General features: G+C 52.4%; 3 protein-coding genes across 23 annotated transcripts; all 3 read left to right on the top strand.

Annotated features, from left to right (window-relative positions):
• Positions 1-5,850: 5,850 nt before the first annotated feature.
• ZNF358 (zinc finger protein 358) lies at positions 5,851-10,759 on the top strand. 5 transcript variants are annotated; one of them, XM_040240594.1, is made up of 3 exons: positions 5,973-5,990; positions 8,621-8,726; positions 8,967-10,759. In XM_040240594.1, the coding sequence occupies exons 2-3, from the start codon at positions 8,654-8,656 to the stop codon at positions 10,682-10,684; spliced, it is 1,791 nt and encodes a 596-aa protein (XP_040096528.1). In that variant the 5' UTR covers positions 5,973-5,990; positions 8,621-8,653; the 3' UTR covers positions 10,685-10,759. The 5 variants fall into 5 exon arrangements, with proteins under 5 accessions (XP_040096525.1, XP_040096528.1, XP_040096530.1 ...); XM_040240593.1 differs by lacking the exon at positions 5,973-5,990 and adding an exon at positions 6,749-6,786; XM_040240591.1 differs by lacking the exon at positions 8,621-8,726 and having other exon boundaries at positions 5,851-5,990.
• A 1,809-nt stretch (positions 10,760-12,568) lies between these two features.
• Positions 12,569-21,281, top strand: MCOLN1 (mucolipin TRP cation channel 1). Of its 4 annotated transcripts, none has more exons than XM_040240588.1 (14): positions 12,569-12,852; positions 14,588-14,793; positions 15,833-16,000; positions 16,087-16,252; positions 16,643-16,751; positions 16,977-17,073; positions 17,303-17,402; positions 17,605-17,711; positions 17,819-17,968; positions 18,095-18,196; positions 18,563-18,685; positions 19,031-19,246; positions 20,822-20,952; positions 21,055-21,281. In XM_040240588.1, the coding sequence occupies exons 1-14, from the start codon at positions 12,621-12,623 to the stop codon at positions 21,089-21,091; spliced, it is 1,944 nt and encodes a 647-aa protein (XP_040096522.1). In that variant the 5' UTR covers positions 12,569-12,620; the 3' UTR covers positions 21,092-21,281. The 4 variants fall into 4 exon arrangements, with proteins under 4 accessions (XP_040096522.1, XP_040096524.1, XP_040096523.1 ...); XM_040240590.1 differs by having other exon boundaries at positions 14,482-14,793; XM_040240589.1 differs by having other exon boundaries at positions 12,569-12,991.
• A 100-nt stretch (positions 21,282-21,381) lies between these two features.
• PNPLA6 (patatin like phospholipase domain containing 6) lies at positions 21,382-45,475 on the top strand. 14 transcript variants are annotated; one of them, XM_040240582.1, is made up of 34 exons: positions 21,382-21,494; positions 22,620-22,681; positions 23,018-23,105; positions 23,279-23,361; positions 23,547-23,644; positions 25,628-25,768; positions 25,854-26,013; positions 26,511-26,591; positions 26,806-26,934; positions 27,295-27,375; positions 27,464-27,635; positions 28,189-28,272; positions 28,832-28,941; positions 29,078-29,245; positions 29,332-29,409; positions 34,458-34,663; positions 34,904-35,035; positions 35,111-35,234; positions 35,600-35,713; positions 35,972-36,047; positions 38,204-38,347; positions 38,563-38,626; positions 38,889-39,057; positions 39,236-39,418; positions 39,597-39,715; positions 39,904-40,060; positions 40,359-40,475; positions 40,563-40,632; positions 41,066-41,182; positions 42,983-43,284; positions 44,466-44,582; positions 44,726-44,831; positions 44,933-45,042; positions 45,145-45,475. In XM_040240582.1, the coding sequence occupies exons 2-34, from the start codon at positions 22,655-22,657 to the stop codon at positions 45,247-45,249; spliced, it is 4,032 nt and encodes a 1,343-aa protein (XP_040096516.1). In that variant the 5' UTR covers positions 21,382-21,494; positions 22,620-22,654; the 3' UTR covers positions 45,250-45,475. The 14 variants fall into 14 exon arrangements, with proteins under 14 accessions (XP_040096516.1, XP_040096520.1, XP_040096519.1 ...); XM_040240586.1 differs by lacking the exon at positions 21,382-21,494 and having other exon boundaries at positions 22,495-22,681; positions 27,464-27,626; positions 38,207-38,347; positions 45,175-45,475; XM_040240585.1 differs by lacking the exon at positions 21,382-21,494 and having other exon boundaries at positions 22,495-22,681; positions 27,464-27,626; positions 45,175-45,475.
• Positions 45,476-64,384: the final 18,909 nt, after the last annotated feature.

Below are 64,384 nucleotides of genomic sequence, written 5' to 3'. Positions count from 1 at the left end.
TGGACTCATGTAAGGAGTTTGCTGTCACAAGCTCTGAATGATGTGGGTGAATGAGGCAGTGTCATGAGGCTGAGACCACAGACTCCTGGAACTGAATGGACAGTCCAAATCCTGACTCCACCATGTTCTGAAAAGTACGCTTGGGCAGGTCATTTGACCCCTCTGAGCCTCTAGTTGCTTATCTATAAAATGGAGATAAATAATAGTTCTCTCTCATTGCGTGTGTACCACGAGCTAAGTTGCTTCAGTCATGTATGACTTTTTGAAACCCCATAGACTATAGCCTGCCAGGCTCCTCTGTCCATGGGATTCTCCAAGCAAAAATACTGGAGTGGGTTGCCATGCCCACCTCCAGGGGATCTTCCCAAACCAGGGATTGAACCTGTGTCTCTTATGTCTCCTGTATTGCCAGGGGTTCTTTACCACTAGCACCACTTGGACACAATCTCTCTCATTAGATTGTTATAACTGAGAAATGTACACACTAGTCAGGTTGTGGCTGGGAGTTAAGAAAGGAGCGCTTCCCTTCCAAGGATGGAGGAAAGGAGGGGGAGGAAGGAGTTTTCAATCGTTGAGATGCTGGCTGGGGCTCAGAGGGGGCATGAAGGGATGGACATGAGAATGGCCCAGCAATTTACCCTGTTGTGGGCAGAGGCTGGAAGCTGAATGGTTGGTGCACTAGCTGGCTGGGAAACTGGCCCCCAGGTCAAAAGGGAAAAACAACAAAAGTCATCAGGATATAATCAGGTCCAAGGGGGGCAGGTGTTAGGCCAAAGACAGAATGAAAGGGGTAGAAAGGAGGAGGTTGGGGTGGGCCCTTGAAGCCAGTGGGTGACAGGGCTTAGCAAGCATGTCAAGGACCAGTACCTTGGACAGCAACCCACCATGACAATCTTGGCTATCTGGTGCAATCAACACCAAGAAGTTGGCTCTGTCTGGAATGATCAGATGGGTCTTGGTGGTTGTGCTTGGGCCCTGCCTTGACAGGCTGTTGAGAATCTGGTTTCAGTGAATGAACGTAGTTTCCTGACCCTGTAGACAGACCTTCACAAGGCCCCCAATCCAATGGGCCACTAAAGTCAGCCTCAAGCCTGGCCAGCAGTCCTTTCCCCATGGGCAATAATCCTGTGAGACCAGCCTGTCATTTCCACAGGAAGGAGAGGAGTCCAGTTTGAGGTCCTACTGGGACAAGATGGCCCTTTTGGCTGCAATCATGGTATCCACACTGACCATGAGAAGGTCTGCTAGAGGCTGGACAGTTCTTCTGTTTGCTTCCACTAATGATGCAGATGACACTCTTGTGAATTACTCCATGATAATAACAGGCTTTCTCAATGTCAGCATTATTAGCATTCTGGATAGGATCATTCCTGGTGGTTGGAGGCCGTCTCATGCATTGCAGGCTGGCCAGCATCATCCTTGACCTCTACCCACCACACGCCAGTAGTACATTCCTCCTCCCCCACCCAGTTGTGACAACCAAAGATGTCTCCATACATTGCCAAGTGTCCCTTGAGGGGGGAAGTTGCCCCTGGTTGAGAACCACTGCAATAAACCCATTCTCCAGTGATTCTCACGACAAAATCAGGTGCTCCTGGTAAAGCCGGTCTGCTGCTTGGCCAGACTGGATGTACAAAGGGACTCATCCTCTTTGCCTTGCCTACCAGGAAGCTCAAAAATTTTGCTTCGGTTCTGTGTAGCTCCAGTTGCAGGATCATGGGTGCTCCTGCCTGGTTCTAAGAATGGTTTAAACTGCTGAGACACCAGATGAGAAATAAGAGGTAGGAGTTGCAAGGAGGCAGATTTTTGCATTTTCTAACCAAGGAACTGACAAACCCCAGTATGGGTTGCCAGGAAAGAAGAGAAACTTTACTCGAAATGTCTTCAGTATAAGAAGAAATTACATTATGACGATTCTGATTTTATGTTATGGATTTATGTCTCTCCCTCCTATGTTCCACTTACTTTCCAAAAAAGGCATGTCATATGAACTATAAAAACCAAAAGGGCTTATAAAGCTAGATGAATAAAATAATCTTTTTTTAATTTATGTATTTACTTTTTTTTACTGTGCTCAGTCCTTACTGCTGCTTGGGCTTTTCTCTAGTTGTAGTGAGTGGAGGCTACTCTCTAGTTGCAGCGCATGAGCTTCTCATTTCGGTGACTTCTCTTGTTGTGAGCACAGGCTCTAAAGCTCCTGGGCTTCAATAGTTGTGGCATGAGGGCTCAGTAGTAGTTGCAGTTCCCAAGCTCTAGAGCAAAGGCTCAATAGAAGTGATGCATGGGCTTAGTTGCTCCATGGCATGTAGGATCTTCCCAGACCAGGGATCAAACCCTTGTCTCCTGCATCGGCAGGCAGCTTTCTTTTTAACTACTGAGCTACCAGGGAAGCCCAGATGAAATAGTCTTGAACATGGGAAAACAGATGACTCTTTTTGTATCTAAGCTGTGCTTGGTCTTTGTTGTGACTCGGGCTTTTGTCTAGTTGCAATGTGCAGGGGCTTCTCTTGTTGTGGAGCACGGGCTCTAGAGTGCACATCCTCAGTAGTTGCTGCTCTCAGGCCTAGCTGCCCCTGCATGTGGGGATCTTAGTTCCTCGGCCAGGGATTGAACCCTCATCTCCTGCATTGCATGGCAGATTCTTAACCACTGGATCACCAGGGAAGTCCCCAAACAGATGAATTTTTAAAGAAAAACATTCTTGTCAATGGTACTCATCACTAAGCATCAGACTTATCTCTTTCTGTCCTTCAGCAAATGCTTTCATACTTTCACCCTCACTTTCATTATGTGAAAAATTGGGGAGAGCAACAGTTCCTCCTTCATGGAGGGTTACAAAGAATCAATACAATGTGCGTGTACATTAAAACATGCATTAAAACAGGGCCTCACACTTGGCTGCAGCTCAATGAACAGTGCCTAAATTTTGTTAAGGTCTTAGGTATTTCTATTTCAAGTATCAGAAACCTAGCTCTATGTGCTCAAGCAGACAGGGATTTTATTGACTTAAGAAAGTCTGTAATTAGCAAGACTGCCAATTCCTTATCAGGCATGCTTTCTGCCTTGCTGCCTCTCAGTCCAAGCAGTGGCAAAAAACAAAACCAAAACAAAATCCAAATTCTAATAGTTAGGCCCTAAAGGAAGAGCTGTCTCACATTAGAAAGTAAGGAACACTCTGATTGACCCATTTGTGTCACATGTCCAGCCACGAACCAATCACTGTGTCCAAAGGGATGGGATGCTGTGGTTGGATGCCCGGATGATTTGGTTCTCCAAACCTCACCAGGATCTTGGAGTCTGGAGGCCAACCTTGGTAGATCCTGTCTCCTAGCAACAGACCTGTGCCTGCCCATCCCCATAGCATCTATCTTGCCCCAGGTTACAATCTAGAGAGCAGACAGACTCAGCCAATAGGCTCGTCCCAATAAGGGTAATTGTGCCTTTAGAGACAGGCAGTGTTCAGTGTTTGAAAGCACCCACCAGATTTCTGATAATCCCAGCCTTATCTCCCCATCTGATTCCTAGTAACTTTGTTTTTTAACCTGGGGCAGAGAATTGAGCTCTGGCAATCTCACAAAATCAAAGAAGTGCTAACTTTGCTTTAAGAAGGAGCAGATTGAGGGAGTTTATATCTATCTTATAAGACCTTGCTGAAGACTTCATGGAAGCTCCCAGGTATTCCAACATCCTGATGTTTTCCTCCAAAGGCACTTGAGCCACAGTCTCAGGTGACACACTGTTAGAGTGCCAAGATAAAACAGGCAACAATTAATTAGCTATTTTTCTACATAATAGATGTCTGGTCTCCAGAAAAAGGCTCTTCTACGGGGTGTGACATACATCTGGGGAGGTTGTGCAGAGCACAATGCCTGAAGTCCTATTAATAATGTATATATATACATATATATGTCTGTGGTGGCCCTGGCCCTCTATTTTACCTTTGTTCAGCCAATTTCACATTTTAAGTTATTTCCTTCAATACACTTCCCTTTCCCGAAACTAATTTATAAATTAGTCAAGACTGTCATGACTGCAAAGAACAGAAACCCACTAAACTAGCTTAAATACACAAGAAATTGGTTGGCTTGTGACACTAACAAGACTGAGGGCTTCAGGTATGGCTATATCCAGAAGCTCAACCTGGCTATATCCATGACCAACCTAAACAGCATATTAAAAAGCAGAGACATTACTTTGCCACCAAAGGTCTGTCTAGTCAAAGCTATGGTTTTTCCAGTAGCCATGTAAGGATGTGAGAGTTGGACTGTAAAGAAACCTGAGTGCCAAAAAAATGATGCTTTTGAACTGTGGTGTTGGAAAAGACTCTTGAGAGTCCCTTGGACTGCTAGGAGATCAAACTAGTCCATCCTAAAGGAAATCAGTCCTGAATATTCATTGGAAGGACTGATGCTGAAGCTGAAACTCTAATACTTTGGCCACCTGATGCGAAGAACTGACTTATTGGAAAAGACTCTGATGCTGGGAAAGATTGAAGGTGAGAGGAGAAGGGGACAACAAAGGATGAGAAGGTTGGATGGCATCACCAACTCAATGGACATGAGTTTGAGCAAGCTCCGGGAGTTGGTGATGGACAGGGAAGCCTGGCGTGCTGCAGTCCATGGGGTTGCAAAGAGTCGGACACGCCTGAGTGACTGAACTGAATTGAACTGAGGAGCTCAACCAATATAACTACGGCTGTTTCTCTGACTCTCACCTCTACATCCTGGTACAGACTAACTTCAGTCTGCAGACTGTTCTTCCACACAACTGAGGAAGGTGGGTGCAGGTAGAATGAGGTCCTGTGAACAGTTCATGATCCCAGAGGAAGAAAGACATCCTCCACCTACGTGGCTTCATCCCAGACCTCATTCTTGTGGCCAAGGGGTGAGGTTCTCAGGTTGATAAGTTTCAATTACAAGATCCTGGGGGCTGTGTTAGACACAGGTCTGTCTGGAGTAGTGGTAGGGGCTACACAAAGGGAAAACAAGAGAGAGATTGAGACTAGGCAGACAGAAACAACAGCTGTCTTTACAAGTATTACTGTAATGGGATCATCCAGCAGGATAAGGATCCAGGAACATAATCCAATTGCAAACTCAAGTCTCTCAGATCTGCTGTGGGCTTCTCCACAGAGGGAAAGAAAGCAGGTCTCAGGCCAAAAGTCCAGCCCAGATCTAGAAGATTCCAGAAGGAAGAGCAAAGTCTCCTGGAGGCCTGACCTACATGCAAGGGTAGGTGGTGTCAAAATTCACCAGCCAAGGACCATCAGAAGCACTTGTTTTTGTTGTCGTTGTTTAGTCGCTCAGTCATGTCCAACTCTTTGCGACCCCATGGACTGTAGCCCTCCAGGCTCCTCTGTCCACGGGATTCTCCAGACAAGAATACTGGAGTGGGTTGCCATTCTCTTTTCCAGGGGATCTTCATGACCCAGGAATCGAACCCACGTCTCGTGCACTGGCGGGTGGGTTCTTTACCACTGAGCCCCCAGAAAAGCCCTATCAGAAGCAAACTGGCAGTCAAAAAATGTTTGTTTTTTTTTAGCTTGTGCAGCAAGGAAGACCCCTTAGCAGGGTATCTCCAGAGGAGAGAGGTGGAGGACAGAAAGGCTTCTTATAGGATTCAGGCTTGTGCTGGAGAGTTTTAAGTAGAGTTGAGGAGAGTAGAAGCAATTCTAGCCTGGCACTGTGAGGGAGCAGATTGGTGACTGGGTCTTTTGGTGATTCTTAGATGTAGGAGGATGGATGTCGGGTGGTCACTGGGAAGAAGCGGCAGTCATCTCTGTTAGTAGGAGGCACAGGGTATGTATTCATTTTTGAGGTTGCAGTGTCCTTGTGTCTATCTCAGCTCAGAGGCAGTCACAGAGCGGCCTTGTGTGATGACTGTTTATATTCTAAGACCTGTTGTTTATGTTCTGGTAAGAACATCACAGCCCAGTTGCCAGCTGCCAGGGCTGTATTTCATTCCCTCTTCACAGGGATCTTCATCTCCAGGTAAAGTATGCCCAGACTGCTTACTAGACCTGGCTTATAGAAGGAGGAACAGGCACGGGGAGCCCACCAGTGACAGCCCTGCATGACCCTGGGAGGAGAAGGAGGAGGAGTATCCCCAGCTCTTTTCCTCGGAGGAGGAGTCTTAAAGCGAAAACGCTGGACTGAGCAAAGATACAACAAGTTTGTAAACTCTCAGCGTCTATGCTGATGTGTGTTGCCCGTCTGCAAGAGACAGAGACTGTTCGGTGTTCCTGGAAACGAGAGAGAGAGAAAGAGAGACAGAGAGTCGGAGACACGGGCAGGAGGCAGAGACAGGGAGAGAGAGGAGGAGGATGCAGAGACAGAGGGACGGAGGCAGAGAAAGTGACAAGAGAGGCCAAGACATGGAAATAAAGGGACGGAGGGACAGAGAAGGGACACACAGAGAGAGACAGGGGCGGAGAGGGATCAAGAGCGGCTGGGAGAGAAGCAGAAGAGGAGAGGCGGCGGCGGGGACAGCGCGGGCGGGGCCCGGCGCAGACAAAGGCGCGGCCGCGCGGCCGGGTGGCCGGGCCGGGACAAAGGCTGGCCCGGAGGGCGGGGGCAGCGATGGCGACGGCCGAGGCGGGCGCGGGCGAACTACAAGTCCCAGCAGCCCCCGCTGCGGCCCTCGGCCGGCCCCTCTCGCTCCCCGGGAGCGCCTGGCGGGGCCGCAGGGCCGAGGGGGCCGCCGGCGGGGCTGGCGGGCGGGGGGCTTCCTGCGGGCCCCGGGGGCGCCGGCGGGCGCGGCGGGCCGGGCAGGGGAGAGGGGCGCCGGGTGAGTGTCCCCGCGAGCGGGCCGGGCGGGCGGGGGCCGCGATGAGGTGGGCGGGCGCGGGGGACCCCCAGCGCGGGGCGCGGCCCGGGGCGACCTCTGTCCTACCCTCCACCGCCGCCCCGCGCGCCCGCCCGCCCGGGGAGAGCAGAGCCTGGGGCGCGATGGGAGGGGGCCGCGCGACCTGCGGGCCTAGAGCGCCGGTTCCGCCGCTGCGGCCCCGGGGGAGGGCCCAGCCCAACTGGGCGCCGTCAATCGTCAATCGGGAGGTAGGGGAGGGGGGCACCCCTCGGCTGGGGGAGAGGGGGCGTAAGTCCAGAACGCCCCCTCCCCTGGAGGCGATCCGGATCCCCCACCCCAGGAGCCCAGGAGTGACCCCAGGTATTGTTCCCTCAGACCCTCCAGCCTGGGGTCTGGAGTTCAGGAGACCCATCCTCCAGAGGGATCTCCCCCAGGACCCCAGGTGTTGTTTCCCCTCACTTTCCGAGCACTGGAAGCCCCTTCCTCAGGAGGTGATCCAGGATTCCACCTGCCCCCCAGGAACTCAGGGAAAGACCCCAGTTATGTCTCCTTGCTACTTGTAGCTCAGAAGTGGGAATTCAGGAGCCAATCTAAGGGTCTTCCCCCTACTGGGAAGCCAGGGGTGACTCATCATTGTCCCCCCACCCTCCATCATGGAATGTGAGGAGGTAAACTAGGAACTCAGGCCTCTCTGTGTGTGTATCCACTCCCAGCTCTGGGGTTGTGGCTCAGAAGGTCCCCCTCCCCCAAAGGAGAGCCCAAGTGCCCGCCAACTCACACCCAGGCCCACCTCAACCCCCCTTCCCCCCACCAGGCCTAGCCATGGGCTGGGCATCACCTCCCCTTCAGATAATCCTGAGCTCCCCGTGCTCCCCAGAAGGGGTCCCAGCTTGTTTCTCTGTCCCACTCCCTACCTCCAGCCATGGAGGTAGAATTCAGGATCTTTCTTCTCAGAGAGGACCATCTCCATGCTTCAGCTGTGGAGTCAGTCACTCAAGAAATCATTCCTTCCTAGGAGATGGCCCAGGGGTCCCTCCAGTAACCAAAGAGAAGCCCAATGTGTTGTTTTGCCTACCCCGCAGCTAGGGGTTTTCTGGTGGTTCATATGGTAAAGAATCTGCCTGCAATGCAGGAGACCCTTGTTTGATCCCTGGGTGGGGAATATCCACTGGAGAAGGGGATTGGCTACCCACTCCAGTTTTCTTGCCTGGATAATTCCTTGGACAGAGAAGCCTGGTGGGTTACAGTCCATGAAATACCAAACAGCTGGACTGGACTAAGCAACTAACAAGCTAGGGGTTAGAATTCAGGATCTATCCAATCCGGCAAACAGGTATACTGACACCTGTCCCTACTCTCCTGGATAATGGGTCCATGGGTCTCCATGCCCCCTCCAGGGTTCCCCACGCACACTCTAACTTTAGAAATCAGCATTCAGGATCTTCTATCTAAGACAGAACATAGGTGTTTTGACACTTAGTCATACCCCAGGACTGTGAAGTTTGGAATTCACATTGTCTCTTCCCCAGGAAGGGTCTCCCTGCGTGCCCCCAGTGACCCAGGAGGAGTACCAGATGTTGTCTGCCACCCCCCTGCACACACACACACTTATCCCCCATAGATAGGGGCATCAGAGATCACAATATTTCCTCTCTAGGAGGTGAGCCAAGTTCCCTACCAGGAACCCCAAAATATGCCACCCCCAACAATGGGACTGGAATTCAGGCCATGTACTTAGAGCAAGCACAGGAACCCAGACACCCACCCTCTTCCCCTCAAAGGGGCCATGGTCAAGGGGACTGTCTCTCCTCCACAGGACCTGAGCTTCCCACCAGAGGAGGAGCCCAGGATGGAGAGAGGGGCGGAGCCATGGAGCTGGGTGCTGGAGACCTCTAGTGCTGGGTCCCCTGACTTCTATCCAGGTGTGGGGCTGAGAAGGGAGGCCCCTCCCCATGTCCCACCAGGGTCCCTCTACTCCCTGCCCTGGCAGGAGCCAGTGCAGTCTCCCTATAGCACGAGACAGGAGAAGGATCTGTGTGTTTACCCCAAAGCGGGATCTGGGGTACAGCCCAACTCCCTCTCCCTTCCCTGCCCAGGCTCCAAAAGAGACCCCCGGTTCCCCAGAACCTACTCTCCACTCACCCTGTGCCCTCACCCCATAGATCCTGCCCCAGAAGCCGGTACTTCCTCACCAGGGATGAGGCGTTCCGTCTTAGTCAGGAACCCAGGCCACAAAGGCAGGAGGCCCGATTATGAAGAGCTTGACACAGACTCAGAAGACCTAGACCCCGACCCAGAAGAGCTGGACCCGGCTTCCGAAAACCCGGAGCCTGAGCCGGAAGACCTCCACACTGTCTCTGAGGACGTGGACCCCAGCTATGAAGATCTGGAGCCTGTCTCCGAGGCTCTGGATGCCGAGGTGGATGCTCCAGGCTCCATCTCGGGGATCCGTGACTCCGACCCCCAAGATCTCGACCCCCTGTCTTCAAGTTTCGACGACCCCGACGTCATCGGCCCGGTTCCCCTGATCCTCGACCCTAACAGCGACACCCTCAGTCCCACTGCCGCCCCAGACCTGGACTCCCTCTCCTCCGACCTCCCTGCCACTCCTGAGGTCCTGACCGCTGCCCCCGCGGTGCTCCCTGCACCTGCCAGCCCGCCCCGGCCCTTCTCTTGCCCCGACTGCGGGCGAGCCTTCCGCCGCAGCTCGGGGCTTAGCCAGCACCGCCGCACGCACAGCGGCGAGAAGCCCTACCGCTGCCCCGACTGCGGCAAGTCATTCAGCCACGGCGCCACGCTGGCGCAGCACCGGGGCATCCACACTGGCGCGCGGCCGTACCAGTGCGCCGCGTGCGGCAAGGCCTTCGGTTGGCGCTCCACACTGCTCAAGCACCGCAGCAGCCACAGTGGCGAGAAGCCTCACCATTGCCCAGTGTGTGGCAAAGCCTTCGGCCACGGCTCGCTGCTGGCGCAGCACTTGCGCACGCACGGCGGCCCGCGGCCGCACAAGTGCCCGGTGTGCGCCAAGGGCTTCGGGCAGGGCTCGGCGCTGCTGAAGCACCTGCGCACGCACACGGGCGAGAGGCCGTACCCATGCCCGCAATGCGGCAAGGCCTTCGGGCAGAGTTCGGCGCTGCTGCAGCACCAGCGCACACACACGGCCGAGCGGCCCTACCGCTGCCCCCACTGCGGCAAGGCATTTGGCCAGAGCTCCAACCTGCAGCATCACCTGCGCACGCACACGGGCGAGCGGCCCTACGCCTGCCCCCACTGCTCCAAGGCCTTTGGGCAGAGCTCTGCGTTGCTACAGCACCTACATGTGCATTCGGGAGAGCGCCCCTACCGCTGCCAGCTCTGCGGCAAGGCCTTTGGCCAAGCCTCCAGCCTCACCAAGCACAAGCGCGTGCACGAGGGTGCGGCTGCAGCTGCGGCTGCCGCCGCTGCCGCTGCCGGCCTGGGCCTCAGCCCCGCTTCGATGCTAAGGCCAGGGCAGTCCTCCCTCCTGGGTCCAGATGCTGTCTCAGTGCTCAGGCCTGGCCCTAGCTCTGGCCTTGACCGTGACCCTGGCTCTGCGCTGGGCCCCCTCCCCAATACCAACCCCAACCCCACCAGTGGCTCTAGATGTAGCCCCAGCCCTGATTCAGCCCTGTCTTCTGCCCCTAAGCCTGGGCATAATGCCAGTTCCGACCTCCTGGCTAGCCCTGACCACAGACCTGGTCCCAGCCCTGACACAGATCCTGTGCCCAGCCCTGACTCCAACTCCAAGTCCCACCCTGACCCCGGCTCTCCCATCCGTGACACTGTCAGCCCAGCCCTCCCTACGGGCGAGAGTCCCAGGTGGGTGCAGGAGCAAGAAGCCCTGCTCGGGCCCGATGGCTGAAGGGCGTGCTGGCACCCACAGGGGCCTGGGAAAGCGTGTGTTGTGCAGTTAGTAAAAGCCTCCCACTGCCTCCTGGCTCTGTGTCATCGTTCTACTGTTGCTCTTTTTTCTCTAATGTGCAGCCTGTTCCTGGGGAGATGGGAGGGCATTGCTGGAGCGAGCCACACAAATGGAACCTTACTGTCCTGGCTCCCCCAAAAACATACTCCTGGTGGCAGCTTCCCCCAGGAGGTCTCATACTGGTCCATCTCAGCAGTCGCCATTCTCTGTTCCTCCAGACTTAGCCACCCCAGTCAGGGGCGGACTCACCCTGCGGTCTGGTCTATGCTGCTTCCTTCCCTTTTAGCGTTAACTTTCCCACGAGTGGTGGGATTTCTGACACATTGAACGTGTAGCAGGTGCACAGCAGAGGCTGATATGAAACCATGTGGGCAGCCTGCCCTTTCTGCTCCCCAGATTTACCCCTTATCCTTCAAAGCCCACATTGCAGGTACACCACAAGACAAAGGAGAGGTCACTGGCTTATGCATTCAATACACATGTGTTGATTGCTCAAGTCTCAGCAGGGAGCAAGAGTAGCACGGCCTTGGTTCTCACAGAGCTCCCAGAGTTCAGAAACACTTAAAAAGCAACTATAAAGTATGGTGCATTCAAGAAGCATAACAAGACTTCTGATTTAAATAGGGGACAGCTTCCCTGTGGAAGGACTTTGTAAATCTAATCACTGCTACTTCAGTACTACTGTTGGTCCAGACTTGTGCTATGAATTTGCATTTTCTCACTTAATTCTTTTTTAAAAAATAATTTTATTTATCTTTTGGCCACACTGGGTCTTCATTGCTGTGCGTGGGCTTTTCTCTAGTTGCAGTGAGCAGGGGCTAACACTTGGTTGCGGTGCACGGGCTTCCCATTGCCTTAGTTTCTCCTATGGAGCACAGGCTCTAGGCAGACAGGCTTCAGTAGTTGTGACTCACAGGCTCTAGAGCACTGGCTCAGTAGTTGTGGAGCACAGACTTAGTTGCTCCCTGCCGTGTGGGATCTTCCCAGACCAAGATAGAATCTGTGTTCCCTGCACTGATAAGCAAATTCTTCATTACTGGACCATCAAGGAAGCCCTCTCATTTATTTCTCTCAGCAGCTCCACGAGACAGATAACAGTATTCCCCTTTCGCAAATGAGGACACTGAGGCACATGGCATTTAAAGGAGTTTTTCAAAGACCCAGAAATGGTGGTTGGGAGCATGTAGATTTAAACCCAAATTGCCTGCCTTCTTGCCTAAGGCAAGAAGATCATACTAAGGCCCTGAGGCCACTGAGATGAGATAGGGGAGGAGGTAGGTGGGGCTGGAAAAGAGGGCTCCAGTAGATTGAAGTTTGCTTGTCATCCAAGAGAAATGGGAAGCTACCAGCAGATTCTGACAGAGGACTGATATCAATTATTTTTGAAAGACCCTTCTGGCTGCTGGATGGAGAGGGGAATGGAGGGGGATCAGAAGTAGGAGTCTAAGATCAGGGAGGTTGTTGCAGTGGTCCAAGCCAGGAAAGTTGGGAAACTCTGGGCTGACAGCCATAGGAGTGGAGGAAAGTGGTCCTATTTAGGATACAATTAGGGAAAGAAGCAGAATTAATGATAGTTCAGATGAGAGGGGGGTGAGAGTAAGAGAAGGTTTCTGGAAGGATGGAGCCGGATACCCTTGAAACAGGATCATTATCCTACACCGCGGAGGGAAAGAGGTCAAGTATTAGACATGGAAGCCAAGAGATTGGCACTGGACGCCGGAACGACAGGGAGCCAGGACCGAGTCAGTCCTGAGTCCGCAGGCTCACAGCCGGCCCATCCCCCAGCACATTGGCACCTTCGGCGCTAGGACTTCGCGACCGCCTAGAGGAAGCCAGCTGCCATCCGAGGCACGCTTGCGCGCTGCTCAGGCAGGGGATGTCGTGGCGCAGGGGGCGGGACCGGATTTGGTCGCCTGCCTCCCAGGCCGCGATGGTCACGTGTCTGAGGCGCGAGTCAGCTGATGCGGGAGGGTTTGAAGCTGCACCGCCAGGGAGCGAGGCCGCAGTGACAGCGCGGGGCGTTCGGACCCCGGCTGCCCCGCAGCGCCCGGCGGCGTCCGGCGCTCCGGGCCCCGACATGGCAGTCCCCGTAGGCCCGCGCGGCTCAGGTGAGGGCGCAGGCAGCCCGGCGAGCTCCGGAACGCGGGCTGCGAACCTGCGGACGGCTTCTCCTACCTGGGACGGTGGAGCTCCGGATTTCCCTTTCCTCAGCTCCCATGCCCACCTCTCAGCTTCCCGGTGGCGTCGGTATGGACTGACGGCTCCTAGAGCCTAGGAGAAAAGGCAGAAAGGGCAGGCTGCCCACATGTGGCGGGTGGGCACCAGCTTCTCCCCTCAAAAGTGGCGGGACTCCGGGCTGTGCTCTGAGTACCTTCAACTCAGGCAGCTGGCGAGCCGCCAGCTTCTCCGACTCGCTGCGGCGAGGGTCCCAGGATTTGCATCCCGAGCCTAGATTAGGATTGCTCAGTTCTGCTGAAACTCCGACCGCGGCCCCAGCTTCTCCAACCCCCACCCCCACCCTCCCGCTCCAACGTCAGACTCCCAGACTCTGCTTCCCCAGGCCAGGAGGCAAATGCTCAGCTCTTCTAAACCCAGGCAGGACTGCTGGGGCGGGGTTGCCACTTTAAACCCAGGCGCCTAACTCAATTTCAGATCTCCAAACCCATGGAAGCTCAGTTGCCTCTCATAGGGGAGCCTGAGGAATGCCCGTGTGTTGATCATCTCCTCTTAAACTAGCTGCAGACACCTCAGAGATGTCCTAGTCATTGGAGCCTGGGGTGGATTAGCTGTGATCCCAGCCAGGGAGGTGACCCACCCTCTGGCTTCCCATCTAGCTGTCTTGTAAACAACCACAACAGCATCTGAGTGCCAAAGGGACCTGAAAGTGGCCCTCCCTGTGGGACAGGTTCTGAGAGTGTCCACATTTCATCTTGGTGGCTGAGCTAGGCAGAGAGCCAGCCAGACTTTGGAATGAAACAGGGTTCTTCCAGTGGGGATCATGAGGGTATGTCAGGGGCTATTCTTGGCTGCTGTGATCAACTATGACCCTGGCAGTTGCTGAAAACTTGGACTTCCTCTTGGGCTGGTCAGGATTGAAAGGAATCAGTGATGCTTAGAATAGCTCCTATTTAGGAGTTCCCTGGGCTTCCCTGGTGGCTCAGAGGATAAAGCATCTGCCTGCAATGTGGGAGACCCGGGTTCGATCCCTGGGTTGGGAAGATCCCCTAGAGAAGGAAATGGCAACCCACTCCCGTACTCTTGCCTGGAAAATCCCATGGATGGAGAAGCCTGTAGGCTACAGTCTATGGGGTCGCAAAGAGTTGGACTCGACTTCACTTTCACTTTCAGGAGTTCCCTGGTGGTCTAGTGGTTAGGACTTGGTGCTTTCATTGCTGTGGCCTCGGTTCAGTCCCTGGTCTGGGAACTAAGATTCTGCAAGCCCTTAGGCATGGCCAAAAAGAAGGGGGAAAAAACAAACAAAAAAATAGAATAGCCTCTACTTGTTGAGGAACCACTGAGGCTTAGGAATGGAATGCTATGTTCGTATCAAATCCTTAGCTTCCTAGTGAGAGAATTTATTGCCCCATTTTGCAGTCAAGGAAGCTGAGACTCAGGGAAGCTAAGTGCCCTGAGGCAGGACCAGGAATCAGTTCAGGCTCTTTCAAGTGATTTATAGTCTTTGACCAGCACTGCTGCAAATATCTGTAAAATGTTACGAATTTTCTAGTTTTCCTTAGATCTCCCAGAGTTCTTTCTTAGCTGGAGCTTGGGACCTGCCTCCCCTATTGGCAGGTAAACTTGTCTCGGCCTGGTCCCCACTTCCCCCTCCCTCCCATCTCACAGAGACCGAGCGGCTTCTGACACCCAGCCCTGGATATGGGACTCAGACAGGGGCTTCCCCAGCCCCTTCAACCCCTCCAGAAGAGGAAGATCTCCGTCGCCGTCTCAAGTACTTCTTCATGAGCCCCTGTGATAAATTCCGGGCCAAGGGTCGCAAGCCTTTCAAGCTTATGCTGCAAGTGGTGAAAATCTTGGTGGTCACCGTGCAGGTGAGACCTGTACCACTCGCCCCTGCCCCCAGAATTCCACCTGTGGGCCCTGTTTTCCTTGGAGGGGAAAAGCCTAGAGTCAGAGCCTAGTCCTGCCCCGGCAGCAGCATCGTGATGGTGACAGTGGTGCTCATCAGTCGGAAGCCCTCTGGGGCCTGCACAGGAGCGGCTCCTTTAAGCTTCACAAATGCCCTCTAAGGTCCTGGTCAGTGTCGTCACCCTTTTTTTTATAGATGAGACAACTGAGGCTCAGAGTGGTTAAGGGACTTGCCCAAAGTCACATAGCAACTAGCCTTGGGAGCTGGCATGTGGACCCTGGCAGTCCGATGCTGTGCTGACCCTCAAAGAAAACTGATCTGGTGGCTGCAGAGATCACTGCCCTCACTCCCTCCCTCTCCCAGGACCTGTGCTGGGCTCCAAGGACTCCATGATGAGTCAGACTCACCATGAGAGCTTGTGGTCTAGTGACTTTGGGTATGTCACCATGCTTCTAATCTCCCGTCAGTGAAGGAGCCCAGTGAGGGGCTTCCCAGGTGGCTCAGTGGTCAAGAACCTACCTGCCAATGCAGGAGACGCAGGTTTAATCTCCGGGTCGGGAAGGAAATGGCAATCCACTCCAGTATTCTTGCCAGTGAAACCCCGTGGACAGAGGAGCCTGATGGGCTATAGTCCATGGGATCGAAAAGAGTCGGAAATGACTGAGCGACTCAACAACAGCAAAAGGAACCCAGCAGTGGTCCTTACCCTGTGCAGTTCAGTCCAGTCGCTCAATCGTGTCTGACTCTTTGTGACCCCGTGACTGCAGAACGCCAGGCTTCCCTGTCCGTCAACTCCTGGAGCCTGCCTCTCCCCGTAGGTTTGGGTTTAGCACAGCAGCTGGCACCCAGTACACATGTAATGGACATTAGCTGTTGCCGTGAGTTCTGTGAGTAGCCACTGTGTGCGTATGGAGGGCCTGCCCTCATGGGGAGGGCCCTCTCTTCTCTCCCTCCACTCATGCACTGTGGGAGATTCCCATCATCCTTGTCCCTCCTGCCAGCTCATCCTGTTTGGGCTCAGCAACCAGCTGGCAGTGACGTTCCGGGAGGAGAACACCATCGCTTTCCGGCACCTCTTCCTACTGGGCTACACGGATGGGGCAGATGACACATTCGCAGCCTACACGCGGCAGCAGCTATACCAGGCCATCTTCTATGCCGTGGACCAGGTGCGGGTGGCCAGGAGCCAGTGGGCAGCTGGTCCCTCAGGGGAGAGCGAGCGGGGCTGACAGATCCTCCCCTCCTTTGCCCGCAGTACCTGACGCTTCCAGACGTGTCCCTGGGCCGGTATGCCTATGTGCGGGGCGGGGGCGGCCCCTGGGCCAACGGCTCGGCCTTGGCCCTCTGCCAGTGCTACTACCACCGGGGCCATGTGGACCCAGCCAACGACACATTTGACATTGATCCGATGGTCGTCACGGGTGAGTGGGCCGGGCAGGGCTCAATGGTCAGGAGACCGGGCTGCTAGGATTAAAATCCCACTTGAAAATCCCTCCTGCTCGTCTGGAAGACAGGGTGGTGAGGATGACATGATGATTAGTAGGCTGCTTGGTGTGCAGACAGAGCTGCATGTTATGTTTCACTGTCATTCATTCACTAAACACCTGGGGCCACAGAGCGCCAGGCCCTGGGGCCTGTGTATGGGGTTAGATAGGCTGGGCCTGACCCTTGTGGGGTAGACAGCAGAAACAGACAAATGTGGAAATACGAAGGGAGAGGTAAAGCAGGGAAGGGGGCTGTCAGGGACTCTGGGGAGACCTGCCTGTGCCTCCCCTGCCAGCAGTGTCCCCTCCCTGACTCCCTGTCCTCAGACTGTATCCGGGTGGACCCCCCTGAGAGACCCCCCGTTCCCCCCAGTGATGACCTCTCCCTCTCGGATGGCAGCGCCAGTTACAGGAACCTCACGCTCAAATTCCACAAGTACTGTCTGACCGATCGAGGGGGCTGGGGGTGTGGGGAGGCAGGACTCCAGGCATCTTCAGTGTTGGGGGAGGGGGCAGCCACTTCCCCACAGGCCGGGGCTGGGCAGGCCAAGCTAATGCTGCCACGTGAGCACTTCCTGTGCCAGCTGCAGAGTCAGTGTGGGGCAGAGCGCTGGCACTCAGGCAGAGCCCACCCACCCCCTTACCCAAGCCTCCCCCCCAGGCTGATCAACGTCACCATCCACTTCCAGCTGAAGACCATTAACCTCCAGAGCCTGATCAACAATGAAATCCCAGACTGCTACACCTTCAGTATCCTGGTGAGCCCACGGTCCCTGGGGTGTGGGTGAGGAACCAGCCCATCATGGGGTAGGGTGGGGGGCGGGGCACAGGACTCCTGAACCCTTGAGCTGGGGGACCCTGGGCCAGGGGCAGTGTGGGGCTGATGGGGGAGGCTGGGGCTGGAGAGGTCATCCGTCCTGCAGGTCTGAGAGCCTTGGGTCTGCTGAGGTTTACCCTGTCCCATCTCATCTCGCTGCACCCCTGCAGATCACATTTGACAATAAGGCACACAGTGGGCGTGTCCCCATCAGCCTAGAGACCCAGGCCCACATCCAGGAGTGTAAGCACCCCAGCGTCTTTGGCCATGGTGAGCTCCCAGGCCCCGAATCAGTGCTGCCCGGGGGCTCTGAATTTCCCTGGGAGCCCCGAGCCCCAGACCAGCCTGGACCAAGCTCCCAACTCACCCAGAGAAACCTATGAGCCCACTGACCAGCCCTGAAGCTCCCTCGGGCCTGGGGCCTGGCCCAGTCGCCTCATCCCCAGCCCTGCCTTTGGCCCCCTCCCCACAGGAGACAACAGCTTCCGGCTCCTGTTTGACGTGGTGGTGATCCTCACCTGCGCCTTCTCCTTCCTGCTGTGTGCCCGCTCACTGCTCCGAGGCTTCCTCCTGCAGAATGTGAGAGCCACCCCCAGCCTCGCCCAGCTCTGGGACCCTTGGGGCCGCCAGGGTGGTGGGCCTCCCCTGCCCAGACCGGCCCTCACCCCACCCGCCTGCCCCTGCAGGAATTTGCCAGGTTCATGTGGCGACGGCGGGGACAGGTCATCAGCCTGTGGGAGCGGTTGGAATTTGTCAATGGCTGGTACATCCTTCTGGTCACCAGCGACATGCTTACCATCTCGGGTACCATCATGAAGATTGGCATCGAAGCCAAGGTGGGTCCTGCCCGCGCCCTGCCTCCCCACCCCATCTCCTTCCAGACCCTGGCGCCCTCTCCCACTCCCTGCCGATGCCATCCCCAGGGAAGGGCCGGATGGAGTTGACGCTACTCCCGCCCCTAGAACCTGGCAAGCTACGACGTCTGCAGCATCCTCCTGGGCACCTCAACACTGCTAGTCTGGGTCGGAGTCATCCGCTATTTGACCTTCTTCCATAAGTACAATGTAAGCTTCAGACATGCAGCCAAGGCCCTCTTGGTGGCAGCCACGTGTCCCTTAATTCTCAGCCCCCCCACCCCCAGATAAATCATAACCATATTGCCATCAACAGCCCCTGCAGATGACCCACCAGGAGCCTCTTCCCCATTCCTGCCCCCCCACCCCCACCAGACATACCTGTCACTTTACATGGGCAGGGGCCTATGTGAGCCCACTTTCATCCCCAACCCCTTGCCAGCTGAATCCAGCCAAGGGGGTGTGCCCTCAGCACCCTGCGGCCCCTTCTGAGGCTCCCTCCAGCTTCACTGGTCACCCCAGCTGGCCTGTGTTGTAGGTACGCCCACACTGTCCCCCCCACCCCTCCCTCCACAGATCCTCATCGCCACGCTGCGGGTGGCCCTGCCCAGCGTCATGCGCTTCTGCTGCTGTGTGGCCGTCATCTATCTGGGCTATTGCTTCTGTGGCTGGATCGTGTTGGGGCCCTACCACGTGAAGGTAGGGGCTGGCAGGGACCTGTGGGTGGCACTCATGACCCACAGTCCAGGGGTCCCTGGCTCCCCTTCTTACTTCCCGAGTCCTCTGACACCAGCAGCTCTATTTGCTGTTGATCTGGTGACACAGAACGACCCACCTTGATCCCTGGTCTCCAGCAATTCTATCCACTGTCCTCTCTGAACCGCCCCCAGTGACCCTGGCCTTGACCCTTATTCAGTGACCCATCCCCCCCAGTTGGCCTTACCGTGACTACTAGTGCTCTGCCTGCTGTCCTGACTCCCCAGTGCCAGCCCCCGCCACGCCCCCCGCTTGCTCTGACCCCCCTACTGTGCTGCTCACCTGCAGTTCCGCTCACTGTCCATGGTGTCCGAGTGCCTGTTCTCTCTTATCAACGGGGATGACATGTTCGTGACCTTCGCGGCCATGCAGGCGCAGCAGAGCCGCAGCAGCCTGGTCTGGCTCTTCTCTCAGCTCTACCTATACTCCTTCATCAGCCTGTTCATTTACATGGTGCTCAGCCTCTTCATCGCGCTCATCACAGGCGCCTACGACACTATCAAGGTCAGCCACGTCCCTGTGGGCCACCCCACACGCATTAGCACACAGCCCCAAACTCAGGCTGTAAGTCCCTTGAGGTTGGCTACAACGGGGTGAGGCGAGAAGGGCCCTGGGAAAGAACATGGGAGATTCCACGAGGCCAAAGGAGAGGTTAGCTCAGAATTGAGGGGCCCAAGAGGGGCTGATACCATCCTTGTCACAGCTGCTGCATTCTCAGTTTTATCAAGGTGTGGGGCCAGGTAGGATTCCTGCATCTTTTACCAACAGGGAACCCAAGCCTTTGGAGTAGGAAACGGCAGCCCACTCCAGCATTCTTGTCTGGAAGATCCCTTGAATAGAGGAGCCTGGTGGGCTATAGTCCCTGGGATTGCAAAGAGTCGGACACAACTGAGTGACCGAACACACACAAACCAAGCCATAGAGTTTCAGTGACTCGCCCAAGGTTGGCTACTAGGCAGCTGGTGAACCCGGCTCTTCCCAAAACTGTGTGATTCCAGAAGTGCTGCTCCCAGCCTCTCTGTCCTGTGGGTCTGAGGAATGATGGTGGTCCTGCAGGCTGCAGGGCCCAGAGCAGAACATGGGCTTAACAGGTGGACAGATGTGACACGTCTGTCAGCAGACACATCTTTCAGCAGATGTGTTTAGGGGCCTGTTGTGCGCCAAGCCTGGTGCCAGGTGTCTGTCCAGCACTGGTGGGCAGGATGGATAATGGACAAACCAGAGTATGGCAACCTGCAGATGGGAAGTGGCATAAAAAGGATGTACTGAAGGTTACAGAGGCCCCCTGCTTTAGACTGGTGTTGGGCTGAGTCCAGGCAAATTTCTAAAATGTGCTGTCTGGTCTCTGGCCACACATGTGACTAGTTACACTTTGACTTTCATGAAAATGAAACAATTCTAAATTCACTTCCTCACTCACAGTGGGGCATAGAGCGAGCACCCAAATGCCAGTGCGGTTAGTAGCTACCAGATTTAGACAGCATAGATATCAAACCTTTCCATCATCTCAGAACATTCTGGATTGATGAGACGAGCCCAGGAGAAAGCGCACCAGGGAGAAGGAACTGCCAGAAGGATTTGGAAAAGAGAGTGGTCCCATGAGGTTGGGAAGGGTAAAAAGAGGCTGAAAGCCAGAACATCTCTGCAACTGGGAATGCAGAAGACTGCACCGGCCTGTGCCTGGACATAAGCCAGGCAACAGACATACTTCTGTCACTCAGACCCAAGGACCCCTCATAGGTCTTCCTCTAGCACTTAAAGATCACCCATGTGTATCAGCCTTGGGGGTACAAACCCAGACCTTGCTTCTGCTGTGTGCACCCAAGTCAGTAGGTGGTTGCCAAGCACCCAGATTGGGTCCAGCATGGCTCTAGGTGGTGGACCCGCAGGCGGAGAGGGCACATTCAGTGGTCAGGGAATGTCTCCAGGTGAACCAGCAGGTGGGGGGCACAGCATGTACAAAGCCCCAGAGGAGAGAGCCTGGTTGGTCCACCAGGATCAAGGAGGAGATTCAGATGGTTGGAGAGGAAGGGGAGGGCAGGGGTATCTTTCATGCGGGTCCCGGGTCTCTCTCCCCAGCACCCAGGCGGATCGGGCGCAGAAGTGAGCGAGCTCCAGGCCTACATCGCGCAGTGCCAGGACAGCCCCACCTCGGGCAAATTCCGCCGCGGGAGCGGCTCCGCCTGCAGCCTCCTTTGCTGCTGTGGCAGGTTCGAGGCTGGTTTGCCTCGGGTTTGGGATTGGCTGGTGGAAGGGAAGCGAACGGAGGGAACCGATGCTTTCCACCTCCGCTAACACTTCCCCTCCTTCAGGGACGCTTCGGAGGAGGATTCGCTGCTGGTGAATTGACTCGGACCCGGACTGCTACTGGACATTAGCCCCCTCACCACCACCACCCCCGGAGTGCAGAGACCCAAGCTTATTTATTTTACCCTTTGCTTTTAAGGCCGGCTGCCAGTCGCGCCCCGTGAGGGCCTGGGCCAGTCAGGTCGGACGTTGGACAAGTATAGGGTGGGTGTTAAATAAACGGGAAAATAAACTGGTTCTCATTTGTGGTGGGAGGGGCATCCCCTGCGCCAACTGGTCGCGGGTCCCTTTAAAGCGTCCCCACACTCCGCGCGACCTTCCAAGCATTGCGGGGGGCGGGGCTGCGGCGCGCCCTGAGATGAATAATTTAAAGGGGCCGCGCCTGCGGCGCTGGGCGGAACGCTAACGGAGTTGGCGAAGGGTGGACCCCAGCTGCGGCTCCTGGGTGAGTCCGGGTTTCCTTGGCACCCGCAGGGACATCCTCTCGCGGGTTGTTAGCGAGCCCTCGGCTTTCCTAAGATCTGTCTTCCGTCTACTCTCGGTAGCTCTCGACTTCCTGACTCTTACCCCGCTCCCCCAGCTCCCGGCAGGTGTTTTCGCAGTAGCCAGGTGCATCCTCGGGTGGGAGGAGACCAATCCCCTGTGAATTTTCCAGGTACGGTCTCAAGGGCCCAGTGACTCCCCCAGATTTCCATTAATACTCTGAGGTTGCCAAAACAGTCTCAGCTTCCCAGGAAAGTCAGTGATATTCCAGCATTCTTCAGTATCACGCTCCAACGACTCCAGGGATGTGCCCAACCAGTTCCGATTTTCCCAGTAATAGTCTTATATGCCTCGAAATCTCTCGATAACTTTCTATTGACCCCTGGTAACTCCAGCGTCCCTGTTTACGTCTCCCAGCAATGGTCCCAGCCTCGTTCCCCGAGTCCCAAGGATGCTCCACACCATCAGAAAACTCCTAAACTTTACTATTACGTGACAGTAAATCTCCAGCATCAACCAGTAACACTTTGCGAGCCCACCCCACTCCGAGCATCCCAGGATACTATTGAGACCTCGGCATTGCATCACGACTCCTTGTGAAGGCGCTCCTGGCAGCATTCCGGTGGGAGCCAAGCATCTCCCCAGCCCCATGACTCGGGCCCGGTTTCCCTGGGGTGCGGCATCCAGTGTTCGCAAAGGGTGCAGGGGTGCGGCCTAGGGATCGGATCAAGATTGATCCTGCAGAGGGGGCCACCTGCTGGAGAAAACCGTGCCCCTTGGGGAACCTGTTCTCTGGCTGCTGATAGTAGGTGTCCGACCGGCTGCCCTTTAGCCCCAGGGTGCGGCTGGACGAGTGGGGCATCAGGCCGGCCTGGTGAGTAAGTAAGGAGACCCTGGTGGGACCCAGGGACCCACCTCACTCCCTAGCTCGGGCCCCGAACTCAATTTACCCCACCCTCCAGGCGTCCCCAAGCCGGCAGAGAAACCTCTCGGCAGTAAGGGTAAGAAGAGGGCAGGGCTTGCTGCAGGGGAGGGGCGGACCCAGAGTGACGACTTGCCCGGGTTGTTCCGGCTTCTCATTCCCCAGGAGTGCCAGACGTGCAGCCCTGCCTGAAGAAACAGATGGACGCCCCGCTGCAAACCGGCATGGTAAGGGTTGGAAGTTGTGCGCCGCCGCGGGGACTACGGTTCCCGACGTGCTTAGCGCGCATCATCGCGGTCCCGCGATAACTAGGCTGCGTCTGTTCAGGCTGAACTACGTTTCCCGGCGTGCACTGCGTACCGCCTACCCTCCAGAAAGAGTTGACTCCCCCGGGGTGGGAGCCGCGCTGGCCCATTTTGCAGATGGGGACGTCGAGGGCCGAGCCGACTGTGATCTCCGGGGCGGACTTGGCTCCGTTGGATGGAGTCCCAGGCGTCCCGGCCCCCGGGGAAGGCTTGGCGGGGCCGGTATGCGATGCACAGCCTGTGCCGTTCGTCCCGCAGGTGCTGGGCATGATGATCGGGGCTGGAGTCGCGGTTCTGGTCACGGCCGTGCTCATCCTGCTGCTGGTGCGGAGGCTTCGAGTGCCGAGTGAGGACCCGGAGGGCCTTTGGGGGCTGCCGAGGGATGGGAAGGTGAAATGTCTGGGCCCCTGAGTCAGTAGAGATGGGATGTGCTGGAGCCCGCACGCAGCGTCCCCATCTCTCGCCGTGCGGAGTATGCGTATAGCTCAGAATGCCCCTCTCCGCACTTACTATCCCCAGAAACCCCAGCCCCGGACGGCCCCCGTTACCGATTCCGGAAGAGAGACAAAGTGCTTTTCTATGGCCGGAAAATTATGCGGAAGGTAAGTCTGGGACCCTCTGGGGCGGCCTTTTGGCCACACAGAGGCCCTGTCCTTTTCCTAGTTATACTTCTTGGTAAGCCCGCCGCCCTCCTTGATTAAGGGCCTTGGATTTGCCCCCGCCTCCCTAGGGTCTGAACTGACAGTGGATGCATTCCTCTCACCCCCACCCCTCTTAATTCTCCCAGGTGTCACAATCCACTTCTTCCTTAGTGGACGCCTCCGTCTCCACCACTTCCCGCCCGCGCATGAAGAAGAAACTTAAGATGCTCAACATTGCCAAGAAGTAAGGCTGTGCTAGGTGTACCCGGGGCTATGTTCAGGGCTTTATGAGTGATCAACCCACACCGGAGCGTGTATCTCAGGCTTCTTTGAACCCCATGGACTGTGTCTCAGGAGTCTTTCCACGTCTGTGGGACTGTTTCAGAGCTCTCCCCTACCAGACAGGCTGTTTCTGTTCCTTGAGGGCTCTCTCAGTGATGTTTCTCTACTACAGAAGTATCTGTGAGTTATTTAATCCCCAGTTACTATCTGGCTTTGGTGGCTCAGTGGTAAAGAATCCACCTGCCAATGCAGGAGATGTGGGTTTGATCCTTGAGTTAGGAGATCCCCTGGAGAAGGAAATGGCAACCTACTCCAGTATTCTTGCCTGGAAAATCCCATGAACAGAGGAACCTGGCATGCTACAATCCATGGGGTCACAAAGAGTCAGACAACTTAGCAACTAAACAACCACAATGCTATCTTGGATGTCTTGCCTTGGTCAAATCTCCCCACGTGAGAGGGTTTATTCCAGGGCACTCCAGGGTGTTTCTGGGACCTGCTGGAGGGGCTGTCTCTACCTTTTGTTCCCCGGAGGGTAACAGTCCCTCTGCTACTGATGTAACACTCCCTCTACATCAGAAAGCACCTCTCCATGTCACCTTCGTTGCAGTTCTTCTACTACAAGGAGACTACGTCAGGGATTTCTGTTCCCTAGGAGTCATCTCAGGAATCTTTTCACGCTAGAGACAGGAAGGACATCTCAGGACATGTTATCATAAAAGGGCTACCTTGGGGTTTCTGAGCAAGGCTCTCCCAGAGATCTTCTAAGCTGAGAGCTGGCTGTGGGGTCTCCTGACAATGGTAGGGTCTACATGAAGGTCTGTCTCAAGTGTTTCTTCACACTGAGGTGCTATGCCAGGGCTGACCACAATCAGTAGGTGTGCTCTCCCATGACTTTCTATGACTTGAGCAGAAGGGCTGTCTCTAGGTCTTCCACGATGAGTTGAGGGTCTGTCCAACTCCTGGGGGGCAGTCTCATTGGCTGCACAGCCTTGAGGAGCTACCCTGATGTCACCATGACCTTCAAAGGGCTATCTCAGTTCTCTGTGACCTGGAGAAGGGCTAGCCCAAGGATCTTCCTCATCAGAAGGCGAGCCATTGTGCGATTCCTCTGTTCTGTGGAGTTTAACTCAGTTTGAGCTCATTCTAGAGGGTCTATCTTGAGCATTTTGTGACCAGTGGAAGGACTGTCTCAGTAATAACTATGCCTTGCGGGGAAGAGCTGTCTGAGGTCCATGATCAGCAGAGGAGCTGTATCTGGATTCTCTGTCTGTAACCAGAGCTATCTCAAGAGCATCTGTAGCCATCCAAGGGGCTCTCTCAGGGCTGTCTGAGGCTTGGGAGGAAGGGCTATCTCAGGGATTGTTATAAAGACCAGAGAGGCTGCATCTGGGGTCTTCTGATATAACGGAAGCTACCCCAGGGGTCTGCCTTCATGAGGGAGGCTGTATCAGGAGTCTAGTCTGTGATTGCCAGCTGAAAGACTATATCTGGGGTGCCATGATGAACATAGATGCTTTTGCTGGGGTCTCCTCGTATCTTGGAAGCTATGTCAGGAGTCTGCCCAATGAGAGGTTCCATCTAGGAAGCCTGTGACTAGTGGAGGGTGACCTCAGAGTTTTACATTAGGGGTCAGCAAGTTTCTTCTTTTACGGGCCACATCTTAGGCTTTGCAGGCTGCATACAATGGTAATGTAATGACTCAATCCTGCTATTGCATCATTAAAGCAGCCACAGATATGTGTAAATGAATGAATGTAGCTGTGTGCCAATAAAACTTTATGAACAAAAGGAGGTGGCTGGCCTGATTTGGCCAGTGGGCCAGAGTTTGCTGACCCCTGCTCTAAGGACCCCAGGAAGGGCTCTGTGGGGGCAGGAGGATCTGAGGTCTGCCTGAGCCTTCTTCCTGCTCCCCACTGCCCCCATCCCCCTCTCTTCCCACCAGGATCCTGCGCATCCAGAAAGAGGCGCCCACGCTGCAGCGGAAGGAGCCCCCGCCTGCTGTGCTGGAGGCTGACCTGACCGAGGGCGACCTGGCCAACTCCCACCTGCCCTCCGAGGTGCTCTACATGCTCAAGAATGTCCGGTCAGTGTCAGGGCACAGGCAGGGGCGTTACAGAGCTGGGGCTGACCTGGCCTCATATCTCCATTTCCCCGCCGTCCCTGTCCAGGGTGCTGGGCCACTTTGAGAAGCCACTCTTCCTGGAGCTCTGCCGCCACATGGTCTTCCAGCGGCTCGGCCAGGGCGACTATGTCTTCCGACCTGGCCAGCCGGACGCAAGCATCTATGTGGTACAGGACGGACTCCTGGAGCTCTGCCTGCCGGGGCCTGTGAGTGTGTCACCCTGGGGGGCTCTGCAGGGCAACGAGGTGGGTGGCGGGACAAGCAGGGGTGCCACAGACCCAGGACAGACAGTGGTTTTGGTCAGCAGGGTTGGTGGTTTTTTTTTTGTTTTTTTGTTTTTTTTTAAATTTGGGCCATGCTGCATGGCTTGCAGAATCTCAGTTCCCTGACCAGGGATCAAATCCAGGCCATGGCAGTGAAAGCACTAAATCCTAACCATTAGACCACCAGGGAACTCCCCAGGTTGGTGGTCCTTATGAGATGTACAGGCAGGAGTCAGGAACGGATGCCCAGGTGCGTCTGGGGTGGTCAGCACAGTCACTGGTTAGTTAGTGATGCTGGTCGGAAGGTTCTTGGGGTCAGGATGTCAGCGATCACCAAGCTACATGAGAATGGGGGCTATTGGCTTGGTCAGGGAGCAAGATGCGGGTTAGCAGGGTAAGGGCAGCACTGGTCAGTGCCCACCCTACTTTATGTGTCTCAGGACGGGAAGGAGTGTGTGGTGAAGGAAGTGGTTCCTGGGGACAGTGTCAACAGCCTCCTGAGCATACTGGATGTCATCACTGTGAGTCACCAGTATGGAGGGGTGTGGGGACAGTAGGAGGCCACACCCACCGGACTGGGTAGGAGAGGGTCACCCCAAGAGCCCCCATCTCTGATCGGTTTCTGATGTTTCCAGGAGTCCCTCAAGGAATGGCATTGGGAAGGGGCCAGGGGAAGCAGGCAGGGGGCTCTCACCACCCCGACCTTGACTCTCCTTGTGCCCCCTGTGCCCCCAGGGTCACCAGCACCCCCAGCGTACGGTGTCTGCCCGGGCAGCCCGAGACTCCACGGTGCTGCGGCTGCCCGTCGAGGCCTTCTCAGCGGTATTCACCAAGTACCCTGAGAGCCTGGTGCGGGTGGTGCAGGTGAGTGGGCGGTTCACTTCCTTCCATGACCCCCGCCCATCACAGACTCCTGGGGGCTGGGACCCAGCTGCCAAGAGGCGCTCACGATGGGCTTATCAACTCTGAGCAGCCAGACCTCACCAGCTCCTCCTCTGAGCCGCCTCCACCCCATCTTCCCAGGCTTCTGCCACCTGATTGTGGGTTTCTCCCTGGCTCCTGTGGCCCTGCCCAGCCCCTTCCTGCTCTGATCTTGACCTCTGACCGTAGCTCCGTCTCCTTCTCCCCATCCATGGCCCCACCCCCGAGTGCTAGGTCCCCGCTTTCTCCTGGGGCTCACCCTCTTTCTCCTTGGCCCCTCCTCTGCCGACCACGCCCCCGAAGATCATCATGGTGAGACTGCAGCGGGTCACTTTCCTGGCACTTCACAACTACCTGGGACTGACCAATGAGCTCTTCAGCCACGTGAGTTGCCTGCAGAGCACCAGGGGCCGGAGAGGTGAGTGACACCTGCCTCCCCCGGACATGCGACAAGGATGCCCTCTGCCCCTAGGAGATCCAGCCACTGCGCCTCTTCCCTAGCCCGGGCCTCCCACCCCGCACCAGCCCAGTGCGTGGCTCCAAGCGGATGGTCAGCACTGCGGCCTCAGAGGAGCTGAGGGAGACCCCTGGCCGGCCGTCTGACCCCACTGGGGCCCCACTGCCCGGGACTGGAGGTACCCAAGGTGACTGCTACCTGGCCCCCAGGAGCTCAGGTTGACCCAGCCTCTGCCCCTCAGTGCCTGTCTCAGTTCCTCAGGGACTCCCACCTGACCTGCCCAGCCCCCCAAAAGTGAAAGTGTTGGTCACTTTAGTCATGTCTTGACTCCTTGTGTCTTCATGGACTATGGCCTACCAGGCTCCTCTGTCCATGGAATTCTCCAGGCAAGAATACTGGAGTGGGTAGCCATTTCCTTCTCCAGAGGATCTTCCCGACCCAGGGATCAAACCCAGGTCTCCTGCATTGTAGGGAGATTCTTTACCGTCTGAGCCACCACGGAAGCCCTCAGCCCCCCAAGAGCCCTTTCAACTAGGTCTCCAGGTCTGCCTCCCGCCTGGTCCCCCAGAACCCCTGGCCTCAGTTCCATGGGCCCATTAGAATTGCTTTTCCTCGTCCCCCAGTCCCCAGGAACTCTGAGCTGACCCCTCCTCAAGCTCCCTTCAGTTCCCCACCCCCTGATTCTAGCTGTAGACCTGGGGGCTCCGAGGGGCCAGAGCCTAAATATATGTCTCCTCCAGGGGACCCAGTGAAGCCCACATCCCTGGAAACCTCCTCAGCACCCTTGCTGAGTCGCTGCATCTCCATGCCAGTGGATATCTCAGGTGGGGCACCAGGTGGAGACGGGAGAGGCTATCAGATATCGTTTATTTACTTACTTTTGCCTGCAGTGGGTCATCGTTGCTGTGCAAGGGGGCTGCTCTTCATTGTGGCGCACGGGCTTCTCATGCAGTGGCGTCTCTTATTGCGAAGCATGGGCTCTGGAGTGTGCACTCAGTAGTCGTGGTGCATGGGCTTAGTTACTCGGAGGCATGTGGGATCTTCCTGGACCAGGAATAGTACAGGTGCCCCCTGCGTTGGCAGGAGGATTCTTAACCACTTGGTCACCAGGGAAGCCCACCTGCCTCCCAGTCTTGACTTTTCTCATCCACGAAATAGGAATATTGGGAGCATTTCTCTGTCTTTTTTTTACTGTGGGTCCTTGTTGAGATGGTGCTCTCCGCACTGTAGTGAGAAGGGTTGCCAGGGAGAGAGAGAGGCGATGGATTAGTCCATGTCTTTCCGGCTGCTGCCTGGGATAACGTTATGTAGATAGTGTTTGCTTAGATTCCCACTATGGTTACTCTCATCTTTATTGCATTTATTGCCCCTCATCCACCGCAGGCTTGCAGGGCGGTCCCCGCTCAGACTTTGACATGGCATATGAACGGGGCCGGATCTCTGTGTCCCTGCAAGAAGAGGCCTCAGGGGGGTTCCAGGCAGCTTCAGCTCGGGTAAGGCCTTGCCCTCTTCCCCTGCCCCTGCCTCCTGACTCCAGTCTCCTCCTGGAACCCTGGCCTAGCCACAGGTGGAGTCTCCCAAGGAGGAAGGTTGGGGGGGAGCATGGAGGTCATAGACCCTGCCCCACAGACTCCCAGTCAGGAGCCCCGGGAGCAGCCAGCAGGCGCCTGTGAGTACAGCTACTGTGAGGACGAGTCGGCCCCCGGCAGCTGCCCTTTCGGGCCCTACCAGGGCCGCCAGACAAGCAGCATCTTTGAGGCAGCAAAGCAGGAGCTGGCCAAGCTGATGCAGATTGAGGTGGGCAGCCCAGGGTGTCTAGAGGACCAGGTAAGGGGGGTGGTAGGCATAGCTGGGCATCTCAAGCCCCTATCCTTCCTCCCCAGGACCCCACCCTTCTGAATAGTCGAGTTCTGCTACATCACGCCAAAGCTGGCACCATCATCGCCCGCCAGGGGGACCAGGTGAGTCTGACCCTTGACCTCTGACCCTGCAGCTCTGACTCGAGACCTCTCTCTCCCCATCTCTGATCTCTGATCCTTGCCTTTTCACCTTACATGTAGACCTCTCAGTCTGTGATTTCCAACCCTTGACCTTTGGATCCTATGATTCTGACCCCCAGCCCTCCCTCCCCATGTCCTGTGGACCTATTGACCTTTCCCCTCCAAACTTGAACCTTTTACACTAGGACCCCCACCCCAAGATCTCTCTTCCCTGCCCTTAGCCATTCCTGCAACCTCCATTTTTCTGACCTTAGAAATCTACAACATATTCTGATGCTCTATTTCTTATCCTAGATCCCTGCTGGGATGGGGGAGGGGTGGGGCTCACTAAATGGGTGCGGGTGTTAATTTGGCTTGAAGGCCAGGAACCAGCTCCACGAGCCCCACGAGCTGGATTTCATTGCCCCTTGATGACACGCAGGAGGTGGAGGAAACCGTAGCCCACTAATCTGCCCATTCTCCAGATGGGGAAACTGAGGCCCTTTCGTGACATCACAGCTGGGGAGCACAGGGGAGGAGGGTTAGAGAGGGAACCAGACTTGCAGCCCTTGGGTGACCTTGGGTGAATCACATAGAAACTTCTCATCTTTCCCACCTGTGGAATCGGGGGGAGGGGGTGCGGCTCATAACTACCTGCAGGAACTGTTGTGAGGATCAAGCAGGAAGTACTCAGTTCTGAGCTGCTAGGGTGTGTGCAAGGGTGACCAGTTCGAGGGAGGCGTGGTGACAGAGGGGTGGGGAGGTGACAGTAAGGGTGATATGACTTAAGTGCTGAAACTGCAGCAGCGCCCCAGGCTCAGGAGAGGGAGGTCTGCGCTTGGAGGAGGGGATGGCCTAGCTGTTAGCTGGCTGAGTGATGGTGGTTTTTACTTTAATTAGATTCTAGTTGATTTGTTATATCACGTGATCAGTTTGATTGTATTGTCGCTTTGAGCTGCTCAATGCAGAATGGGCTCCTTCCTGCAGAGTACGTTTGGTGCCAGCTGTTCGAGGTACTTGGAGGCCTGGCTGAGGAAGTGTGGTCACACCATGGCCCTTGCAGGGGCCCCTGGGCCCTGCTTATCTGAGAACCTCTGCTGGGCTCAACTCAGCCCAGCCCAGCCCAGCCCAGCCTGCTAACATACCAGGCTGGTGTGCAACCATCCAAGTCTCCTCAGGGTCTTCAGGACTTTGTTAGGGACAAAGCTGGTCTGCTGTGCCCCCTCCCAAAACCATGCACAGTTTGGCCCACCCCCCTGGAATATTTGGCCATGTTGAGACTTTTAAGCTTTTCTTGAGTGTTTTTGAGATTAGATTTTATTTATTTACTTATTCATTTATCTGGCTGTGTCTGGTCTTAGTTGTGGCACACAGGATCATCCTCTATCATGTGGGATCTTTTGTTGCAATGCACAGACTCTAGTTGTGGTGTGCAGACTCAGTTGCTCCACGGCATGTAGGATCTTAGTTCCCCAACCAGAGATCCAACCCGTGTCCCCTGCATTGCAAAGCGGATTCTTAACCACTGGACCACCAGGGAAGTCCCACAGGGTGACATTTTTGATTGGCTTGGGAGGGTGGTACTGTCACCTAATGGCTAGACACCAGGGATGCAAAATGCACAGGCCAGCCCCCCACAACAGAATTATCCAGTCCAACATGTCAGTAGTACCAACGTTGAGGAAACCCTGCTTTCCACAAACATTTCCCAAAGTATATTTCACAGAACACCTCTATCACAAGGGATCTGAGTGCAACAGGTTTGGGGAACGCGGGCTGTTTTAGTCCTTCTTGGAAGTACCCAGTGAACTCATTAGCATATTCAAAGCTCTGAGAAGCCCTGCAGTGGTGGGGGTGGGGGGGGGACATGTTTCCCAATCTGAGGATGAATGGCAGCCTAATACTAGTCACTCCCATTGTATCCCAAACCCAGTCTGGGAATTCTGTCTTGGAAGGCATGTGTGTATGTCCCCTACCCCTCCCAAGGATTCTTGCAGTGTTTTGTTGCTCATCAGGGCTTTTGTGGGGTGTCGTACAGGTTTGTGCACTGGATGAGGAAGGAACGTTTCTATCTCTAGGCAGTTTCAGTTCCTTATTTAAGAGGGTGGTACAGAGCGGTGTCCAGCTGGGCAGGCTAACCAGAGGGGAGAGGGGTATTTGCTGTGTGTAGGAGAAGGCAGTGGCACCCCACTCCAGTACTCTTGCCTGGAAAATCCTATGGACGGAGGAGCCTGGTGGGCTGCAGTCTATGGGGTCGAGAAGAGTCAGACACGACTGAGCGACTTCACTTTCACTTTTCACTTTCATGCACTGGAAAAGGAAATGGCAACCCACTCCAGTGTTCTTGCCTGGAGAATCCCAGGGATGGGGGAGCCTGGTGGGCTGCCGTCTGTGGGGTCGCACAGAGTCGGACACGACTGAAGTGACTTAGCAGCAGCAGCAGCAGCAGGCGGCTTGTGGTAGGGTCAACAAACACCAGCAGGGGTCCCCTGCCCTTGAGAAGCTCACAGATAGACCTTTCACTCAAAGGATGATACAGATTATTGCTAAATCATATAGGTTTCGTGCTACAAAGGGGATGTCCTCAGTTCTACAGCGTCTGATTTAGGCAGAGCAGTGTCTCTGAGGAAGTGACCTCCAGTGAAGGAGGAAGAGCAAAGAGAAATTAACTAGGTGCAAGGGGGAGGGAAAAACATGCTAGGCAGAGAGTACAGTGTGTGCAGACGTCCTGTGGTGGAGCTGTCCCATCTGGAAAACAAAGGAAAACCAACAAGGTTGGAGCGGAACACAGGATTTGAGAGCAAAAGGTTTTTTGGGGTTTTTTTTTGCACCAGTCAGCTTGTGGGATCTCAGTTCCCTGACCAAGGATTGAACTTTGGCTTCAGTAGTGAAAGTGCCAAATGCTAACCACTAGACCACCAGAGAACTCCCCAAAGGGGTTTTTTTTTTTTTTTTTGGTGATAATTTTAGAGATGTAATTCACACATTATACAGTTCACCCATTTAAAGAGTACAATTCAGTGGTTTTTAGTATATTCAGAGTTGTGCAACCGTAACCACTGTCAACTTTAGAACATCACCTTAAAGAGAAACACCATACTCCAAAGCCATCGATCTCCTACCTCCTAATGAGCCACAGCCCTAAGCAACTACTGATCTTATGTTTCTATAGATTTGTCTGTTCTGGACATTTCATATAAATGGAATCACACAATATGTGGCCCTTTGTGTCTGGGATTCTTTCCCTCAGAATGATGTTTTCCGGGTTCACCCACGTTGTGGCATGTATCAGTGCCTTATTCCATTATAGCTGAATACTATTCCATCATAGGAATGAGCCACATTTTGCTTCTCAGTTCATCTGCTGATGGACATTGAGTTACTTCCACTTTTTGGCTAATATGCATAATAGCATGATTCAGGTATGAACATTATATACACATGTCTGTGTGGATATGTTTTCATTGTGTCATAGGAGTTGAGTTGCTGGGTCATATGGCAACTCTGGAGAAGGAAATGGCAACCCACTCCAGTATTCTTGCCTGGGAAATCCCAGGGACAGAGGAGCCTAGTGGTTACAGTCCATGGGGTTGCAAAGAGTCAGACATGACTGAGCATGCACGCACAACACAATGGCAACTCTATTTTTGAATCTTTGAGGACTGTTTCCCAGCGGCTGCCCAATTTTACATTTCCACCAGCAGTGTATAAGGATCCCAGTTTCCTACACCTCTCTGACACTTTTTGATTCTAGCCATCCTACTGGCATCTCCTTGTGGTGATTTGCATTTCCCTAATGATTCATGCGAAGAGCTGACTCATTGGAAAAGACCCTGATGCTGGGAGTGATTGGGGGCAGGAGGAGAAGGGGACGACAGAGGATGAGATGGCTGGATGGCATCACTGACTCGATGGACATGAGTCTGAGTGAATTCCAGGAGTTGGTGATGGACAGGGAGGCCTGGCGTGCTGCGATTCATGGGGTCGCAAAGAGTCGGACACGACTGAGCGACTGAACTGACTGACTGACTGACTAATGATTCATGGGGCTTCCTAGGCAAGGCACGCTAGTGCCTGCCAATGCAGGAGACATAAGAGATGTGGGTTTGGTCTCTGGGTTGGGAAGATCTCCTGGAGCAGGGCATGGCAACCCACTCCAGTATTCTTGCCTAGAGAATCCCATGGACAGGAGCTTGGCAGACTACAGTCCATAGTGTCGCAAAGAATAGGGCATGACTTAGCACGCAGCATGCAGTGATTTGTAATGTTGAACTTCTTTAGAGGATCACTGGCCATTCATATAACCTTTGGAGAAACATCTATTTGGAGGCTTTGCCCATTTTTAAAATTGAGTTATTTGTCTTTTTAGTGTGGAGTTGTAAAAATTCTTCACATATTCTGAATACCAGACCCTTAGCAGATATATGATTTTTCAGATATTTTCTCCTAGCCTGTGGGTTGTCTTTTCAGTTGATAGTGCCCTTTGAAGCTGAAAAATTTTTAACTTTGATGAAGTCCAGTTTATCCGTTTTTCATTTTGTCACTTGGGCTTTTAGTATCATATCCAAGATTCCATTGTGTCCATGGTCCAGTGTGGCCATGATTGACTCCTGTGTTTTCTCCTTAGAGTTGTATAGTTTAAGCTCTCACATTCATGTCTTTGATCCATTTTGACATGATGAAAGGTGAGACTCCAACTTTGTTCCTTTCCATATAGCTATGCAGTTGCCCAGCACAAGCAAAAAGGACCTAAGCTCAGCCATGCTCCTATGTAGCCAGTCTTCCCAGCCTCTTGCTGGCCCTGTTGAAAAGAATTCCTGCCTCTTAATCTGGGCTGAAATGGGTGATCTATTAGCAGCATCTGCTGTGGGTGCTGGATGGGAATATAAATACATGTGCTGCTAAGCGCAGTGCTATGGAAGGCCTTCACTACCTCCAACTTTTCTTTCCTTAACCTTTTCCGAGCGCACAGACCCGAGGTGTGGGTGCGGTATCGCCCACGTGCCCATCTCCTGGCCCCTCCCTCACAGGATGTGAGCCTGCACTTCGTGCTGTGGGGCAGTCTGCACGTGTACCAGCGCATGATCGACAAGGCGGAGGACGTGTGCCTGTTCGTGGTACAGCCCGGGGAGCTAGTGGGACAGTTGGCTGTGCTCACCGGCGAGCCCCTCATCTTCACACTTCGAGCCCAGCGTGACTGCACCTTCCTGCGGATCTCCAAGTCCGACTTCTACGAGTACTGCCTGGGCCCGATGTTGGGGCGGGGGTGACTCAGGGGGTCCCCTGACCAACTCCATTCTGCCCTGCCTGAGGCTATGCCTCCGACCCTCCACACTTTTCAACGGCACTTGAAAAGCTGTTTTCACTTTTTGAGCCCTTCCTGTCCCACCCCCGAGGCCATCACCCAACTCAACACTCCCTATCGGCTGTTCCTGGGCTCCCCCCCGGCCCATGCGCCCTTGCCCTTTGCCTGCAGGATCATGCGTGCACAGCCCAGCGTGGTGCTGAGCGCCGCACAAACTGTGGCCGCCAGGATGTCGCCCTTCGTGCGCCAGATGGACTTCGCCATCGACTGGACGGCGGTGGAGGCAGGACGCGCACTGTACAGGTGAAGCCCCCGCCCCTACCTCTTCCTTCAGGTCCTGCCTACCTGCCTACTCTGACACCCGCACCCCCACCCCAGGCAGGGCGACCGTTCAGACTGCACCTACATCGTGCTCAACGGGCGGCTGCGTAGTGTCATTCAGAGGGGCAGCGGCAAAAAAGAGCTGGTGGGCGAGTACGGCCGCGGGGATCTCATAGGAGTGGTGAGCGTGGCCCCACTCACTGACCTCTAACCTCTCCCAGTCCAGGTTCCCCCCACCCCCAACATATACTTCATCCCGGGCAACAGGATGGGGCACTAAACGTGCCCCCCCCCCCACGCCTGCCTCTAACCTCCTGTATTCCACTTTCTCCAGCTGCTTTCCATGGGGCGGGGAGATGGGGGCAACCTCATCAGCGTAGTGGGGGACCCTCACCCGGTGTGGAACCCTCTCCTGGCCTGTCTTTCCCCGAGCTCCGAGATGGATAGCGAGGCTTGGTTCCGCCTTCTGTCTGCACCGACAGTCGGCCTTCCCCTTACCTATCAGCCTCCTGGCTCATGCAGCCCTGGTCACGCGCTGTCCCCTAGGTGGAGGCGCTGACAAGGCAGCCACGTGCCACGACGGTGCACGCGGTGCGCGACACAGAGCTGGCCAAACTCCCCGAGGGCACCCTGGGCCACATCAAACGTCGATACCCGCAGGTGCAGCTCGCTGGGCTGGGGGCTGTTCTAATCGGGGTGGGACAGACGAGTGGGGGTGTGGCCCTAGAGGAGGCGGGGCCTAATGGGTGGGGCGGGGATTTGGTGCGGATGGAGCCCTGGGGAAGAGCTGAAGCCTCCAAGTGAGGGGCGGGGCTCATGGGGTGGGGCCCAGGTAACGGACCCAGGCGCCCTGGTCAAGGAGGTAAAGGTGGAGTTGCTCCTGCAGTCTAACTGAACCCCCGGCCTCCAACGCCCCAGGTCGTGACGCGCCTCATCCACCTGCTGAGTCAGAAGATTCTGGGGAATTTGCAGCAGCTGCGAGGACCCTTCCCAGGTGGGAGCCTGCAAGCGCCTGGGAATACTGGGGGGTTGTTCTCCAATGCCGCAGAACGTGCTGGGGGAGGGAGCCTTGAGCCCAGGGCATGCTGGGAGGTGGAGTCCAGCGTATAACCTGCTCTGGGCGGAGCTTGAAGCAGAAAATGGCAATCCGAGTTCTGGGGCGTGCTGGGGGATGAAGTTCGGGTTCCTGGGCATGCCGGGAAACGGAGTCCTGGAGCCAGGGCTGCTCAGTTCAGTTCATTTCATTTCATTTCATTTCAGTCGCTCAGTCCTGTCCGACTCTGCGACCCCATGAATCGCAGCACACCAGGCCTCCCTGTCCATCACCAACTCCCAGAGTTCACCCAAACTCATGTGCATTGAGTCGGTGATGCCATCCAGCCATCTCATCCTCTGTCGTCCCCTTCTCCTCCTGCCCCCAATCACTCCCAGCATCAGGGTCTTTTCCAATGAGTCAACTCTTCGCATGAGGTGGCCAAAGTACTGGAGTTTCAGCTTTAGCATCATTCCTTCCAAAGAACACCCAGGGCTGATCTCCTTTAGGATGGACTGGTTGGATCTCTTTGCAGGATGGATGTTAGTGGAATCTAAAGCGTCAGTCATGAGGAGAGGTGCGGGTCTTAGGGGCAACCTTGGTTCTGGGTGTCAGAGCTGGCTGGAGGATGGAGTCTACCTACTAGGAAAGGAATACCTAGACTAATGTGTGCTGGGAAGTGTAGTTTGTGGGGTGGTGTTTGGGGCCTAGAGTATATTGGGAAGTGACTTCAATAGGTTACCAACATGGTGGGAGATGTGGTTCCTGGTCCTGGTGGATGCTGGGAGTTGTATTTCTCAGTGTCAGTGCATGCTGGGAGGTGTGGTTCCCTTCCAGGGCATACTGGGAGGTGAAGTTTCCCAGCTATGATACACTGGGAAGTGGTCAGAATCGAGGCGTGCAGAAATATGGGCCCGAGGTTTTCGGTTACGGTGACCTGACCCTGGACTAGCCTAGGCAACCTCTACTTTCCTTTTCCCCTGGGGGCTTCTGCCCAGTCAGCCCTGACACCTGGATCTCTGGGGTGGGGCCAGGGTGAGCCCTGGCAAGGAACCATCCCTACGCCCAAGGTCTTCCCCGACAGACATTCCCCCTAGTCCTACACTCTGCACCCAAGTACACTTTCACTCCCACTCTGCTGGCAGGACCACACTTGATGTGATTCTGGGGCAGCTATGGGGGCAGGGACTTTAAAAATCTCAGACCCCTGAGAACCTCTCTGTGATGCTATGAAGACCAAGTTTCTAGTGAGCATCTAGTGTGTGCTGGGCATCCTGCAGGGTGGTGGGAAAGTACACAAGACAGACAAAGCCCCTAGAAGGGTTTATGGCTTGGCTTGCAAGATAACAGTTTTTAAAACACAAAGAGTACATCAGTTAAGGTACTGTGTAGAAAACAAAAGAGAGTCTTGATGGGGCGTGACTAACCTAAGGAGGCAGGCTTTTCTGAGGACAATGAGCAGAGACTTGATAAATGAGATGGGACCAGATACTGACAGGACTCCGACAGGGTTTGGTGGTGTTGAAACACTTCAAGGGGGAAAGTGAGTGAGGGGGAGAAATGGGCCAGGGCAAGTCTTGTAGGAACCAGAAAGGCATTTGAACTTGTTTAGATTGTTATAATCTGAGCAAACTCTGGGAGATAGTGAAAGACAGGAAAGCCTGGCATGCTGCATGGGGTTGATGTTTTAGTCTAAGGTGTATGCAGAGAAGCTGAGACGCAATAGGTGGGTCAGAAACATCTTTATCTCAGTCTAGTTCTGTGTTCAAGTCCTCTTAGTGGACAGAGACTCCCCCCAGCCCCTGCTGCCCTGCCTGGGTGAGAATGGGTAGGGGCACAGATCAAGTCCATGTAGGCAGAGTGGAAAACAGAACGGGTTATACAGTTGTGTAATGGATCCCCCTGAGGAGATTGGGCCAAAACTGAGGATCAGATAGCCAGATTTTATCAAGGACAGTGGTTCAGGCTGTGGGGCTAAGATTGAGACCATGACCTTCAGTATGGTGTCACTAAGCCTCAGCTGAGGGACAAGGTGAAGGGATTTCTGAGAAGGTAGGGGAGAGCTGACCTTTCCAAACACAGGACCGCACAGCAAATACCATCCTTTGGGGTCTCAGCAGGTTCGGGACTAGGTGTCCCCCCTCACTCGGAGCTCACCAACCCTGCCAGCAACCTGTCAACAGTGGCAGTGCTGCCCGTGTGTGCCGAGGTGCCTATGGTGGCCTTCATGCTGGAGCTGCAGCACGCTCTGCAAGCCATTGGTCAGTCATGGGCAAGGGCAGGCCTTTGGTCTGCGTGGGGCAAGGCGCGTGTGGGTGGGGCATTGGTCAAGGAATGGAGATGCCTTGGTGGGTCAGGGTGGGGGTGGAGCTGGAACAAGGTCCTGTAAGCCAAGTAGGTGGTATTCTCTCATGGGAGAGGCCCACCTCTGTTGGCCCAGGTTCCTAAACACCCTTCCTCACTCATCCATCTCCAGGCCCCACGCTCCTCCTCAACAGTGACATCATCCGGGCCCGCCTGGGGGCCTCTGCACTGGACAGGTGTGTGTTGTGGGTACGGGGACGGGGAGCACAGGGATGAGCTCAGAACGTAGGATTCCTTCAGTGTCATTTGAGTTCTAGGCTGTGAAACAAGGAGCGTGGGCCCCCATCCCTCTGGCCACTGGGGAGACAGTGGGGTAAATCGGTCTCTAGAGGACGCAGTCATGTCTAGGCCTTGAATGTCCACATCCACGTCCCCACAGCAGTGGAGCTACATGGTCTCTGACCAGCCCCAAGATGACCCTCCCCACTCCCACCCTAGCATCCAAGAATTCCGGCTGTCAGGGTGGCTGGCCCAGCAGGAGGACACGCACCGCATCGTGCTCTACCAAACAGACACATCGCTGACGCCCTGGACCGTGCGCTGCCTGCGCCAGGCCGACTGCATCCTCATCGTGGGCCTGGGCGACCAGGAGCCCACACTCGGCCAGGTCCGGAGACCAGGCACAGTGAACCCCCATCCCTGGGATCCCGCCCCAGGCCCTTGGGTGCCTGTGCTGGGCCATGTGCACCTTCACCAGTGGGGCTAGGGGGCCAGGTATGGGGGCCGGGGAGGAAAGCACCGGTGAGAGTGACTTCCGTCCTCCTCACTCCCACCCCCCCATGCAGCTGGAGCAGATGCTGGAGAACACGGCAGTGCGGGCCCTCAAGCAGCTGGTCCTGCTGCACCGCGAGGAGGGCGCAGGCCCCACGCGCACTGTGGAGTGGCTCAACATGCGCAGCTGGTGCTCGGGACACCTGCATCTGCGCTGTCCGCGTCGCCTCTTCTCACGCCGCAGCCCGGCCAAGCTGGTGAGGGGTGCTATGGGGCGCAGGTCCACCGGCAGAACCCTTCGGAGGCGTGGCTAATGGAGGGGCATGGCTTAGAGACCAGAGGGGCGTGGCGGTGTGTTGAAGGTCCAGAGGGTGCCTCCTACACCGCCCCCCCGCCCCCATCCTTATGCACCGTGTCTCTCTCCCCTCATACCAGCACGAGCTCTACGAGAAGGTTTTCTCAAGGCGCGCAGACCGGCACAGCGACTTCTCCCGCCTGGCGCGGGTGCTCACGGGCAACACCATCGCCCTGGTACTGGGCGGGGGCGGGGCCAGGTGAGGGGTGTGGTCAGTGCCGGCAGGGGCGGGACCAGGTGCCTTGAGGGGTGGAGCTGACTCCCTGAGCGAGATCCCACAGGGACTCGCTAGCACCACGTTCCTTGCTGGTCGGGGAGACGAGGAGATTCCTGGGGATGGGGCTTAGGAGATTCCTAGCAAGTCACTGAGTCTCCTCCACCGTGCAGGGGCTGCTCACACATCGGGGTGCTGAAGGCATTAGAGGAGGCAGGGGTCCCCGTTGACCTGGTGGGCGGCACGTCCATCGGCTCCTTCATCGGGGCCCTGTACGCTGAGGAGCGGAGCGCCAGCCGCACTAAACAGCGGGCCCGGGAGTGGGCTAAGGTGTGCGTTACGGGGAGGGGGGTGGGGAGGTGATGGGGAAGGGTCCCCCCACCCCAGGAGCACCCTGAAAAACCTGACCTCAGAGGGGCTTCTGGACTTCTCCTGACCCTCCCTGTCTTAATCCTGTAAAGCCCATCCAGATTCTTATACCTCCAGAACCTTGGATGACCCCTGTGATTTCCGGGCTAGTGATCCTAGCCCCCAACTCCCAGCTAGAACAATCAAGACCCTTAGGGACCTACTAGTCAGTAACCCCCAAGTGACTCCTGTTTGACCCCAGCTCGCCCCTCGCTCCTAGAGCATGACTTCGGTGCTGGAGCCCATACTGGACCTCACCTACCCCGTCACCTCCATGTTCACGGGATCAGCCTTCAACCGCAGCATCCACCGTGTCTTCCAGGACAAGCAGATCGAGGTGAATACTTCCCCCATGCCCGCCCCACCCCCACCCATCCCCATAGGCCTCCCCAGTCCTCCTGGATTGCGGTCCCTGTTCCTGCAGGACCTGTGGCTGCCATACTTCAATGTGACCACGGACATCACCTCCTCGGCCATGCGTGTCCACAAAGATGGTGCGTACCCCCAGGCAGCCCAACCACAACCACTGGGGCCGTTTGGGGAATGGGTGCTGGGGGGGCAGCCAAGTTGTTAACATGAGTGACCATCCCTCCTGGCCTGATTGCTGAGCACTAACCGTCACCCACTAATGCCCCAGAGGGCCCCAGGTATGTCTGTCCTGGGGAGGGTGGGGGGGTCGGGAGACTTGTCGGGTGCCTCACCCCCTCACCCCCCGTCCCCGCAGGCTGCGTGTGGCGCTACGTCCGGGCCAGTGCCTCCTACTGCCCCTACCTGCCCCCGCTCTGTGACCCCAGGGACGGGCACCTGCTGGTGGATGGGTGCTTCGTCAACAACGTGCCAGGTCAGCGAGCCCATGGGGCTGGCCAGGCCTCTGAGTGCGTCTGAGTGTGCCTGTGCGTGTCTGTGTCTGTGTGTCCCGCTGGGCAGGCTCCCTGTGGCGATACGTGCGTGCCAGCATGACACTCTCGGGCTACCTGCCGCCGCTGTGCGACCCCAAGGACGGGCACCTCCTCATGGATGGCGGTTACATCAACAACCTGCCAGGCAAGTAGCCACCTGCTCGCCCCCTGTGCGGACACACGGGTGAGCTCACAGCCAGTATGTGCATGTGTAGGATGCACGCATGTGCTGTGTTGGACACGCATGTACACACATAGATGGGTGGGGTGCCTCCACCACCAGCTTTCTCTCATACCTGTTGACTTGAAGCATGCAAGTAAGAGGCAGGGGCATTTGCAACTTAAAATTCCACACACACAGAAGCGTGCAAACACAAGTAGACCCCTATGCTGGCTACACAGATGCTTGAGGTCCCATAAGCCAGGGATCCACACAGTTCACTTGCACACCAAGTTCAGCCCCCTGCCTGATTTTATAAATAAAGTTTTATTGGCACACAGCCACTCCCAGTCATTTGCCTTTTGTGTGTGGCTGTGTCTGTGCAGCAGAGTCAAATAGTTGCATCAGAGACCACATGGCCTAAAAAGCCAAAATAATTTTTCCTCTGGCCTTTTACAGTTTGCCAACTCTGGCACAGGCAGCCCATATAGATACATGCGCTCACACAACCACATTCACGTGAGCAGGTGTGTACAAACTCTGATAGACAGGCATGCATGGATGCACAAGGAAACATACACAGACATTGATCTAGGGACATGTGAAAGGAATACAAACAGTACTGGGTGTGTGTACAGAGGTATACCCCACCCAGAGGTGGGTGTATTCACAAACATACAGACAAGAGTTGCATATATCTGATAAGGGTGAATACAGCGTGCGTGCACACACAAAAACTTGTGAGGGACACAGGCAGTCTGATGGAGACTCAGGTGTCTTTGGGGAATGGGCGTGGCTATAGGACCTGTCCATAGGCACCCCCAGACCCACACAGGGACCCTCACTGGGGCACACAGACTGTGACCACAGCACCCCACACACACTATGCCATCACTCCACCCTTTACCCTTTCCGTCCTGCTCCCCTGAATCTCCTTGAACCAGCTCTTTGCTCTCTTGTTTCTTGCCTCAGTCTTGAGGTCTCTTATTCTGCCTGGATTCTCTTTCCTTCCATATGTCTGGCCACTCATCTCTTTCTCCCACCTGTCTCTGTTGCTGGCTCTGGTCCCCTGTGTTTCTCTTCCCTTGGCTCTGTCTCCTGGCGTCTTTTTTTGTTTTTAGCTGTTCTGGGTCTTCCTTGTGGTATGTGGGCTCTTTGGTGAGGTATTTAGACTTCCTCTAGTTGCAGTGCAATGGGGCTTCTCCAGTCGTGGCACAAGGCCTTAGTTGCCCTGCAGCATGTGGGATCTTAGTTTCCTAACCAGGGATCGAACTCATGTCCCTTGCATTGGAAGGTGGATTCTTAACCACTAGACCAGCAGGGAATCCCTCTCTGGGTGTCTTTATTCCCACATCTCCCTGTCGGTTTCCTTCCACCCCTGTCTCCCTGCATCTTGGACCCTCTGTCTGTTTCCATGACTCTGATCCCTTCACCTTTCTTTCCTGATGTCCTTACTATATTCTCTCTCTGTGTCACTCTCCTTCCATGTCTCTGTTCCCCATGCATCTGACTTCATGTCTCTTTCCACAGTGATTTCGTCCCTGTACTCCATCTTCTCCATTCCCTTGGCCCTGGTTCCCCAAACCCCAAAGCTCCAACACCCAACCCCACTTCCCACACATCATCAGCCTCTACGTCCACCCATACATACCCCTTTGCATCCCTGCATGTCGTTCACATGGTTTTTTTGCATGACCATGTGAGTGATGGTGTTTGTGGGACTGGGTTGATCTTCCCTGCCCCGGTACTAGTGGGGAGCCCCCAGCTGACTCCCTGGCCCCACAGCGGACATCGCCCGCAGCATGGGTGCCAAGACAGTCATCGCCATCGACGTGGGGAGCCAGGACGAGACAGACCTTAGCACATACGGGGACAGCCTGTCTGGCTGGTGGCTTCTGTGGAAGCGGCTGAACCCCTGGGCAGACAAAATCAAGGTTCCAGACATGGCAGAGATCCAGTCTCGCCTGGCCTACGTGTCCTGCGTGAGACAGCTGGAGGTTGTGAAGTCCAGCTCCTACTGTGAGTACCTGCGCCCACCCATCGACTGCTTCAAGACCATGGACTTCGGGAAGTTCGACCAAATCTATGTGAGTTGGTGGGAGCCACCTGGTGACAGTGTGGTGGGCCGGCAGACCTTTACTCCTGAAAGCCCAAAACCACAGAAGGGGAAAGAGTCTAGGGCTCTATTTGGGATCTGGGGGGAATAGCACGGTAATCAATTAGTGATGTCTACAGTGAGTGTCACAAGGGGGCGTGGCTGCACATGCGCTATGTATGAACTACCGGGCAAGTTGCGCTGCTGGAAGCACAGTGTAGAGATTTCTAACACCATTTCTGTGTTGGTGGGAATAAGCACCACGGTCAGGTAGTAATGTCTGCTACAGGTTTGTGATGTACTGAATGGAGCAGTGTGTAATGTGCCACTGGTCCAGAAAAATGGATCATAGTGCACGCCAAGAGTAAATGATCAGTAGCTGGGGACTTCCCCTGTCCAGTGGTTAAGATTCCGAGCTTCCGCTCCCGGGGGCGCGGGTTCAATTCCTGGCTGGGGAACTATGATCCTGCCTGCCACATAGTGCGGCCAACAAGAGAAGAAAGAAAGCATCAGTAGCTGCCTGTCCAGTGCGCTGAGTAAAAAATGTCTGATGCCCTTTCTAGGCTCACTGGGAAGGCAAGCCATGATGGATTAGTGATGTCTGTAGTGGGCATGGGAGATGGTGATATTTAGGGGTATAGCACATATTTGCAAGGGCTTCCCTGGTGGTTCAGATGGTAAAGAATCTGCCCACAGTGCCAGAGACCCAGGTTCCACTCCTGGGTCAGGAAGACCCCTGGAGAAGGGAATGGCTACCCACTCTAGTATTCTTGCCTGGAGAATTTCATGGACAATGGGGACTGGTGGGCTACCGTCCATGGGGTCACAAACATTCGAACATGACTGAACGACTAACACTTATTTGTAGAGCTTGAATAAGCTTGCACACTGCCACCTGTGTCCTTTGACAATTGACACACTCCGTGGGGCTGAGTAGGGAAAGAAATGTGCTAAGAGGGATTAGTAATATTTGGCAGGGGCACAGGATCGAGGACATGGGGGTGAGTGTGCTAAGTACACCCAACTCTGAGCTTTATGTAGTCTCAAATGCCTGCTCCTACAGAGCAGCAGGCTTCTGAGGAGCCAGGGGAGGGGTAGGCAGGGTGGGGATAAGCAGAGAGGAACATTCTGGGGGTTGCACACATGGCCCCAAGCCCCCTTCATTTCCTGCAGGATGTGGGCTACCAGTATGGATCAACCGTCTTCAGTGGCTGGAGCCGGGGCGACATCATTGAAAAGATGCTCACGGACCGGCGGTCTGCCGACCTGAACGAGAGCCGCCGTGCAGACGTAAGCTTGCGCCCTCCTCCATCGGCAGGGCCCCTCTGACAACAGATTCTCCCCAACCCCAGTTCCCTCTGGACCCCGCCCCCCTCCCCCCAACACACACACCTCAAATGATCGCCGAGAGCCTCACCCACATCACCCGGCAGGTGCTCGCCTTCCCCAGCTCCGGCTTCACCGACTTGGCGGAGATAGTGTCCCGGATCGAGCCGCCCACCACGAGCTACGTTTCGGTTTCCGACGGCTGTGCTGATGGTGAGGGACCGAGGGCCACCCTAGGAGGGTGGGGACGGTGTGTGTGGCCGGAGAGATCAGACCAGTCCTGAGCCGCGTCAACTTCACCCATCCCATTCCAGGGGAGGAGTCGGACTGCCTGACGGAGTACGAGGAGGACGCGGGCCCCGAGTGCTCACGGGACGAAGGGGGCTCTCCGGAGGGCGCAAGCCCCAGCACTGCCTTGGAGATGGTGAGAGGGGGGTGACCCGGGCCCCCCCTCCCCCCCGCCGGCGCAGTGGGGAGACTCTGCTGACGTGCCCCCCTGGCCTGGGCTGTGTGATAACACATGCAGGGCGTGGGGGGGCATCCCTTGTCCCCACAGGAAGAGGAGAAGTCGATTCTCCGGCACCGGCGCTGGCTGCCACAGGAACCCTCCACCTCTGCTGCAGATACCTGAGGACCTCCAGAGGGGTCCCCGCCTTGGGCTAGACAAGGGGTGAGCCCTGTGGGGGTGGCTCACTCCCCCTCTGCCTGCTGCTATGCCTGTGACCCCTTGGGTCCCCCTTGACCCCCAGGGTCCACACACTGGACTGGCCTGTCCCCCCCTCCCTGGCGTGGCGGAGGGGCAGCACTGCACTGATGACCCTCGATCAGTCACACCAATAAACCTTCCCCTCTTGGAAGTGGCCTTATGTCATCTTTGGGTTCAGGGGGCGCCTCACTCCACCTTCCGTGCTCAGGGTGGCTGAGGCTGGCACTGGAAGCAGCCTTGAGCTGGTCACAGTGACCAGTGCTCCCAGCCTTGGGCTGAACATCCCCCACTCCCAGTGGGGGTGGCCTGTAGTCCCACTCAGCGCAGGCTCTGGACCCCACGGCCTGCAGATGCTGTGTGCCTCAGATGCCCATTCTGGCACCCCTCATTTTCCATACTAGGTTCCCACAGTCTTTGCCCCTTGACTAGTCCTACTGTGTGCAAAAGCTCCATGTCTTCTATGTGTCCCTATTGTGTGTGCCCCTGGGCCTGGTCCCCAGAGGATGTCCCATACGTACACGCATGAACGGGGCTCAAGAACTTTACTCTCAGAGGTCCCAGCCAGTTTCCTCTGTGTGCTGCTGGCCTGTTGGGACTCCCCATCACTGCCTCCCCTCCCTGGAGCCAGAGTGGGGATGTGACAATGGCTAGGCTCATTCACAAGACTATCTTGCAGGCCGTGGGGAACCCTGGATGATTTTTTATTTGTTTAGTTGTGTGTGTATGTTTTATTATTAAATATACATAGCATAGGAGACTTCCCTGTCCATCCAGTGTTTAAGACCCCATGCTTCCAATGCAGGGAGCATGGGTTCGATCCCTGGGTGAGGAACTAAGATCCCACATGCCATGTGGTATGGCCAAAAAAAAAAATAAAATTTTATATGTATATATTTTTTTCTTTTTAATTGAAGTATGGTTGGTTTACAATGTTGTGTTAGTTTCCGGCACACAGCAGTGATTCAGTTATATATAAGCCATACATTCATTTTCAGATTCTTTTCCCTTACAAATTGTTATAAAATACTGAGGATAGTTCCCTGTGCTATACAGTATGTCCTTGTTGGTTATCTGGTTTTTTTAATAAAGTGAGAGAGAATGTTTTTGTTGACTCACTATTTATCTGGCTGCGTCAGGTTCTCATTGTGGCATGTGGAATCTTCGTTGTGTCATGGGAGATCTTTTGCTGTGGCACAGACTCGCTGCAGAGCACAGACTTTACTAGTTGTGGCACATGGGCTTAGTTGACCCTGGGCACATGTGAAGTGAAAGTGTTAGGACCCCGTGGACTGTAGCCTGCCAGGCTCCTCTGTCCATGGGATTTTCCAGGCAAGAATACTGGAGTGTGTGGCCATTTCCTTCTCCAGGGGATCATCCCATTTGTTTAAAATGTATTCTTTTTTAAAATTTTTGGTTGCTCTGGGTCTTCGTGGCTTTTGGCACAGGCTTTCCTCTAGCTGTGTGGAGCAGGAGCTGCTCTTTGTTGTGGTGCCTGGACTGCTTGTTGCTGTGGCTTCTTGTTGCGAAGCACAAGGTTAGGCACACAGACTTCAGTAGTGGTGGCTCGTGGGCTTAGTTGAAATCTTCCTGGACCAGAGATTGAACTTGTGTGCCCTGAGTGGCAGGTGGATTCTTATCTACTGCCTCACCAGGGAAGCCCCGACTTGTTTATTTTCTGTTTTTATTTCCATTACCCTAGGAGACAAATCTAAAAAGATCTTTCCATGGTTTCTGTCTAAGAGTGTCCTCCCTATATTTTCCTCTAGGAGTTTTATAGGATCCACTCTCATATTTAGGTCTTTAATCCATTCTGATTTTCCTTTTGTGTATGGTGTTAGAGAATTTTCTAATTTCATTCTTTTACAAGTAACTGTCCAGTTTTCCCAGCACCTCTTATTGAAGAGATTGTCTTTTCTCCTTTGTATATTCTTGCCTCCTTCATTGTAGATTAACTGAGCATAGATGCATGGGTTAAAGCCTCTTTTCTATGTAAGGTGACACATTCATAGGTTCCAGGAATTAAATTTTTGGAGGGAATAGAAATTATTTTGCCTACCATAAGTTCCTAGGAGAAGAGAATGGCAACAGCAACCCACCCCAGTATTCTTGCCTGGAAAATTTCATGGACAGAGGAGCCTGGCAGGCTACAGTCCATGGATCACAAAGAGTCAGACACGACTGAGTGACTAACATTTTCACTTTATAAGTTCCTAAGTTCACAAGCTACGCCAATAGAAGACTCTCAATGAATAATGGTTGTTACTAGGATGGTCAGTAGGTCATTATTGACATTATGACTATTTATACCTGGAACTTCTGCATCTCGAGGGTAGGAACTCAGTCTCCTGTGTCTCCATTGTTGGATCAATGATGTCTCCCTTTGGGGAAACAACGTCGCAGCATGTCAGCACCATGGACAGCGAGGGTGCTATCCAAGGTGCTCCCAAGGCCCACCTCCCTCTGCCTTCACCTCCAAGCCTCTGACATCCCTGCCCCGTCCAGATCCTGGGGAACACATTAAGCTGAAAATTAAGCCCCGGTTTGTACCCTGCAGACATCTCCACCATAATTGCCCCCCACTCCATGCTCACTTGCTCCTCCAAATCCACTAGCATTTCTTCTGCAACTCAAACTCTTCATGGATTCCTGCCTTGGAGCTCTTTACTCTGTGTAGTTGAATAAGTCTATTCTCAAATATTGCCTCTTCAGATTGTCTGAAAGTACTGTCTAAACCAGTTTCCCCACTCCCACTGCCCTGTTTTCTTGCCCTTTTTTCTTTGTAAAAAAGTATTTTGGCAGCACTGTGCAGCATGCATGATCTTAGTTCCCTGACCAGGGATCAAACCCGTACTCCCATATTGGGAGCACAAAGTCTTAATCAGTAGACTTCCAGGGAAGTCCCCTCCATGCCTTTTTTAAAAAAGAATTTTATTTATTTATTTATAGCTGTGTGGGCCTTTGTTGATGTGCGGCTTTTCTCTAGTTGCGGCAAGCAGGGGCTACTCTCTGGTTGCAATACACAGGTTTCTCACTGTGGTAGCTTCTTTCATTCCAGAGCATGGGTGGGCTCTAGGGAGCTCGGGCTTCAGTAGCTGCAGTGCGTGGGCTCAGTATTTGTAGCTCCTGGGCTCTAGAGCACAGACTCAACAGCTATGGTGCATGGGCTTAGTTGCTCCATGGCGTGTGGGATCTTCCCAGACCACGGATGAAACCTGTGTCTCCTTCATTGGCAGGCAGACTCTTTATCACTGAGCCACCAGGGAAGCCCCCTTCCTTGCCTTTTAATCATACTCCCTGACCACCGTTGCTTCGCTTGTTTATCATCTGTCTCTTTTTGCTCAAATATAAGTTCCAACCCTGGAGGAACCTTGTGTAGGAGAGCTTTTGGCCCATAGTAGGATCTCAGTAATGTTTGTCTAATGAGATCAAGCTCTGGGGGTAAAGCAAAGATACCTTAGATGTCCCTTATGCTCTAGGAATCTCGAGACCCCACTTGGAAGCCACATAACATCCTCTTTCCCTTAAGCACATATGAGCACCACCAGCAGCAATAACAATGACAATTTTTGGAGAGAATTTCCATATATCATGTCTTCTGCTGATGCATACATATTCTCTCTTTGAACTCTAACAATAGCTCCATGGACGATGTATATTATTATTATCCCATTTCATAGAAAAGATAACTGATGCTCAAAGAGAGGGTTAAGTGACACAGTTGCTAAGAGATGGAGCTGGTTTTCGTATTCAGGAGCTTAACCATCAACTTATACTATCTCCCTGGGAAGTGGATTTGTGGAAGTTTCCTTGCTAGGCTTCATTCCTGTGGACAGCACTTGATCCTCAGGAAAGAAGTCCTCTGTGGACCAGGAAAGAGTCCCCTGATCACCCAGCTCCCTTCTCTCACTGATGCTGGGAAGGCTGGGACCCCTGGAACCTTGAAGTTGAAATGGAGTCTGTAATGGGATGATTTTTGTTGTTGTTGTTCAGTTGCTAAGTGGGGTCCAACTCTTTGTGACCCTGTGGACTACAGTATGCCAGGCTCCTCTGTCCTTCACTGTCTCCTGGAGTTTGCTCAGATTCATGTCCATTGAGTCGCTCATGCTATCTGACCATCTCATCCTCTACTGCCCCCTACTCCTTTTGCCTTCTATCTTCCCCATCTTCAAGGTCTTTTCCAATGAATTGGCTCTTTGCATCAGGTGACCAAAGTATTGGAGTTTCAGCTTAAGTGTCAGTCCTTCCAATGAATATTCAGGGTTGATTTCCTTTAAGATTTATTAGTTTCATCTCCTTGCAGTCCAAGGGGCTCTCAAGAGTTTTCTCCAGCACCACAATTAAAAAGCATCAATTCTTCTGTGCTCAGTCTTCTTTATGGTCCAACTCCCACATCCACACATGACTACTGAGAAACCATAGCTTTGACTATATGGACCTTTGTCGGCCAAGTGATGTCTCTGCTTTTTAATACACTGTATAGGTTTGTCATAGCTTCCCTTCCAAGGAGCAAACATCTTTTAATTTCATGGCTGCAGTCTCTGTCCACAGTAATTTTGAAGCCCAAGAAAACAAAATCTGTCACTGCTTCCCCCTTTCCCCCTTATATTTGTCATGAAGCGATCAGACTGGCTTCCATGATCTTAGCTTTTTCAATGTTGAGTTTCAAGCCAGCATCCCCTCAAATCCATATATTGAAATCCTCATCTCCAGGACATCAGAATGGGACTTTATCTGGAGATGGGGTCTCTAAGAAGCAATAAAGTTGAAAGGAGATAATTCAGATGGGTCCTAATCTATTATGTGACTGGTGTCCTTAAAAGGGGGGGGGATTTGAACACAGACACACATAGAGGAAAGATGATGGGGAGACATGGGGAGAATATCACCTAAAAACCAAGGAACCCCTGAGACTTTGAGAAGCTGGGAGAGAGGCATAGAACAGATTCTCCCTTACTGCCCTCAGAAGGAATCAAGGCTGTAGCATCTTGATCTTGGATTTCTAGCCTCCAGAACAGAGATAATCCATTTCTGTTGTTTAAACTACCCAGTCTGTGGTCCCTGGCTATGGCAACCCTATCAAATGAATAGAGAGCCCTTGGTTGGACCCAGGTGCATGAGGTAGAGGGGTTAGTTTATCAGTCAGGTAATTTAGATTATGCTAACCAGGGTGCATAAAATTTAGATTATGCAGATGACACCACCCTTATGGCTGAAAGTGAGGAGGAACTAAAGAGCCTCTTGATGAAAATGAAAGAGGAAAGTGAAAAAGCTGGCTTAAAATTCAACATTCAGAAAGCGAAGATCATGACATCCACTTCCGTCACTTCATGACAAATAGATGGGGAAACAATGGAAACAGTGATAGACTTTATTTTCTTGGGCTCCAGAATCACTGCAGATGGTGACTGCAGCCATGAAATTAAAAGACAATTGCTCCTTGGAAGAAAAGTTATGACCAACCTAGACAGCATATTAAAAAGGAAAGACATTACTTTGCCAACAAAGGTCCATCTAGTCAAAGCTATGGTTTTTCCAGTGAACTGTGGTGTTAGAGAAGACTCTTGAGATTCATTTGGACTGCAAGGAGATCAAACCAGTCATTCCTAAAGGAAATAAGTCCTGAATATGCACTGGAAGGACTGATCCTGAAGCTCCAATACTTTGGCCATCTGATGTGAAGAACTGACTCACTGGGGAAGACCCTGATGCTGGGAAAGATTGAAGGCAGGAGGAGAAGGGGCAACAGAGTATGAAATGGTTGGATAGCATCACTGACTCAATAGACATGAGTTTCAGCAAGCTCCGGGAGTTGGTGATGGACAGGGAGGCCTTGCATGCTGCAGTCTATGGCGTTGCAAAGAGTCAGACATGGCTGAGCGACTGAACTGAACTGAACTGAACCAGAGTGCCTAAAGAATACAAAATTAATTTCTCACTCCCAGGATGTATCCATCACAGATCCACTGGGGATTCTTTCCCACGTGCCTTCACTCCATGACCCAGGTGATGAAGCAGCCACTGCCTGGAATGTGTCAGGACACCATAGCAGAGGATAGGAACTCTCTGGAGGGCCTTGCGCCAGCCATTCAATACTCTGGCTCAGAAATGACACAGCATTTCTGTTCACTTCTCATTGGCCAGAACAAGTCACATGGTCCCACCCAACTAAGAGAGGGCAGGAAAGAACAGCCCTACCCTGTGCTCAGAAGAGACAGCATTGGTAACATTTGATGTACATTCATCACTAATAGAGTTAGTCAGATTTCACTGGATCTTCTTGAGCTGTTTTTGCTACTTCTCTCTATGCCAGAGCTTGAGCCTCAGCTAACACTAAGAAATCCTGGGGTTCCAGAGGCCTGACCCGAACTCACAGAAACTGGGCAAGAAGAGTGGAGCTAGAGGAGGCTGATGGAGCCAGGCTCACAAGAGGGGTGTGTGTGTGTGTTTCTAGCCAGGTCTCTGGAAATGCCCATATAGAGATTGGACAGCAAAGTGACAACTATGTTGGACCCCCGACATCTGGGAAGTTGAGTTTAAAAGACTTCTTATACATAGAGTTAGCTTATGGCCCAGCAATACCACTCCTAGGCTTCTACCCAAGAGATATGAAAGTATATGTCTGCAGAAATGTTGTACATGAAAGTTCAGGACATCATCTTCATAACAGCCAATCAGATGCCCAACCACTGATGACTGAATAAAAAAATTGTGGCATATCCATACAATGGAACATTTATTTGGACCTAAGCGGCACAGTGGTAAAGAATCCCCTTGCCAATGCAGGAGACACAAGAGATGCGGGTTCGATCCCTGGGTTGGGAAGATCCCTGGAGTAGGAAATGGCAACCCACTCCAGTATTCTTGCCTGGGAAATCCCATGGACAAAGGAGCCTGGTGGGCTACAGTCCATGGGGTCACAAAAGAGTCAGACACAGCTAAGCACAACAGAACAAAAAAGAATGAAGTACAGATACATGTTACAATGTGGATGAAACTTGAAAACATTATGCTAAGCGAAAGAAGCCAGATACAAAAGGCCACATGTTGTACTATTCCATTTGCAGGAGTGCTTCCATTAATATGAAATATCTAGAACAGGAAATCCCTGGAGATAGACAGATTAGCAGTTGTCAGGGGTTGGTGGGAGGGGAAATATGGAATGACTGCTAATGAGCTCGGGGTTTCTTTCTGGGGTAATGGAAATGTTCTCTTTTTTTCCACCCAGCTTTTTTTTTTATCAAGGTATAATTGACAAAATTATAAGATATTTTAAGTGTGCCATGTGATAATGTATACACTGAGAAATGATACCCTCCGTCTAGTTCATTAATACCTCCATCACCTCTCATATTTACTTTTTTTCCTTTTTTGGTGAGAACACTTCAATTCTACCCTCTTGGTCAGTTTCAGTCATACAATACAGTGTTATTAACAGTAATCACCATCTTATACATTAAATCCTCAGATCTATCTATTCATCTAACTGAAAGCTTATACTCTTTACCAACATCTCCCTATTTATCTCACCCCCAGCGTCTGGAAACTTCTTTTCTCCTCTCAGTTTCTATGAGCTCTATTTTTTTCCTTTAGATTCCACATATAAGTGATTGCAGGACTCCCCCGGTGGTCCAATGGTAGAGACTCCGTGCTTCCACTACAGGGGGCATGTTTCCATCTCTGGTCAGAGAACTAAGACCCCACGTGCTGCATTGAGCAGCCAAAAATTCTTAAAAAGTAAGTGATTGCAGTATTTTTCTTTCTCTGTCTAGTTTATTTCACATAGCACAATGCCCTCCATGTTCGTCCATGTTGTTGCAAATGACAGAATTTCATTCTTTTTAAAGGCCGAATCATATTCCATCCCCTATATAGTGGGGGGAAAAATACATATCCCATTTTCCTTATCTCTTCATTCATCAGGGAATGCTTCGATTGTTTTCATACCTGGGCTATTGTGAATAATGCTGCTATGAAATGGGAGTGCAACTATCTCTTCTGGAAAAAGGTATCATTTCCTTTGGAAGCAGATCCAGGAGTGGGATCACTGGACCATATGATAGTTCCATGTCTAATTTCTCGTGGAAACCTCACTACTGTTTTCCACAGTGGGTGCACTGATTTACATTCCCACCGACAGTGCACGAGGGTCCCCTTTTCTCCACATCCTGTGATAGAAATGTTTTCAAATTGATGGTGATGATGGTTGCACAACTCGGAATAGACTAAAACCTACTGAACTGTACACTTTTAGTGGGTGAATTGAATAGTATATGAATTAGATCCACAGACAGGGCAGGGGACCTTTGGGAACAGAGGACTTTGTGATCAAAAACAGGAACCTGGGGGAATTCCCTGGTGGTCCCGTGATTAAGACCCCACACTTCCGCTGAAGGAGGCATGGGTTCGGCCCCTGTTCCGGGAACTAAGATCCTGCACGCTCTATGGCACAGCCAAGAAACAAACAAAACAAAAACCAACCAAATAACAGCAAGAAAAAAATAGGCAAATAGGAACTTGGACATTTCTCCAAGGGGGTGAGGAGCTGCACCTTGCCAGCAGATTGATTCAAATTCCTCATCTGTGTCTTTTACATAATTTTTGTCCCCAACTCAAAGGGTTGCTTTGTGACGTAAGTAAAATGGAACAGAACTTCCTAACAGGAGGGCAGGCAGGTGAGTGCGCGCACAAACACACACACACACACACACACACACACACACACACACACCCCTCCCTGGATCACCTCATCTCTCTACCACTTACCACCAGGGGGCGATCCTGCCATAATGTTTGGGTGGCCCCCACAGCTGGCTCCCTCAAGGGTGGAGCTTTCCTCTGCTGGCTCTGCATGGGTTAAGTGTGGAGTCCCAAGCTGACTCCCTTTTTTTTTTTTCTTAAGGGGTGCTTTTTCTCATTATAAAATGATTATCAATGTGCTTAGCATAAAATTTAAAACCACATAAAGCATAAAAATAAAGGTAATATATGTTCACTCGGAAACACATATTCATGATACACGCTCCTTAGAGCATTCTGAAAACGTGAGACATAAAGAAAGGAGAAGTCGCCTGGACTCTGTCGCCCAGAGGTGAACATTGCTAATATTTCCTTCTTTCCCAGTTTCTTACTCTTTGTTGTCCAGTCGCTCAGTCGTGTCCAGATCTTTGCAACCCCATGGACTGCAGCATGCCAGGCTCCTCTGCCCTTCACTGCCTCCCAGAATTTTCTCAAACTCATGTCCTACTGAGTTTCTGATGCCATCCAACTATCTCATCCTCTGTTGCCCACTCTATGTTCAGTTTAAATGTTCTGGTTTTGCTTTTTTTTGAAACTGAGAGCTATGAAAGAAAAGACAGACAGATTTGATGACATGGAAACACACTAAACAAAGACAAAAGAGCCAAGAGAGTTGCAGCCCTGAGGGAAATATTTGCAACATAAATGATAGCAAAAGGGCAATTGTTGCTAATGTTTTATTAACTGCTCACTGAATTCTGGATACTCTTCTTGGCCTTTGTATACATAAAGTAATTTAATCCTCAACCCTATGAGATGGATACTATCATTATCTCTATCTTACAGATGAGAAACAGAGACACAGTGAGGTTAAGTGACTTACCCAAGGTCACACAGCCAGTAAACAATCGAGCTGGAAGCAAAGCAGCTTGGCCATGGAGTCCATATTCCTAACCCCTACATCATCAGGCCTCTTTATATAAATTAGGTTAACATCTGGACTGTGTAAGCCGGCTAGAAATATAAATAGAAAAAAAAACACAGCAACATGCTCAGTCTCACTAGTAATCAAGCAAATTTTAATCCTCATTCTTTAACTTGTGCTGTGCTCCGTTGTGTCTGATTCTTTGTGGCCCCATGGACTGCAGCCCGCCAGGCTCCTTTGTCCATGGAATTTTCCAGGCAAGAATACTGGAGTTGGTTACCATTTCCTCCTCCAGGGGATCTTCCTGACCCAGGGATCGACCCAGTCTCCTGAGTCTCCTGCATTGGCAGCAGGCTCTTTACCACTAGCGCCACGTGGGAAGCCCAGCATTAAAACTATTGCAAGCATCCGATCTTATGGAGAATTGGATGAATAATAAGCACTGCCACATTGTTGGGTGGGGGAAGTGTGGGTTACTGCAACTTTTTTGGAAGGGAATTTGACTGTGGTCGAACAAACCATTTAAAGCACGTTGCCTTTCACCTGGCCACTCTACAGCCAACAATTGATCCCAGGAATATACGTGCCCAAAGATGTCTTCTCATCAAAGCCTTGCTTGCAATGATGCCATTGCTCGTAAAAGCAAAACATGGAAAACAGTCTTGACGACTGACAATAGGGGCATAGTTAGACAAATTAGGGCATGGCAGACTGTGGGAACGAAGCACAACCATTAAAAAAAATGACATGGAAAAATCCCTGTGTGTGTTGCTGGTGTATTGCTCCGTGGGAAAAAAAAAAAAAAAAACAAGCATGACATTGTATACAGTCTGACTGCACTTATTTTAAAGAACATGAGTGATATACAAGTATGTACATGTATAAGACGCCCTGGGAGTTTATTCCAATTGACAGTGGTTTCCTCTTAGGAAGAAGTGGCAGGGTGACAGTTAAAAGTGGAACTTCTGTATCATCACTTTTTGCATTCTTTGACCCTTTTTTACAATGAGATTGTCCTATTTCAATAATTTTTAAAGCCCCCCCAGAAAAAAAGCTTGTTAAATATTCCTCTAAAACAAGATTCCTGGGACTTCCCTGGCATCCTAGTGGTTACAATTCCATATTTCCTTCGGGGGAAGGAGAGGGTGGGACAAATTGAGAGAGTGGCATTGAATTATACACGCTGGCAGGTGTAAAATAGATAGCTAGTGGGAAACTGCTATGTAACACAGAGGGCTCAGCTCAGTGCTCTGTAATGACCTCGAGGAGTGGAATGGGGAAGGAGGTAAGAGAGAGGTTCAAGAGGGAGGGGATATTTGTGGACGTATGGCTGATTCATGTGGTCGTATGGCAGAAACCGACAGCTATGCAACGCTGCTGTCCTCCAATTAAAAATAAGTTTGTGAAAAAACTGCAGGGCTTCATGAAAGGAAAAGAAAAAAAAAAAAGATTCTTTGCTTCTACTGCAGGGGGCATGGGTTCAATCCCTGGTCAGGGAACTAAGATCCCAAATGGCTTGTGGTGTGCAAAAAAACAAAGACAACGAACAAACAAACAAAAGCATGGGACTCCTTCTGTCCCTGCCAACTTGGCTGCTGTGTAATTATTTAACCAGTTCTCTCCTGCTGGGCATTTAGGTTGGTTCTAACCTTCACTATTATGAATGAAATTGGGATGAATATCCTTGAATGTTCACCTTTATTTGCCTCTGTGATTTCTTTATGCTATTCCCAACTGATTAGTGAAGAAATAAATACACAAGCACACATTTATTATTTCTTTGCTCTTAAGGAAAACAACCCCAGATGTGGAAATACTGGATTAAAAATAAGTGATTTGGATGCAATTAACCTCCGTGGGAAAAGCATCTGCAAAAGAATAGATACATGTATGTGTATAACGGAATCACTGTAGATAGACTATACTCCAACATAAAATTTTTAAAAAAATTTTTAAGTTAAAAATATAAATAAATAAATAAATGATCTGGGGCATTCTCTGGTAGTCCAATGATTGGGACTCTGAGCTTTCACTGCTGAGAGCACAGGTTCAAACCCTGGTCAAGGAAATAAGATCCCACAAGCCAAGCTGAATGGCCAAAAGAATAAATAAATAATTTAAAAATAATAAAAACACATGGTTTTGTTAAATTTCTTGATGCATTGTGCCAAGTGGTCCTGGAAAAAAATGTCTGTCATCCCCAGCAGTGGATGAAAGTCTCACTCCAGAGGACAGTTGAAGACCTGGGACATGACCACAATTGGAAAGCATCTACTGATGGAGTGACTGACACTTTGACTTTCACTGATGCAATTGAAAATGGAATATCTCACATCCATGTAGTGTTATGGGTTTCCCTGGTAATTCAGCTGATAAAGAATCTGCCTGTAAGGCAGGAGACTCGGGTTCAATTCCTGGGTCGGGAAGTTCCCCTGGAGAAGGGATAGCTACCCACTTCAGTATTCTTGGGTTTCCCTGGTGGCTCAGACAGTAAAGAATCCGCCTGCAATGTGGAAGACCTGGGCTCTTCGATCTCTGGACTGGGAAAATCCCCTGGAGGAGGAAATGGCAACCCACTCCAGTATTCTTGCCTGGAGAATCCCATGGACAGAGAGGAGCCTGGAGGGTTACAGTCCATGGGGTCACAGAGTTGGACATGGTTGAGTGACTGAGCAGACAAGCTTGCCATTCTCCAAGACACTTCCTTTCCACCTTTTTTCATTCTACAGTTCTGCTGGCAGGATTAAGTTTTGGGGAATGATAGGAAGTGGAACAGAAGCACAAAGCAGGAAGGATGGACTTGTGGGGGATAACAGCTTCGGAGAGAGCAAAGGAAAAGCATGAATGGTGGCTTGGAAATTTCAGTGATGTTTCTTTTTTTTTTTTTTTTACTTTACAATTCTGTATTGGTTTTGCCATACATTGACATTCAGTGATGTTTCTACTCTCTCATCTCATTGCCTCATCTACTCCCTCCCTTGGGCCTCCCCACACACATATCTTTGAGGCCAGTTTCCCCAAAATCACCATTGAACTGCTCTGTCCTTGTATCAGCTGTGACTGCCCATTTTTTCTCCTGCAGACACTCCAAGCTAGCCCTGACCCTGGGGATCCCTCTCCTTCCAGAAGCCCCTGCCCACTCAGTCTTTCACCCGTGTCTTGTTTTTCTCAAGCCTTCAATTTCTCGGACTCCCACACAGGCATCTCCAGCCCTGACCATTACTCCTGAGGAGCTCACACACCATGGGGTCTTAGCAGATGGGGCCATTGCAAAACCCCAAAGTTTGTGTGTGATTTGCTGAGTGTCTCTTAGAGTTGAAAATGGTGGTTGGGCACACCAATGAATTCCAAGGATGATACAGACCCTTCATTTGTGTTGAATCTCTACAGTCTTCATCAGTGTCTGAAGATCAGCCTCTCTTCATCCTTCGCCTACAATCATCTTGTGTGTGTCCTTGCTAAGTTGTTTCAGTCGTGTCTGACTCTGTGTGACCCTATGGACTACAGTCTGCCAAGCTCCTCTGTCCATGGGAATACTAGAGTGGGTTGCCATGCCCTCCTCCAGGGCATCTTCCTGACTCAGGAATTGAACCTGCGTCTCCTGCATGGGCAGGTGGGTTCTTTACCACTAGCGCCACCTGGGAAGCCCACAGTCACCTTAGATTTTTGTTTTCTAGCCTGCTTTAGAAAATCACTGGCTTCCCTGGTCGTTCAGATGGTAAAGAATCTGCCTGTAATGCAGGAGACCTGGGTTCGATCCTTGGGTTGGGAAGATCCCCTGGAGAAGGAAATGCCAACCCACTCCAGTATTCTTGCCTGGAGGAGCCTGGCGGGATATGGTTCAAGGGGTCGCAAAGAGTCGGACACGACTGAGAATTTAACACTTTCACTTTAGAAAGTCACTGCCTCCTTTCTGTCTGCCCACAGATCTTCTCCTTCCAGAAGGAGGAAAAGGGAGAAAGGAACAAAGTGGATAGAAAATTTCTTTCCATCAAGGACATGCAGAGGACACAGGCACACTCGAGATAATCTTTTTTGCCTTGACCTACATCAGTAATGAGTATGGCGTGAGTGTGTGTGGGTGAGGTGTTCACGCACAGATACTGGTGCTCAGGAGGATGAGCATGTGGGTATTATTGTGAGTTTTTTAAACTTATATTGGGATGCAGTTGATTTACAATGTTGTGTTAGTTTCAGGTGTACAGCAGAGTGATTCAGTGATACATATGCATATATCCATTCCTTTTTAGATTCTCTTCCCAGGTAGGTTATCACAGAATATCGAGTAGATCCCTGTTGATTATCTCTTGTAGATAGAGCAGGGTGTGTAGGTTAATCCCCAGTTCCTAATTCATCTTCCCTCACATGTTTCCCACTGGGTATATTTTAAATGCCCCAGTATGTATTTATGAATATTTCCTCAGTTTTTATATGTGTGTCTCACTGTATCTGTTTATTATAGACTAACTTTTAGAGCAGTTTTAGGTTCACAGCAAAATTGAGCAGAAAATACAGATTAGATTTCCCACATACCCCTCCCCCCATAGCCTCCCTACTATTGACATCCCCCACCACATGGGGCATTTGTTACAATGAACACACCTACAGTGCACACTAACAGTTCATTATCACTCAAAGTCCACTGTCAACATTAGGGCTCACTCTTGGTATTGTACATTCAGTGGGTTTTGGACAAAAGTATAATGGCAAGGGTCTGCCATTATAGCATCACACAGGGTGTTTTCACTGCCCTAAAAATCCACAGGGCCCTGCCTGTTTATCCTTCGTTCCCCCTTCATCTCCAGCAGCCACTGATTCTTTTACTGCCTCCATAGCTTTGCCTTTTCCAAAATATCCTCAAGTTGGAATCATCCACTCCATAGATTTTTCAGATCAGCTTCTTTCACTTAGTCGTATGCATTTTTAAAAGTTGCTCTGAGTCTTTCCACAGCCTGATTGCTCATCTCTTTTTAGCACCGAACAGTATTCTATTGTCTGGATGGCTCAGTTTGTTTATCCTGCTGAAGGACTCCTTAGTGGTTTTCAAGCCTCCATTGTGTCTTCTTGTTTTTAAATTTGCCCGTGCTGGGTCTTACTTGCAGCATGTGGGATCTAGTTTCTTGACCAGGGTTCAAACCTGGGCCTCCTGCATTGGGAGCATGGGAGTGTTAGCCAGTGGACCACTACACTATGGAAGTCCCCAAATTGTGTCTTTGTACCACAGAGGCAAGGGGCCAAATTACCCCTTTGGGACTATTTTACGTTCGTGGAAGCACACAAGGCACCACTCATCGAGACAGGTAAGAGATTATGAGAAGATGCCCTCCTTTCCTCCCTCCAGGACCTGAAACGCATCCTGCCCAAGATGAAACTTGGCATCCTCCCCTCCCTCACCCAAGCTGGCCCCTCATCTCGTGTCCCCATCTCAGCTGATGACTCCACATCCACCCAGCTGTGAAAGGGAAAGATATGGGCATCTTCCAAACTCCTCCCTGTTCCTTCTGTCCTCCTCCTCCCATCAATCAGCAAGTCCTGTCAATTCTTCTTTTTTTTTTTTTTTTGGCCATGGCAGGAGGCTGGCGAGGTCTTAGTTCCCAACCAGGCATTGAACCCTCACTTTGGGCAGTGAAACCACTGAGTCCTGATCACTGGACTGCCAGGAAATCCCCCAGTTCTCTCTTTCTCTCATTTTTTAATAATTTTATTTATTTACTCTTGGCTACGCTGGGTTTCCGTTGCTGCCCGGGCTTTTCTCTAGCTGTGGGGTGAGGGCTTCTCCTTGCGGTGGCTTGTGTTGCAGAGCACGGGCTCCAAGTGAGTTGGGCTTCAGAGGCTGTGGCACTTGGGCTCTAAAGCACAGGCTCCGTAGTTGGGCTCAGTAGTTGTATGGGCTTGGTTGCCCTGCAGCCTGTGGGATCTTCCTGGACCAGGGATGGAATCGGTGTCTCCGGCATTGACAAGCGGATTCTTTACCACTGGGCCACCAGGGAAACCCCTCAATTTTCTCTCTTCAACACATTCTGAATCCTTGCTTTCTATCTAGTCCCAAAGCCAAGCCCTAGGACTGGCCTCCTAAGACATGTTTCTGTGGTCCTCCTGGCATGAGGAGGATTGTTTGGGAGATCCCAAGCCCCTCAAGGCAGCCGTGAGGTCACAGACATGCCTAGGTCTTTCTGGACTGTTATCAGGTTTGACCTCATCACCTGCACACACGCATGGTTTTCGTGGGCGAGTGATTGATTCAGGTGGCCTGGGGGGGGGGCGTTTGGTAATGTCTGGAGACATTTTTGGTTGTCACAATTGGAGGGGTGGCTGCTACAGGTGTCTAGTGGGCAGAGGTCAGGGATGTTGCTAAACATCCACAATGCAAAGGATCGATCCCCACAGCAAAGACTGATCTGTTCCCCAAATGTCAACAGAGCCGAGGGTGAGAACCACTGACCTAGAACTGCTCAGATCAACCCATTGACCAGAGCTGATCCCAGCCAGCTGATTATCCATCCAGATCAGAGAGTATAGAAAACGATAAGGAGGCACTTCCCTGGTGATCCAGTGGCTAAGACTCTGCATTCCTGATACAGAGGTCCTGGGTTTGATCCCTGGTCTGGGAACTACACCCCACATGATGCAACTGAAGCTCCTGCTTGCACCAACAAAGACATATGCTGCTGCTAAGTCACTTCAGTCCTGTCTGACTCTGTGCGACCCCATGGACTGCAGCCCAGCAGGCTCCTCCGTCCATGGATTTTCCGGGCAAGAGTACTGGCGTGGGTTACCATTGCCTTCTCCTATGCAGGCACAGACAAATAAATAGATATTTTTTTCTAAAAGGAAAGAATAAGTGTTTAGAAACTTTATAGCAACTTGCCATAGTCATTTCATGGACTATTGGGCTTGTGTTTTGCATGTTTTGTAAATTCTTTTTTGTAAACATTTTTTGAATTGACATATACTTGGGCCACCTGATGCAAACATCTGACTCATTGGAAAAGACCCTGATGCTGGGAAAGATTGAAAAACAAAAGGAGAAGGGGCGGACGGCAAAGGATGAGATGGTTGGATAGCATCATGGATTCAGTGGACCTGAATTTGAGAAACTCTGGGAGATAGTGGAGGACAGGGAAGCCTGGCATGCTGCAGTCCATGGGGTCACAGAGTCAGACACAACTTAGCAACTGAGCAACAACAAATAGTTTACAATGTTGTGTTAATTTTGTGTGCACAGCAAAATGACTCAGTTATACAATCATATATAAATATTCATTTTCAGATTCTTTTCCACACAAATTCTTTATTTTAATGAACAGACTTTTCTAGAACAAATTAAAATTTACAGAAACACTGGGCAAATAGTACTGTTTCCATATATTTCCTGCCCAATACACACACATACAGTTTCCCCAGTAACTAGTGGAAGTAACAACATCTTCCACTAGTCCGGGATTAGTGAACCAAGGTTTCCCTGGTAGCTCAGCTGGTAAAGAATCCACCTGCAATGCAGGAGACCCCAATTTGATTCCTGGATCAGGAAAATCCCCTGGAGAAGGGATAGGCTACCCACTCCAGTATTCTTGCCTTCCCTTGTGGCTCAGCTGGTAAAGAATCTGCCTGCAATGCGGGAGACCTGGGTTTGATCCCTGGGTTGGGAAGGTCCCCTGGAGGAGGGCATGGCAACTCACTCCAGTATACTTGCCTGGAGATTCCAATGGACAGAGGAGCCTGGCTGGCTACAGTCCATGGGGTCACAAAGAGTTGGACATGACTGAGCAACTAAGCACAGCACATCTATACATTATCATTAACTAATGTTCATGCTTTATTCATATTTCTTCAATTTTCCCAGAGCATACTTTTTCTGGTCCAGGAGCCCACATGACAACTAATTGACATATCTCCTTAGATTTCTCTTGGCTGGAGCAGTTTCTTGAGCTCCCCCTGTCTTGATGACCTTGAGAGTTTTGAGGATCATGGTCAAGTATACAGGAGGATGGGGCTTCCAAGGTGGCACTAGTGTTAAAGAACCCGCCTGCCAATGCAGGAAACGTAAGAGAGGTGGGTTCAATCCCTGGGTTGGGAAGATGCCCTGGAGGAGGGCATGGCAACCCACTCCAGTATTCTTGCCTGGAGAATCCCATGGACAGAGGAGCCTGGCGGGCTATAGTCCATGGGGTCACAGAGAGTGGGACATGAAAGCCACTAAAGCGACTTAGAATGCATGCACACATACAGGTGAATACCTTTCAACTTTTTGGATTATTTCCCTCATATTTAGACTAGGGTTATGGGTTTGGGGAGAGAAAGATCACAGAGGTAAAGTGCCATTTTCATCACATCATCTCAAGAGTGCATATGATCGAGAGTACAATTATGACTGTTGACCTTGAACACCCAGCCAGGTGATGTACCATGTTTGACAGTTTTCTCCACTGAAAAGTTACTCTTTCTTTCCCTTCTTTACATACTGTTCCTTCTGGGAAGGAACCCACTGTGTGCAGTTCTAACCATCCCTTGGGGTGGAGTACTTACATAAATTATCTGAACACCTTCCATACCTGTCCTTCATGTGTTAATGTATTCCATCATTTCTGTGTATCGCTTACAAACTCATGGATGTTTATTTTCTTCCTGGGTTTTTTTTTTGTGTGTGTGGCTGTGCTGGGTCTTCTCTGCTTTGCTGTCTTGTGATGCGGCAAGCAGGGGCTGCTCTTTATTGCAGTGGCTTCTCTTGTTGTGGAACACGGGCTATAGGCTGGAGGGCTTCAGCAGCTGCAGCTTGCAGGCCCTAGAGCATAGGCTCAGTGGTTGTGGTATGCACAGGCTTAGCTGCCCTGCGGCATGTGGGATCTTCCCAGACCAGGGATCAGCAGGTGGATTCTTATCCGTGGCGCCACTAGGGAAATCGTCTTCCTAGGGTTATAATCCAATACTATACATATATATATATATATATATATATATATTTTAGTATTTATTTTATTTGGCTATGCTGGGTCTTAGCTGTGGTATGTGGGATCTAGTTCTGTCACCAGGGATCAAACCCAGGCCCCTTGCATTGGGAGCTCAGAGTCTTAGCCACTGGACTACCACAGAAGTCCCCCAATACTTGATTAATTTTGTTGTTCAGATAGCTCTGGCTTTGTCCTCTGGAAACTTTTTTAGTTGACTCCTGTGGATGATATCCTCTCATCCTTGATCCTTGTCAGCTCTTCCTTGCTTTCTGGCTCTAAGCACCTTTTTCTTTCTTTCTGGCCATATGCCACATGGCTTGTGGAATCTTAGTTCCTGGATCAGGGACTGAACCCATGCCCCTTGCAATGAAAGCTCGGAAGCCCTAACTGCCTGGGGATTCCCATGCACGTCTTTTTCAATCTTATTTTCCTAGAAATTAATTTCTATTGC

This window comes from Oryx dammah, unplaced genomic scaffold, assembly GCF_014754425.2.
Source record: "Oryx dammah isolate SB20612 unplaced genomic scaffold, SCBI_Odam_1.1 HiC_scaffold_5, whole genome shotgun sequence".
Lineage (NCBI taxonomy): Eukaryota > Metazoa > Chordata > Mammalia > Artiodactyla > Bovidae > Oryx > Oryx dammah.
Note: the sequence above shows the minus strand (reverse complement) of the source record. Positions and strands in the feature narration are given on the sequence as shown.

Coding starts and splice junctions, on each gene's coding strand:
- ZNF358 (XM_040240592.1), top strand. CDS start 8,591: ATGGTCAAGGGGACTGTCTCTCCTCCACAGGACCTGAGCTTCCCACCA. Junction 8,727..8,966: donor GTCCCCTGACTTCTATCCAG/GTGTGGGGCTGA, acceptor CTCACCCCATAG/ATCCTGCCCCAGAAGCCGGT.
- MCOLN1 (XM_040240587.1), top strand. CDS start 12,621: ATGTCGTGGCGCAGGGGGCGGGACCGGATTTGGTCGCCTGCCTCCCAG. Junction 12,853..14,587: donor CGTAGGCCCGCGCGGCTCAG/GTGAGGGCGCAG, acceptor CCCATCTCACAG/AGACCGAGCGGCTTCTGACA. Junction 16,001..16,086: donor TCTTCTATGCCGTGGACCAG/GTGCGGGTGGCC, acceptor CTTTGCCCGCAG/TACCTGACGCTTCCAGACGT.
- PNPLA6 (XM_040240573.1), top strand. CDS start 22,877: ATGGGGACGTCGAGGGCCGAGCCGACTGTGATCTCCGGGGCGGACTTG. Junction 35,714..35,971: donor TCAAACGTCGATACCCGCAG/GTGCAGCTCGCT, acceptor CCAACGCCCCAG/GTCGTGACGCGCCTCATCCA. Junction 40,633..40,862: donor CATGCGTGTCCACAAAGATG/GTGCGTACCCCC, acceptor CCGTCCCCGCAG/GCTGCGTGTGGCGCTACGTC.